The sequence below is a fragment of the Tamandua tetradactyla genome, chromosome 22, assembly GCF_023851605.1.
Source record: "Tamandua tetradactyla isolate mTamTet1 chromosome 22, mTamTet1.pri, whole genome shotgun sequence".
Lineage (NCBI taxonomy): Eukaryota > Metazoa > Chordata > Mammalia > Pilosa > Myrmecophagidae > Tamandua > Tamandua tetradactyla.
Window position 1 is genome coordinate 36,353,981 of NC_135348.1, and position 72,089 is coordinate 36,426,069.

Sequence of the window (72,089 nt, forward strand, 5' to 3'; positions counted from 1 at the left end):
GAAATCAGTGTTAAAGTATTTCTTTAGACACGGTTGGTTAAAATCTTCCAATTTTTGCTGAGTAACTAATAATTATATTTTTAAGTTCAATTGGTTCTTGACACAGCAATGGAATTTTAAGCAAACATAGCTATTTAAAAAATGGCATATTTAGAATGTTGGCATTTAGAAATTGCCAGTTTTGTGAAATTTGTAATGTGCCTCAGAATCACAAATGTTAAAGTAAATGGCTGGTAGATTATATTTAATGGAATAAAAACAGAAGGGTATTGTACATACATGAAGGCACAAGGCAGGGTTCTCTTATAAGTACTCCTCATTCAATCAAGATTATAGTTATCAAAATTCAAAACCACATCAGCTAATGAATATTTATTTTAGAAGATTTGTCACCCATGGTTCTGAACCCTACCTTCATGTAAGAATCACATGGTGAGTTTTTAAATGATACCACTTATTGGTCTCACTCTGATCCAAACAGAATGTCACGTTTTAGAAAGAGGTGTGGATAGCTTTCAGATTTTCCCTTGTCATTTGCTGGGGAAGTCACAGACCGCTCAGTGGCCATCATCCAGCCCTTGCCTAACCCCCTCCTTTTCTTCTCCTTGATCATGTACAGATGATTCAATATGTTTCCATTTAACAGCTGGGGAGAACTGTGAGGTCTAATGGAATGGCCTGAATGCATCTTAAACTGGAAACCAAAAAAAACAATCCCATCTGCTTTCTGATGGGGAACTCTGCACAAAGGTTGCCTGATAAATATTTTTTGTTCAGTGGCAGTTCTCTGCCATGGAGTAGGTAAAATACCTTGCCCTGGGGCAACACAGATTTGTCCTTTTTTTGCCTTGAAGTGGGTTTTGCAGAGCTGCCATCCACTGACCGTGATCTGAGCAATTGGCCTCCCTGAGAGACCAGCCATGATGGGATCTCTTCCCCAGCTCTTTTGGACCCTTTCTGCTGCTTAAGTAATAACCATTAGGAAAATGGTACACACCAGGGTGTGGGGATTGACAAGCGCAGGCAGGAGATTTATTAGTGAGCACCCATGGAGGGTGTCTGAAGTATAGACTCCAGCCCATGTGGGGGGGATAAGGGAAGATTCTTTATAGTGAAGAACTGAGGGTTTGGTGGGCACGGGAAATTGGTGGGTTTTCATTGCTTAGGTTGGAAAAGGGAGGCCAGGCAGTAAGTTGGGAGCCCTGCATTGGTGGGATTTGAAATTTAGGCACTGTTGTAGTTTTGGCAGGGTCGTAACTGCTGGAGTTTGGGTGGGCACTAAGCAAGGGGATTTGTCAGAGGAATGCAGTTACCTGAGGGTAGATGCTGGGTCAAGGAGTTATCGCAGAAATGCAGGCTGCATCTGCTGTGTGGAGACATGCTAAGAGCTGGCTACAGCCTGAGAGTGTGAGAGTGGGGTTTGAGGGTCCTGGGGAATTCTAACAATAACCTTTATAAAATACCTGAAATATAAAGAGAAAACATACCTGAGAATATCATAAAAGCAAGAATTTAGACCAAGCAGGATTTCTTTTTTTCCATCATAAGTGTAGAAATAAATTTAAAAATCATGAATTATAATTATACAAACTTATAAAAGAAAACATTATCAGGTTAATTTAACTAATTGCAAAAATTTACATATTTAAACTTGACTTTTCATAATAAATAAAACTTTTGATCAGTGCTTTAAAAACTATATTTATAGTGCTTAAAGGAAAGTGTTTAAGAACTGTCTTGATTTTCTAGTCACAAGATAAAATGTTATTTTTCCTTGTCTTTAAATAAATAATTTAAAGTATGATAAAACTGGTTTGACATTTCAATAAAAGGTATGACGTCTGAATGAAATATAGAAGAGTTGTAACTTTGTTCATCAATGAACAAACACCCTTTTTAAAAATGCTGCGTCTGCAAAAGGTCATTGGGTACTCTCAAACTTTTACTAATAATGCCTTACCATGTCTGAAATGGTAAGGCTTTTTAGTATCCCTATTCTATGATTTCTCCTGTTATTCAAAATATCTTCTTGCAGCTCTCATTTCCAAAATCTGAGATTTTCATCTAGAAGGAGACATGATGACATGTCTGGTTTTTAAAGAGAAGCTTTTATTGCCTTATTATTTTGGAAATAAATACAAGCAGTAAAATAGTGCATTTCTAAAAATTCTAATCATAATTATATGAAAGATAAAGCAAAGAGAGTGAGGCAGCTCTTGAAAATAATAAAGGATGCCATGAATGGACCATAAGTTTTGGTATAGATGAAGTCAGAGAAACTAAGCATTTTCTGATAGTGTCCTTAAGTGACTAGCCTACTGTTCACTAACTAGGGAGAAGAAATGTTTGTCTAAGAGTAACTCCAAAATTTCCCAATACAGAAGTGACATCATTGACAACAGGGACACTCTGGGTTAGTGGCAAAAGGATAAACTGCGTGACATCAGTCCATAAATCTCTACATTTTTTGGTACAACAAGCAACAATCATCTTTCTTGAAATTCACATTTCACATGGTAGAAATTTCTTGAAAAACATTGAGTACTCTGGTTCTACAGACTCCAAGGGGTACAGCAAGAAAAAGGGGGAAGTAGTAAATGCAGGGAAAATGACATTTTACAGAAGAGAAATCCCTTCACAAATGCAACTGTTATTGTAAACCTTACGAAGCATATGCATTACAAGACGAATGAGACATGAAAACTTTTGGAAGTTAAAAATATGATGGCAAAACCCAAGAAGAAACACAACTGGAAGGGGAAAATATAGTATTTAAACAATACTAAAAAAAAGAAATTAATGGTTTACAGGTACGATTTTAGCTTGTTTTCCCAGAGTTCCAAAAAAAGAGGAAAAATAGTAGATTTTAGACCTGGAGAAGGAAGGGTGATGCAATTTTGGGGAATTGCTAGCCAATTTAACAAACTCAGAATGTTGACATTCTTAATAAACTATCCCCTTACACTTTGGGGACATACATTTGGCTTTTTTCTGAACAGTTGACTATACTCAGGAAACATCAGTTACTAGAGGATCAGGAATGGATGTGCTGGAGAACCCCAATTCGCCACTCATTCTGGATAACAGTCAGTACTCTTCACCTTAAATAGATGGTCAGGAATTTATCAACATTTGAAAAAATGAAACATCATAACAGAGCACCCAAACAGAAGAACTAACTGACAATGTCATAGAGGTCATGTAAAAACATGAAAAAAAAATAGGATAGTAATTTCTTAAATATTCAAAAAAATATTTATCTACAAAAAATTGTATCTTTATGCTTCATTTTTACAAAGTTTTAGCTTCACAACTTTGGAAATTAAAAGTGTGACACCTGAAAGTATTTTAAATAATCAGTAGAAGAAGTAGAATATAATTGCAGCATGACTGAATATTAAATTAATTATCTGGAAATAGCTGAGTAAACATCCCAGGAGAAATACAAAAAAGTTGGGTAACAGGTAACTCTTTATATGATAGAAACAAAATTGACACCTAAATATGAATGTTGAATGATCAGTGTCGGGAGAATGGGCTATACACTTACATATATTTTGATAAATCGACTTTATATTTAAGTTTCTTTGCTATAATTTACATCAAAATGAATTATAGACGAGCTCATTTTAGAAGAAATATATAGTATCTTAAGGACAAAGAAATACATTTTTATATTCTTGATGTGGGAGCATTTCAAAGCTTTATACAAAGGAAAAAGCCGCTATAGAAAATAATGATACATTTTAATGCCTAAAACATGAAATAGCTACAGAGAAAAATAAAGAAAATTTAGAAATAAGGATAATATTTTTATAGGTTTTTTAAATATATCATATATACTTTTTTAATCTAGGAAGTTTTTGCACATGATTTGATCAGAACACTTGCCTTTCTGATATGAAAGCATGGGGACATTTGCTAAGACAGTTAGGTTTCCAGCTGGTCAGAAGAAAGAAGTAAATGCATGAAATGAAGCAGAAAAAAAGACTGTTAATTGTGTGTACATGTCCCGACCCACAGGACAGTCAACGGGGGTCCGCCACCTGCTGAGGGAAGAATGGCGACGGGACAGAGAGACGCAAGAAGGACAGCAAGACAGGATTCTGATCAAGCTGCAAATTTTATTAAGCAAGCCGGGTGTATATATACCGACTTGGGGAGGGAAGTAGGGTATGTGGAGCATTATGATAGGAGGGAGTTCGCGCCGGCGGGAAGGGCTGGTTAGATGATTGGTGGGGAATTCGCACCGGCGGGAAGGTCCCGGTGGGAACCTATTTCCGTGAAGAACCTTGTTGTAATAGGTAGGTGCTGTTGCATCAGCCAGGGTGGCCATGTTAGCCCAGTCGCCATCTTAGGTTAGCCTCTTGTCCCCAACATCTCCTCCCTTTGTTTTACAAAAGGACGGAGGAAGGATGCTGATTAAGCATTCTTTTGGCATTAACCTTTGCTGGGGGAAGTAGAGGCCTCATTCCCCAAGTTGTTTGTGGCTCTGTTTTTCTGGGGAGGGGAATTTTTGCAGAGCAAACCCCTATGCAAATGAGGCATACTTCTCAAGGAGCTCGAAAGCGGCCTTCGATTGTTTTGGCCCTCCTTTTCAGTGCTTCGCCTTGCACCCAGCGGTACCAATCATAGCATAAGCTAGAAGCATACTTTCGAGTGGTATGCTGCTCCCGTAGGAGGGGGAACTTACAGAGGGTGGGCGGTTTCGTAGCCTTCCAGGGTAACGCCCTGGTCCTGGAGAGCAAGCTTTTGGTAATGCACCTGAATGGGTCTCCCTAGGGTTGAGTTAACTTGATCCCTTACAAGTTGAAGTATTTTCCTAATAACAGCGGGTGCAACAGATATTACAAGGAGCAGAGTGAGCAGAGGGCCTAATATAGGGAGGAGGTAAGGCAATAGTCTATTAAAAGCGCTCCATAGAGGAGATTCAGCCAGGTCTCGTCTTCTTTTCTCCAATTCTTCTTGCAGCTTCTTAATTTTGTCTCTGACGATGCCGGATTTATTCGCATAGAAGCAGCAGTGTTCCTGTAAAGCCAAGCATATCCCCCCTTTTTCTGCGGTTAATAAATCTAGTCCTCTACGATTTTGTAGGACTACTTCGGCAAGAGAATCTAACTGGTCTTGAACGTCCTGAATAGTACTTGATAAAGCTTGTACATCCCCAATTAATTGTTTGGATAATTTAGTATATTGTGTGAGTGAAACTCCTATACCGGCAGTTCCCATACCTAAAGCTCCTACAATACCCATCGTAGCCAGGAGGGGGAGCATTTGTACGGCCCTTTTTTGGCGGCCAGCAATAAGGTCTAATCTAGGAATAGGTACTGGCTCATTCCCATCGATGATATCGATATTAGGAAGGAGTATACTTAGGACACATAATCCAGTCCAATGTTGTGGGAGTGCAGTATAAGCAAGGCTACCACCACATATGAATACAGTGCCGTTAGTGGGACAGAGGGGGTAAGAGACATTGATTGTTTCCAGACAACTAACGGTGATCACACCGAGATCTATTTCATAACTATCATTAGTGGATGGCGAGGAGAAGCAAAGAGTGCTGTTTTCGAACTCTATCAGCACTCGGAAAGGTATGGAGACAGTGCAAGAACTAGAAGAGTTGCTATAGGTATTATTGGATGGTGCCAAGGCAAGGGGCAGGGGGCCTCCCATCCGCAGGCAAAGCCAGCAATCAGATGCCAGACCTGGCTTGGATATATTGAGAAACTTCCAGGTGGCAGTCAAAATATCAAATGTTTGGGGGTCCAGATCCAAATCTTGGACTTTTATTTTCGCTAGGGGGTGATAATGGAGTTGAGGATACAAATGATCAATGATTGCTTGTATTTGTTTCTTAGCTACGAGCTCTCTAGCTTGATCTTGGGGTCCCCCTCCATCTGACATGTGTATTGGGGGTGTAGGTGACCAGCACACCTCCTTCCCTATCTTGGCGTCACTTCCGCCACAGTTACTGAGTTGGAGCTTAGAGTTACTTATTCCTTCAGGCGGCTTAAACGCTAAATCTGTACGAGATAATTTTGTAAAATAGTAAGTTTTGTTCTCAAACATGCACTGCGAATACGCCGTATAACACTGGGCATGAAGAGAGGAATATATCGTGGTGCAATTACACTTTGGCAATACCCCATTAATGGGGCGTGCTAGATCAGGGATTGTAAGACAGACCCATCTTTGGGTTCCTACTCCAGTGGACTGGCCATTTAATAGGTAGGCTGTCCTTTTCCCACAACTCTGCTGCAATGAGTATGTCCCTTTCATGGGGGGGCTGGTAATTGACTCTCCACAACCACATGCACCAGCACGGAGGTGTTCCCTTAGTTTTTGGATGGCTTGTGGGTCACCCCAGCCACCAGAAGTATATTTTAGGAGCAAGCATAAGATGACAAGTCTAGAGGGAGATATTAATAAAGCCATTCTAATAAAGACTATTTTGTCCTACACGTGGTGTTCCATGTACTGGAATGCCACCAAATAAAGGAATAGTTTGTGTTACAAAAATAGTGGAGGCGAACCTCTTCTGCCAAGGCCAAAATGGCAAGGTGCAGGACAAAGGTAAACAGGAGGAGAAAAACGGCAAGGAAAATCCAACGACGGAGCGGTGTTTTCCTCACACGGTCCATACGTCCCCTGCAAAACATAAAATGAAATTTTCTCAGGGCGCAAAACCCTGGAGGCTGATTTTAACATTTCCCAGCTTCTTGGGGACTTTCTTTAGGCTCAAGAGAAGGCGCCTCAGAGGTGAATTTTGGTAGGGGTGAATCAACATGTTTTATCAGTCTTTCTGGGAGCCAGCGAGGGCCCTCTTTTTCCTGATCATATATGCAAGCAGAGCCTCGGCCCCAAATTATCACGGGGTCAGGTCCGTTCCATTTTGATGTTAAGGGGTCATGCCACATAACAGTGGCTTGATTTGTGGAGGTCTCTGGGTGCCAATGTCGATCGGCTGCGGAACGCCCATTGGTGTCAACTGATAGAAAATTAAGAACAAAAAGCGCATGGTGAAGAAGGTCACGAGGGCGCTGCCTCATGAGCGAGAGGGTGCTATCTTTCAGGCATCTCAGGGTATTTTTCAGGGTACGATGTGTTCGCTCAATTATTCCCTGTCCCTGAGGATTATAAGGGATTCCTGTAACATGTTTAATATTAAGTTGTAGGCAAAAGTTTTGGAAGTTTTTTCCCATATAGCCAGGCCCATTATCTGTTTTGATAGTTTTTGGCTGACCTAAAACGGAAAAACAGTGTAGTAGATGGGATTGAACATCCTTTGAGGCTTCTCCAGTATGGAGACTAGCTACAATGAATCCACTGAAGGTATCTACACTAACATGCACATATTTTAACCTGCCAAACTCTGGTAAGTGCGTGACATCCATTTGCCACAGTTCATTAGGGATTAGTCCTCTGGGGTTAACTCCCAAGTGTGGGACTGGCAATTCAGTGACACAGTTTTTGCAGGCTTTGACTATGGATCTTGCCTGTTCCCTGGAGAGGTGATATTTGTGACGAAGGGTGGTTGCATTTAAATGGTGTTGAGCATGGGCTTTTGTGGCTGCTTCGAGAGGGTTGAGGACGGCCACATGAACTGAGTGAGTGGCAGCATCTGCTAGAGCATTGCCCTCGGTAAGTGGGCTAGGTAGGTTCGAGTGTGCTCTGAGGTGTCCAATGTAGCAAGGAAGGTGGCGCTGGTGGATAAGCCTTTGTAATGTCGAGAATAACTGAGTAGTGCTGGTGGAGGGTTTGATAAAAGGTGTTGTTTCCAAGAGGGGGATGGACTGTGCAATGTAGGCACTATCAGTGTATAGATTAAATGGCTGGGTCTGGAGTGTTTGAAAGACGTGTAAGACTGCAAAAAGCTCAACAAGTTGAGCCGATGTAAAAGGGGATGGAAGGGGAGTGGCTTTGCCCTGAATTACATAGGCGGCGGTGCCATTGCAGAGCCATGGGTGAAAACTGTGAGCGCTGGGGCAATAGGTGTTTGAGATGTGACCCGAGGGAAAACAAACTGATGAGTTTTTGCAAACTGGATTATGGGATCACTTGGATAATGATTTTCTAAATTGCCTGAGAAGGAAACGAGAGTGATTCCCCATTCATCACTTGTTTGAGATAACCATTGTATTTGCTCTAACGTATATGGGAGAATGATGGTATCAGGGTCCCTTCCGAATAACTGGAGACTCGTTCGTCGGCCTTTTATTAAGAGGGAGACCGTTAAAGATGGATAGGGGAAGAGAACTTTACTCGGTGTGGAGGGAAGGTGTACCCAGTATAAAGGTGAGCCTTTATTTGTGGGAGACTTTTGATTAAATTGCCAAAAAACACCTGTGGGCGCACGAGGCGTGGGAAGAATGATAAAATATAATGGTTGGTCATAATGTATTTGATAACAGGTTTGATGTTGGATAGCCGATTCTACAATGGTTAATGCTCGAGCGGCTTCCTCTGTCATAGTTCGAGGGGAGGAAGGACTGGGGTCACCCTTTAGTAAGTCTATAAGGGGTGCTAGTTGCTCAGTTGTTAATTTTAAGTAAGGGCGGAGCCACTGGATATCACCTAAGAGTTTTTGAAAGTCATTTAGGGTTGTTAAGTGGTTGGTCTGTAAACGGATTCTTGGTGTTAGGACTTGCTCTTGGTGGAGCTCGAAACCTAAATACGAGAACGGATTTGAAACTTGTATTTTGTCTGGGGCTATTGAGAGGCCCATTGCCTTCAGATGTTTTAAGAGCATTAGAAAGCAGGCATGTAAGTTAGTAACTGTTTCGCTGGCAATTAGGATATCATCCATATAATGGAGGATATAATTGCATGGCCACTGAGTTCTAACAGGATGGATGGCATCGGAGACAAATTTTTGGCACAATGTTGGGCTGTTAGCCATGCCCTGTGGAAGAACTTTCCATTGGAAGCGGGGCATGGGGGCTTGAAAATTGGTTTGAGGGACGCTAAAGGCAAAGTACTGTCTGTCCTCCGGATGGAGGGGTATAGAAAAGAAACAGTCTTTGAGGTCAATAATTATTTTATGCCAATTCGCAGGGATAGCAACTGGCGAGGGAAGGCCAGGTTGAAGTGCCCCCATGGGGACCATTACTTTATTGATGGCATGTAAGTCTTGTATTAGTCGCCATTTGCCAGATTTTTTCTTAACTACGAAAATCGGGGTGTTCCAGGGCGAGTGGGTAGGTTCAATATGCCCGGCATGAAGTTGTTCCTGTACTAACTGTATGGCTGCCAGGGTTTTATCTAAGGTTAATGGCCATTGATCAACCCACACAGGTTCAGTGATTTTCCATGAAATTTTTGTTGCGTGGGGTACAGGAATGTCAACGACCATTAGGGTAAATTTGGGTTATAACCAAGTCCTGTCCGGTCACTTCGTGGGGATGTCATTATGGGTTGCTTCAAGCCCTGATTATTTTTTCCTAGCCCTTGCCCAGGGAGATGCTGCATGTTTAGCATTTGTGCAGTGACAGCATCGTTTGGACTATGCATGATAATGCTCATTTGGCTTAAAATGTCTCGGCCCCACAAGTTTATTGGTAGATCAGGCACAACATATGGTAAGACATTTCCTGTGTTGCCCTCTTGATCTTCCCATTTCAATAGCTGAGCGCTCACGAGGGGTTCATTTTGGCCACCTATACCTTCAATTACAGTATGGGTGGAAGTGAGGGGCCAAGCCCTAGGCCAGTGTTTTGAGGAGATGACAGTAGCGTCAGCCCCAGTATCAATAAGGCCTGTAAAGGATTTCCCATTAAGTTTTAAACATAAGGTTGTTTTCTCTTTAGTAATAGGTTGGGTCCAATAAACATTTAATGACCCAAAACAGTTTTTTGAGCGATAGGGCTTTTTAAAGTAGGTATTGATATGTTGAAGGGGGAGCAAGATGAGCTGCGCTACCCTATCACCAACATGGATGGGAGCGAGGTCATAGTTAGTGGCAGCAATAATATGAATTTCCCCTGTATAATCACTGTCAATTATTCCCGGGGTGATTTGGAGGCCTTGCAGGGCGGTGCTAGCTCTTCCTAGTACTAGCCCCAAAGTGTTAGGAGGCAATGGCCCATAGACTCCCGTAGGAATAAGTAAAGGTGATGTTTCTGGGGTTATTACCGAGTTGGAGGAGGCACAGAGGTCCATTCCCGCACTCCCTGCTGTGGCCCTCCAGAGCTCTGAGACACGGAGGCATTTTGAATGGTGGGTAGTGTCGGAATGGAAGGGAGGGGTTGCTGCTGGGGGACAAACCATACTGCCCCGGTGTTTGTCCTCTGAGGGGCCTGGGGCCGGCCCCGATAGGAGTTTCCCTGCTGCTTAGGCATTAAAGGCTGACCCGTGATGTCAGTTTTAGAGTGACAATCAGAGGACCAGTGAAACCCTTTTTTGCACCGAGGACAGATGGTGCGAGGGGGAGTTCTTGGATTGGGAAAGTTAGATGCTAGCGGACGTGTGGGAGGAGGATTTGTGCGCAGAGGACAATTTTTTGAATAATGACCAGATCCATTACAATTAAAACAGACAGGGCTGTTGTTCTGAGGACAATTTTGTAACACTGCTAATATTGCCTGAGTATTAGGATTTATCCCATTACAAAGTTTAATATAATTGGAGAGGTCGGTGGAACGAAAGGGGCGGATTGCTGCCTGGCAGGTGGGGTTAGCATTTTCATAAGCGAGGTGCTTGATAAAATCGCTTTCGCTTTCTTGATCACCCAAAATGCATTGAGCTGCGGTCTGTAGCCGACTGAGGAAATCAGTATATGGCTCATTGGGGCCCTGGACTATTTTTGATAAAGAGGAAGTGAGAGCCCCCTTTTGGGGAAGGAGCCGCCAGGCCTTAATGGCAGCAGACTGTACTTGGAGGCTAAGTCCTCGGGGGTATTGTGCCTGAGTAGAATTAAGATGATAGGGACTCGACCCCAGAAGCTTTCTTAATGACCAAGATTTCGTGCTGTTTTTTGAAATGTTACTTTCAGCATATTTTTTACACCGTTCTTCATAATCTGATTTCCACAACAGGAAATCGCCACCCGATAGGGTGGCTCTTGCGAGCTGAGACCAATCATTTGGAGTGAGTTCCCTTTCGCTAATACTATCTAGCAAAGCTAGGGTGAAGGGGGCAGTTGCTCCATAATCATGCACAGCTTTTTTTAGTTCCTTTAAATATTTAAGATTAATCTTTTTGTATTTATTGGGCTGGGGTACTTCCTCCTGCTCGCGGCCGCCCTTGCGGCTACATTCTGATTTTACTTCGTCCTCATCATCAGCATTCTCGCTCCCTTCCCCTTCTTCCTCACTACTTTCCTGCTCAGACTGGGGTTCGGGAGTCTTTGGCTTAGTTTTGTGCTGACTACGGAGGACTGGAAAGCCGTAGCGAGCACGGCGGGGTTTAGAGGACTTATTTTGGTTAGTCATTAGAGAGAGAGAGGAGAGCGCTTGGCTGGCGGCTTGCAGGGAGTCAAGGAGGGGATTACTTTGCAGTTGTTGGTTAACTTTGGTCTGTTCTTGGGTAAGGAGTTCACTAAAGGCATGGGCACTGTTTTTGAGCGTGATGGCCGCCTCCTCTAAGGCTGTAAATTGCGGCAACTGGGGAGGTTGTGGTGCACAAGGCACATGGGGGGGGGGGGGTCGAAAGGCCGGGAGATCATCAAAACCTGAGAGGGGTTTTTCGGCCCGAGAAGTTTTGTCTTTTTGGAGGTCAGTGTCATCTGGTATATCTATAGCGACAGAACTGCATTCTGAGTGAGATCGGGAGAGGGGGCGTACATTTCTTAAAGTACCGTCTCCCTCTGTATAAGATTTTAGTAATTCAGGGTCTGTATTTTTTAAAGCATTTTCTCCATTTTTGCAAAGCTCTAGCATTTCAGGGTCTGAAGGGGAAGTTTTTATGGCTTCATTGATTAAGTTCCAATAACTGAACGCTGTAACTGGTACCTTTTCTGGCCCAAAAGTTTTATAATAGTCTTGTAAACAATCTCCTACTCTTGACCAGCATTTTTGGTTTATGGTCCCGTCGGCAGGGAACCACGGGCAGGTTTGATAAACAAACTGAAAGAAATTTCTAAGGTCCTTTTTCTTAACTCTCGCTCCTCGCGTCTTGAGGGTTTCTTTTAATTGTCTCACGTAAAGCTCATGTGTACTAGATTCCTGTCCCATGGTGAATTTCTAAATGAAAATGAAAGCGACTTACTGCGTGATCCTTCGCTCTTTTCTTTGTTCGTCCGTCGGCGCGAGGCAGTGTCGCCAGGGCTGCGTTCACAGGCGAGTTACTTCTGTGGCAGTCCGGGGTTGTGGGAGGGCCCTCCTCATTTTTCGGCGCGCGACGCTTCTATCTCTCAGCTAGTGGTCGAGCCCCACGTTGGGCGCCAGTTGTCCCGACCCGCAGGACAGTCAACGGGGGTCCGCCACCTGCTGAGGGAAGAATGGCAATGGGACAGAGAGACGCAAGAAGGACAGCAAGACAGGATTCTGATCAAGCTGCAAATTTTATTAGGTTAGCTGGGTGTATATATACCGACTTGGGGAGGGAAGTAGGGTATGTGGAGCATTATGATAGGAGGGAGTTCGCGCCGGCGGGAAGGTCCCGGCGGGAACCTATTTCCGTGAAGAACCTTGTTGTAATAGGTAGGTGCTGTTGCATCAGCCAGGGTGGCCATGTTAGCCCAGTCGCCATCTTAGGTTAGCCTCTTGTCCCCAACATGTACATTCTTTGGTTCAATCTAGTAGTACTCTTAAATCAACTGACTCCTACCCCCCTAAGCTTTTGTTTGAATCTTTTTTGATTCTGAAAGTTAATTTTGTATAACTTGTTTGGAATCAAACTATATATTGAAGCTAGTCCAAACTGAGATTCTGTCGTTTCCACCAAATAACAAACTTTTATAATTTAAGTTGTTTTTCTGCAAACGATAATTAAACAAAATAATAGGACTCAATATAATAAGGAACATAAAACAGTCAAAAATACAAAATAAAACAAATCTCCATTTAGTAAGGAGAGACTTTTATATTGCAGCAGGAAGAACTACTTCACATAAGATAACCAAGTCCTAGAGGTGGGAAAATGGTCTTTCTTTTATGGAGAGGATTAACAAAGCCTACAAAGAAACAAGTGTAGGGAAGTGGGATGAAAAGGTGGCTTGAAGAGACAGTAGCTCAGAGAAGATTTTATGCTGACGTCAGCCTTTTCCCCGAGAGGGCTACACAAGGAAGGGCTGGGTGAGGGCTCATGCTGAGGGGGCAGCAAAATTCAGGAACCTGGAGGAATTCAGTTAACAAGCATCCTGTTCCAAATAGATTGGTGAGGACAAGTATACGGCAAATCATTTATTTATGAGGCAAAAAATGGCAATCTGGATGTGCCTGGCCTTCTCACTGATAAACAAGGGGGCAGCCATGAGTCCTAACGGAGCCACATGAAAATGATGGTTCTTTATAGTAAGCCTTCTTCCAGAACATGAAAGGGTGGGAGAGTGGGTGACTTTCTTTAACCATTGTTTTTTTCTCTGAGGGCTTGAGCAAATTTCAACATCCTTAAAACAATAAAAAACAAACAAACAAACAAACAAAAAAAAACATTTAACTGTAAGTCCAAAGGGAGAACCACCTTTAAGACAATGAATAGAGCAGCTCAAAGAATTCATCAAGAATAGGATCTTTTTTTTCCTTCTTTCTTTTCAGGAATATTTTTTAATTGGCTTTTTCCTAAGATTAGATCTCATCATGGGTCGAAAATGACTCCACAATACTGCAAATTGTCCCCAGGGAGAAAAGGGGAGATCCTTTTATAATAATGAAATTATTTTCTGTGGAACCTTGGCAAACCTTCCCTCGTATTTTCTTCATCAAAATAGGTATAGACTAAATATCTTACCTAAACCTAGAATTTACACTTATGCATAAAGATAACTTTCGCCGTCCTGAATTTTAGATATCTGGAAATAATTGGGGTTCTGTTACTAAAGTGGATGGTGGGTATAGGGCATGCCCAAAATATATCAAATGCCAGTGTTCTAAAAACTGTACATTTTAGTAGCATTTAAGAAATGTTAATCAAACAGCAATGAAATACCTTAGTAAATGTTTCAGTGAAATATAATATACAAATAGTACAAAGCTCAATGAATTTGAACAGAGTAAGCAATCTTGAATCCTCCGCAGCCAAATAAACTTCAAGATATCGTCTGTCCCACAGCACCCCTAGAGTCCTTTTATTTATTTTTGGACATTAATAATAGAATAATACAATATGTCCTCTATTATAGCTGGCTTCTTTCACTCAGAAATGTATTTGTAAGATTCATCATAGCCTCTCTGTGTAGTTCAGATACTCTTGCTGGTGAAAAGTGCCCCATTTTATGTGTATGCCACAATGTATTTATCCATTCTACTTTTGATGGACATTTGGGCCTATTATGAATTGTTCTTTAATGAACATTCTTGTATATTTAATGAATATGTTGCATTTCTGTTGGGTATATAATTTTTTTTACTGTATTATAAAAAATGCATATGTTTAGTTGTAGTAGATTGTACCACATGGTTTTCCAAAGTAGTTTCAGAAATCGATGCTCAACCTGAAGAGTTTCAGAGCATCACTTGTCAACTTAATTTTCCATTATTTGTTCTGCCTTCCTTGTATTGGTTTGTAAGTGTAGTGATGGATGGTAAATTAAATATTTTTATGTTATGTGTTTTTATGTATATCTGCGCAAATTCCACTGAACCTTTGGGTCTGGACTAATGAGGACACATCTTGAAAGTTAATTTCATAGATACCCCAAGATGGTGTGTCTGTGTACACATTTCAAGAGAACGTGAGACCCAAAAAGTGGAGATATTCCATGTGCTGTAAAATTGGAGACATGAGCTTAATCTTTTCCTTGAGAAGATTTAATTTCATTCTAAAGGTTTAGAGAAAGGATGTTTCCCAGGAATATGTCATCAGAAGGGGAGAGAAGGCAGCTATCACCTTCATTCTCCTCCAGATTCATTTTCCTGGCATTCCTAGCCTACACCTTCTTACATATAAGATGACACCTGGTTTTCGTTATTTTACCACAGGGATTAGAATCAGGGCAAAATAGAGCAGTGTAGTTACTTTGGTATCTACATATTAATTAATACTCTGCTCTGCTACAGAAACCTTATTCGGAATATTAAAAATATGAATGTGTAATCTTAACATATACTTTGTATATTATAGATATGAAAACTTTTTAGATGTATGTATTGAAGAAAAAAATTTCTCTCACCCTGCAATTAGTCTTTTTGCTACTCTAAGAGAAAATTTGATGAACTATATTTTTTAAATATGTGGTTCAACTTAAGAACCTTGTTAAAAACAAGGAACAAAAGCTACAAATTCAAATTTAGACAGATTTTAATATATATTTAGAATGAGGAAAAGCTCAAAACAAAAGAAAGAATTTAAAAAGCTGGCAAATATCACAAACGACAGAACTTGAAAATTTGTATAATATTTTATGAATGAAAAGTAAAGTGCCTTAGCTTCTTCCATCTATTCAATATTCATATGTTAAATGATATGGTTAGGATGTCATCTCAGGCAATTTGATCCTAGAGTTTGTACTCTTTTAGAATAGGGATATTTAAGAAGAGCTTAAAAAGTAGCCATTATATAAATGGCCTTAATTAAGGCTAACCATGATTTTTGATGTCAAAATATTTTGAAAATTCTTTTAAAAACTCTAAAGGTTTGATAATTTATAATGGGGACACTGAGACAAAATAAAGCTGTCTTTGATCTTTAAGGAAAAAATAATTAGCTCTTGCACTCAGGATTGATAGGAAAATATAATAAATGGGTATTAAATTGGATACTAGAAACCAAATCTGATTAGGAAGAGGAAATTGGTGAAAAGGTATATCACTTCTCCTCACTCAACCGCAACCCTTTGCTAAAGGAAGCATATTTTACATTCATTTTTTATCATATTATTTCCTGTTGCTCTTGACTCCCTTTCCTCTCTTCTGTATTCCCCACCCTTCAGCCCCAAGCACTCAGGTAAACCATTTTAAAAGGTTAATGTGCACATTTTGATATTTTTTCTCCATATTCATGATCAATTATTAAAATTCATATATAAAAATATTTTATACTTTTTTGTCAACTTAGTACATAAATATTGTCATTATATTGCTTATCATTTGTCAATAACTCACGGAAATCCTTTAAGACAACTGGAATAGCTACAATTTTATTTAATGACTGTCTAATATTCCACGCTCCCAAATTATCATAATTTGCTCCACAGAAGCATTTTACTGATAATGTAGCATTACAACTTTTTAATATTTTTGCAAAATCTACACTAAAAGGAGGAGAGGAAGAGGGACAAACTCATTCCATGTTTGTCCTGGGAGAGTGGTAGAAGAAGAAATGAGGAAATGAAAATTGTTTAAATTGCTCAGCTTTTTTGAAGACAGCTTGGTAGAAAATTATACAGGTGGAGAAATCGATTTTATCTCGATTTCAAACAGTATCTGAAAGTCATTCACCTAATTATGAGACCAAGTAAAGGGAAGATAACTCTTAGCAAATGTACGATTATATTAGGTCTTCAAAATAACAAGGATGTAGGAATGAATAGCAACTTTTTCAAATGGAAACAAGGTAAAAAAATTAGAAAAATAACATAAAACAATAAAATCAGATGGAAGGATGTATTTGAGAAAATAATTTGCTAATTAAATAGCAGAGATATTATTTATCACATGTATAGAATAACGTGTAAAGGACAAAAGCATGAAGGGAATCGGCAAAGGAGTGATGATATCTCTTACTTAGGCTAGGCCAAGCTGTGGTAAAGAAAAAGACACTCAAAATTCAGAGGCTTAAAAAAATTGTTTTTCTTTCTTCCTTTCTAATATCTCTCTCATTCTTTCTTTCTCAAATAACTTCTCAAGTGTGTTCAGATAATAGAAATGGCTATCTTCCATCCAGTTATTCAGGGACTTAGTTATTTTACTAATTTCAATATTTATTACCCTAAATTCTCCCACCCCAGTTATACAAAAAAAATGTGAAAAGAAAGTGTTTACACTTTTTGATGGATGGGGTCCAGGTGCAGTGCACATCAGTTTGATTGATATTATGTTCACTAAGATTCAGGTGCCTGAACACACCAAACAAGAGCATCTGGGAGGTAGATAACTAGCACCTTCTATAGGAACACAAGTGGCAAAGAACTCATGGTAAAGAAGATGTAAATTAAAATAACAAGGGACTCTACCTAGAAAATCATCAATCAAAAATCAGAAATAATTATGTGACCTATTGTTTTAGGTGCTCTCATATAATTCTGGTGGAGCACATATGGCTACAGACGTTTTAGAAACAATCTGTCTAATTACATGGCAATTAAATATGCCTGTTCTTTCTGACCAAGTTTATTAGTTTGTTAAGCAGCCAGAATGCAATGTACCAGAAATGGAATGACTTTTGAATAGGGAATTTAATAAGTCAGAGGTTTACAGTTCTAAGGCCATAAATATGTCATAACTAAGACATCTAGAGAAAGATACCTTGGCTCAAGGAAGGGTGATCCGGGAAGGCACGTGGCTGGTGTCTGCTGGTCCCTGTTCCTGCTTCCGTTGCTTCTAGCTTCTGATGCCCGCCGTTTCCTCTGTAAGTGCCTGTAGACCTTCACTTAGGTGCTCTAGGACAAAATTTTAGGCTCCATTTCTTAGCTTAGCATCTGCCGGGCACAAAGATTACTTCTCTTCAGGTTCTGGCTGTTTCAGTGAGTTCTTGCATAGCGCCTGGGCTAGTTCTGTCTGGATCTCCAAACGCCTCCAAACATCTTCTCTGTCAACTCTGTCTAAAATATGTCTATATATTCCAAGATGTTTCCCCTTCTAAAGGACGCCAGTAAATTAATCAAGAACCACCCTCAGTGGGTGGCGTCACATCTCCATTTAATCAAAGGCTCACCCACAATTGGAGGCGCCGTGTTCCTGTAGAGATTCTAATCATAACTATCCACTCCAAGATACTGTCAGGATTACAAGAAACAGCTGCCTCCACAAATCTGGATCAGGCTTAAGACAAGGCTTTCCTGGGGTACATAATATTTTTTCAATTTTTAGTTGTTGCTATAATAAGATGTTAGTGAAAAAAGATCTTTAAAATTTCTTGTATAGTTTTGCAATCAGTGGTTATAACACAAGAAAATGCAGAGATATAAAGAATGCAAAAATAATGTTAAATAAATAGATTTAGCTATTGATGAAATATTCAGAAGCATCTCAGATTATCGTAAAATATTTAAATTAATTAAAAATTCTAACATAAGCTCAGATACTTAGAAAAAAGAAAAATAGATCATTCTAAAATCAAGAAAACAAATTCAAAATATACTAATATTTAACATTCAAGAGGCATACTTACTCTTTATAATGAAATAAGCACTACCATTCTTTATAAAAATTAATTATACGCAAAAAATAAAGGTATATCTCAATTATTTAAGTGAAGAAATAAACAAGATGTGTAATTACTTTCATTGTCAGTATAACATTCATTAGAAAACCTACTTAGTGAATAAAGGATGTCAATTGTAGACTATAAACATCAAAGTAAATTTATTAAGTAGGCACTTTGTCCGGCGCTGTCTTGTCAGGCTTCTGATTTTTCCCCGCCGTCGAGGGAAGGAGAGGGAAAGGAAACAGACACGGACACGATACTCACAGCTGGATCGAGTACCAATCTTTACTGGGGTTAAGCTTTCATCACACGAATACAGTTTCCACACAGGGGGAAACCCCGTGGGGGACAACCTCCTTGCGGCCGTCAGGCACGGCTCTCTGCGGGTTGTCTCCCCGCCTCTACCCGGGCAACCCCCTATATGCATAGATCACATCCAATGAGCAGCGACTACGTGTACCGGGGTAATTGGGGGAATGGGTAAAGCGGATACATGCGTCATAGGCGGAAGCAGGATGCGGGCGCCATCTTGGCTCACTCGATGGGCGGGGGGAACTCTAGAGCAGGCTGCAGCATGTCCACTGGGCCAAAACCCGGGAAGCGGCTCTCTACAGCACTTAATATAGGCACTGTTATATAAGGTTATACATCAGAGTTTGTAAAGCTAAAATAGTTTTTCTGCCCCTGTAATTAATTCACCATAAGAGTAGCTTCAGGGTCCTATCCAGAACCATTTTTATAACATTTCAGTAAAAAAATGAGCTCTATGCATCTGTTTATTCATAGAACATCACTGTTGAATATATAACAGGCAAACTAGTAAAAGGAAAGCCTTTGGAGGGATGTAGTAAATTCTAACATGGTCATACGCACACATACACACACACACTGAAATGGAAATGGAATAAGGAATTTATAAGTAAAGAATCTCACGGAATAGGTATGCAGTTCAACATTCATTTAAATAAAATGATACACATTTCTAACAATGAATAAGAAATTACTGAATGCAAGTCAGTCTTGTCTTTTTGTGCTTAACTGCTTCTCTTTGTGAAAAATGCCCTTGGATTGAATTTTTATACCGATTCCCTAAGGCTTGTCTGAAATGGCAAAAAAAAAAAAGGCATGATTAAAAAATGGCACTAGTGATGACCATATATAAACCTGACATTTGAGAGATCATTTAACATACAATATACTGAACAAAACTCTTTTAAAAAGTTTAAAGAAATAAATCAATATTCTGTTTAGTAAATAGAAATGCTAATACATCTACTTGAGAACTTTCATCTACTTGAGAACTTTTAAACTAATCAGTGATTCTATTAAATGCATTTTTTCTTTGTGTTATATTGCAAGACTTCTTTATGTGATTAAATAAATTGGGTGTTTTGGTTTATTTTCTTTTAATTAGAGAAGTTATAGTACATGGGGTACATGTATCCCACTTCACACATGCAGTTTTGCTTATTGTTAACACATTGCATTGCTATGGTATTTTGTTACAGTTGATAATATTATTATAATTATAGTATTTACTGCAGTCTATAGTTTACGTTAGAGTTCACTTATTGTTGGGGTCAATGCTACTTTTTAAATTTTTATTCTAGTAACCTATAGAACCAAGAATTTCCCTTTTTAACCACCTTCCAATAACAATTCAGTAGTGACAATTACATTCACAACTTTGTGCTACCATTGCTAACATTGATTACAAAAACATTACTATCACCCTAAAAATATTTGCTGTACCAATTAAGCATGAAATCCCTATTCCTTGCTCCGGCTGCTAGTAGCCTATATTCTAGTTTCTTGTGAAATGGATTTGCATATTTAGTTATTTCATAGAGTATTTGTCCCACTCTGTCAGAATTATCTCATTCAGTGTGATATCTGCAGGTTTCATCCTTATTGTACCATGGATCCAAAATTCATTCCTTTTTATTATGACTGAAAATATTCCACTATATGTATAAAATACAGTTTGTTTCTCCATCCATCTGTTGATAAATATGATATATGGGTTGCTTTCCAGTTTTTGACAATAGTGAATAATGCTGCAATGAATATCAGTGTGTAAATATCTGCTTGAGTCCCTGCTAAGTAGGATTGCCAGGTGTTCTAGTTTGCTAGCTGCTGGAATGCAATATACTAGAAACGGAATGGCTTTTAAAATGGGGACTTTAATAAGTTGCTAGTTTACAGTTCTAAGACTGAGAAAATGCCTCAATTACAACAAGTCTATAGAAATGTCCAATCAAAGGCATCCAGGGAAAGATACCTTTGTTCAAAGAGGCAGATGAAGTCAGGGTTTCTCTCTCAAGAGTGAGAATGCACATGATGCACACAGTTACAGTTTCTCCCTCAGCTGGAAGGGCACATGGTGAGCAAGGTGTCATCTGCTAGCTTTCTTTCCTGGCTTCCTGTTTCATGAAGCTCCCTGGGAGACATTTTCCCTCATCTCCTAGGTCGCTGGCTGGTGGACTCTCTGCTTTGTGGTGCTGCAGCATTCTCTGCTCTCTCCAAAGCTCCTGCTTTCTCCAAAATATTTCCTCTTTCATACGACTCCAGAAACTAATCAAGACCCACCCAAATGGGTGGAGACACTCCTCTAACTAATCCAGTTTAACAATCACTCTTTATTAAATTGCATCTCCAGGGAGATGATCTGATTACAATTTCATACATACAATACTGAATAGGGATTAGAAGAAATGGCTGCCTTTACAAAATGGATTAGGATTAAAACATGGCTTTTCTAGGGGCCATACATCCTTTCAAACCAGCACACCAGGTCATATGGTAATTCTGAAGATAACTTTCTGGGGAACTACCAAATAGTTTTCCAGAGTGGCTGCACATTTTATATGCTCATCAACAAAAGCCAAGTGTTCCGATTTCTTCATATTCTCTCCAAAACTGTTATTTTGCATTTGTTACATATTAGTCATTGCAGTGGGTGTGAAATGGTATCAGATAACTTTGATTTCCATTTCCCTAATGGCTAATAATGGGAAACATCTTTTCATGTGCTTTATTGACCATTTGCATATCTTCTTTGGAAAAACAACTATTCAAGCATTTTGCCCATTTCTAAACTGGCTGCCTTTTTGTTATCAACTTGGAGGACTTCTTTATATATTCTGGATATCAAACTCTTATTAGATATGTGGTTACAAATATTTTATCCCATTCTGTATTTTGTCTTTTTATATTCATGATAAAGTCCTCTGATGCACAAAAGATTTAATCTTGATAAAATTCCATTTATCTATTTTTCTTTTGTTACTGTGCTTTGAGTATAAAATCTGAGATACTATTGCCTAATACAAGATCCTGAATTAATTTCCCTATTTTTTTCTTCTAGATATTTTATAGTTTTGATTCTCATATTTATGTTTTTATCCATTTTGAATTAATTTTGCATATGGCTTGAGGTAAGGGTACATCATCATGTTTTACACAATTATCCCATTTCCCAGCACCATTTGTTGAAGAGAATACTCTTCCCCCATTGAGTAGACTTTACACCCTCGTATAAATCAATTGACCATAGATGTCAGGGTTTATTTATGATATTTCAGTTCATTTTCTTTGGTCTCTATGGTTGTTCCATGCCCAATCACAGTGTTCTGATTATTATATCTTTGTAATAAGTTTTAAAATGAGAAAATATGAGTCATTCACCTTTGTTATTCTTTTTCAGGATGGTTTCCCATACTTCCTTTATGTGTTTGATGATTGCCTTTTCCACTTCTGCAAAGAAGGTTGTTGGAATTGTGGCTGAGAATTTGTTCAATCTGTAAAATTCATTTGGTCAAATTGATGTCTTAACAATATTAAGTCTTCCAGTCATGGTACAGAATGCTTTTCTATTTATTTAGATTTTTGTTGATTTCTTTCAGCAATCTTTTGTACTTTTCTATGTACAAGCCTTTTAAATCTCTCGTTATCTATTCCTAGATATTTTATTCTTCAGTTGCTATGTTATATGGGTACTTTCTATATTTCCTCTTCAGATTGTTGATTACTAGCTTTCTGGAAACACAATTGACTTTGCATGCTGATCCTGTACCTTGCCACTTTGCCAGATTCATTCATTAGCTCTAATAGTTTTTTGCATACATTTTCCTATATTTTCTCTATATAACATCATGCCATTGGCAAAAAGGGGAAAATTTACTTCATCCTTCCAAATTTAGATTCCTTTCCTTTCTTTCCTTTGCCTAATTGCTCTGGCTACGTTTTCCAATACAATGTTGAATTACAGTGATGACAGTGGGCATTCTTGTCTTATTCCTGATTCCTGAAGGAATGCTTTCTTTCTCTCAGTATTGAGCATGATACTGGCTTTGTGTTCTTCCTATTTGTAATTTATAATGTTGAATAAGTTTATTTTTCCCAAATTTTCTAAGTGCTTTAATCAAGAAGGGGAGCTGGATTTTTCAAATGCCACTTCTAAATCAACTGAAATAATCATGTATTTTTTTCATTTGTTCTCTTCGTGTGTCATATTAGATTAATTTATGTTCATATGTTGAAACCACACTAACCACCTTGTCAATTTATTAGCTTTGTCAATATATTTCACATTGTTATTTATGATTTTCATTAATTCCTTTTTCTTTCCTTGTTTGCTATTCTTGTCTATTTCTCATTAGGTATAAATTTGTAGGATACACTCCTTCCATAATATTACCTCTTTTATATGCTGATATTTTAAATGACATATATGTTTGATCATACTAAGGCAAGTGTCTATGTTTAATTATACATGATAGAAAGTTATGAAATATAAAAATCTATCTTATTTTAAAACATATTAATGTGCTAATGAAAAGACAAAATAATTATTAAAAACCATAGAGTTAAACATAGTAATAGAGTTAGCATACATAAGATTAAAATCAAGCCTTAGAAATAAAAAAAAATTGCTAGTAAACTTGAAATCCATTGTGCACCATTTTCAAATATTGCTCTCTCCCTCTCCATCTGCAAAAATGAAAATGCAAACTTGAATATTAGGTTTTGCTTACTTAATTTTCTGAATTGTCTCACTGAATTGTTTGTAGTATCAAAATATTTTAATAAGTGTGTTTATTATTACCTATATGAATATATCTTAATGTGCCTTTTAAACATTTAGGTATCTGTATGAAATTATATGTTATGTATTCTTCTCTATTAATTTTAGTCTTCAATATTATACTAATTTATAATGCTTTTATATTGCAGTGTGAGGATATCATTCATTCATTTTGTCACTCAATATTTTCTATATAACAATTGTATAGGGGGTCTATTTTAAATTGATATTTTTATTGTTTTTCCAAATCAGTGTTTAATATTAGAAGTGCCATAGGTCTTATAGGGTAACAAAAATTTTGAGCAGTTCTAGACATTGAGAAAGTGTTGTCCAGAGTGCTTCTGCCAATTAACATTCATCAAGAGCTTTCCAAAGTTTCACACCAGCGCTTGGAATTTCAGAACTTTGTTTTAGTACCTCAAGTGTTGTAGCGATGCTTCATTTGTTTTTCCATATTAGCTGCCCATATTAGTAATAAACAATTATCTTTTCACCTTGTAACGTTTTATCATTGTTTCCTTTTCTGTGAAATGTCTGTGAACATATTTTACATATTCTGTATTGGTATGAGTACGCATTCCCTCACACATATGTTTCTGTACATATTTTACAAATCAAGAAAAAATAAAACAATCCCATCAAATATATATAATTATTTGACATTTTCTATCAGTTGTATATCATAATGCAGGATTTAATGTGTATATTCACCTTCATTAGATTGTCTTTTGATTAGCAGAATCTCTAGCTTTTAATATGTTTTATGTATATTAGTACTGTCTTAATGGCTTGTGCTTTTGTGTTTCACTTGAGAACTCACTCACCATTTTAAAAATAAGACAGACTACTATTTTTTCCTGCAAGTATAATTCTTCATAATTAGGTTTATATCTTAAACGAGTAGTGTCGTAAAGTGGGAATCTATTTTAATTGTTTTCCTTGCATATGAACAATTGTCCCAAAATACTTTTTAAATAGTTTATCACTTTTCATCTCACAAATATACGATGACCATCTGAGTGTTGTCAGGACTCCATTTAGGCATGAAGCTGTTTCTGAGCTATTTCTGTGATCATATTGGAAAGTTCGCCTAAAACTGATGTGTTACATTGACTAAATTATTATAACTTCATGATATATATATATATATATATATATATATATATATATATTAGTTATTGTTTTGCTATCGTGAACGTATAGTAATATATATATATATATATATATATATATATATATATGTATTAATGATGTACTTTATATATTTTTCCATACTGGTTTTACCAAACTATGCCCTCATAAAAAGTTATCAATATTGTATACCAATACTTGGAATATTCTAACATTAATTATACTTATTTTGATAGGGCAAACCTGAAACATTTGACTCTTCTAAGAGTCTTGACTTTTTTTTTTTTGAGTTTTTTTCTCTTACAAAATTTTAACACTAGCTTGTAAAATTCCAGCAAAAACCCTTGATAATTTTGCATGGAAATACTTTGACCTACAAATGAACTTGGGGAAAATGAACAGAAACAAGGTCATTATGCTATTTAATGATTATTTAAAATGGTATTTTATGGAGTAATTGATGTAATGTGTAACTATATACATGTATGCATATAATTTAATAATAACAATAATAAAAGAAAAAATATGAAACATGGGGAACATGATCAGACAGGTTGTTTTGATGGACCCTGTTATTAAATTATGAGGAAATTTTGAGTGCCATGATTTCATATTGGTAGCCTGAAATTTGGCTTCATAGGAATAATTATACTGTAAAATTTGGAAAATGCTGAAATCAGTTCTTTTATATTTTCTCCTGATGAACAAGCTGCTAAAACCAGCACATTAGTTAGATGGATTAGGTGATTTCTGTTGGCGTTTTTTGCTTGCTATAATATCTGGTTAAAATAATCTTTGTTATAGTAGTTGTTTAAATGGCATCATTTCTTAATTATATTAATTAATTGTCATTAAATAAATCTACTTATTAATTTTGACAATTTCTGCTTTTAAGTGTTCTCTGGGTAGAGTTTTCACTTGAAAACTCACTCACCATTTTAAGCTAAAGAAGAGTCTACTATTTTTTTTTCTATGAGTGTTATTCTTCATTATTATATATATTATACATAATTATGCTCTCAGAATTGGAAAATGCTAAAATCAGTTCTTTAAAATTTTCCCAGAATGAGCAATCTGTTAAATAGTAACCAGTGCACTAGTGGACACCAACAAGAAAATATGCACAATGAATGCACCATTTCCTCTTCTTCAAACCTCGTGAATTGGATTCATTTATCTGGCCATACTTTACTGGCCACTAGTTCAATTTTAATAGAATTGCTAAAAGTGAGCTATGTTGTTTCTGATTTTAAGAGGAATATTTAAATGTTTCACATATGATATGTTTGTCAGGCTGAGAAAGCTTCTCTTTGAATTTGCTAAGGGGTTTATTAAGCAGACATTGAAATGCAGCAAGAATTTTATTTGCACCTATTTGGATGATAAGTTTTTTCCCCCTCATATGTTAATTTAGAGAATAATTTTTAATAATATTTAACTAAATCTTTCATTTTTAAAAGAAAGCCTACCCTACCTGGTTATGATATAGTAAACATTTTATACATTTTGGCATTGATTTCTTAGTCATTAGGTTAAGAATTTTACATCTATTCATGGTGAGATTGGACTATAATATCCTCCCTTAGGTTGCTACTATATCAGATTTTAAGATTATCTTACTCTACTACTCTTTTTCTGATTGCACTTCAAATAAATTGGACTATTGATTCCTTGAGTGTTTGCTAGAATTCACCTGTGATTCTGTTTACAGAAATTTTTAACTACTTCTCCAATTCCTTAATGACTTAAGATTATTCACCCTGTGGAGTGAATTGCTGTGTGGGGCATCAGGAGAACACAGTCTCAGGCAGAACTGAAATTTTCAGCAGGCGACCGTTTTATTCATTCCACAAAACAGAAGGTTCAAAAGAGTAGATGAAGAGATCTCCTGTGGCTGGTCTCTGGGGAAGGCCAACTGCTTGGGTCCAGGCCAGTGGATGGCACTGCACACCCTATTTGCAATGGGTGCAGAGAGACAAATCTGCGCTGCCGGAGAGTATGGTGTTTATACAACCCAGGGGAAGAGGCCCTGCCAATGAGAATTCCACCCCTGATAAGCTGCTGGGGATGCTTGTTCCCAGTTCATGGTATTAATGGATAGTCAGCCTGCTTCATTAGACCTAAATCTCCCCTGGGCTGTGGAATGAAAACACTGATACATCTGCACATAATAAAAGAAGAAGGCAGGGGCAGGGCTAGGAGATGAGTGCAAGCTTAAATTACCCAGCACACCACCATCCCCAAATGGGTTCGTTTTGGAAAACTGTCTTGTGGGATGTGTATATTTCATCATACTTTTAAACATAATTGGAAGAGAAATCTTGATAATATATTCATTCTGTTTTTGATCACTCCTTTATTTGCAGTTTATGTTCTTTTTGTTATTCTACAATTTACTATTTGTGGCTACACTTTCATGTTTCTTGAGCAATTTTGGTGCAGATTTTTCTTTAATTTTAATAATGATCTCAAAGAACTAATATTTGGTTTCTGAATCTTCTGCATTGTATATGTTTGATTCATCTGAGTGCTTAGCTTTATTTTTCATTGTTTTTACTTAGCTTATGCTTAATTCCATAATTTTCTTTTAATATTTATGCTTTAGTTCATTATCTTCTGCTTGAATGTTTAAATATATATATAAGTGAAAGGTTATAAAATTCAATCTAGGTACTATGTTGAATTAGTCTCATATTTTAGGATGTCATAACTTTTATTAATATCTGATTCTGAGAATTTATAAATCCAATTCTGATTTCTTCTTTTGTAAATAAATTATTTAGAATTTTTTGTTTAATGTTAAAATATGTTATATTTTTCTTTATTATTAAATTAATCACATTAAGGTATAAATATGTGACACATTTTCAATAAATGGTATTTTCTCCATGTATGTTTGATCTATAACTGACAATTTCTTGCATGTTTTCTATATTTAAAAATTTGAATTTCCTATACTTTTTTCACTGAATTCTATATATGTTTATTAGTAAACCTACTGAAATGTAATATACAAATTTTCTGTTCACTGATAATTATTATTTGTGTTTTATCTCAAATAATGAGAAATGTGCAAAATTATCTAATATGATTCTAGTGTGTTTTGAGCTATGTTTTTAGGTTCATACAAGTTAAAAATTCATACACTTTTCTGGTGAATTACAGTATTCACAAATATTTAATGAACTGCTACTATTTCAGGTTAAATTATTTTACCTTAGAGTCTATTTGATGTGCCATCAATATAATCCCAGTAGCTTTTTTGCTTAAAATTATTATCCATATAGTTTTCTTGCCTTTAATTTTACCTAAAATCATTCTATATTACTATAATTAGCTATGATTTCCAATCCAATATGTATATCATTCTTATGTAACTAGAAAATTTGGCTAAATTTTTTTAATTTTGATTTCTGAATGTATTTTGATTGATTATTATTATCGTATTCTGTGCTTTTCTTCAGGCTTTTTTTTTGATTTTGCATTTTTCTTACCTATTTTTTTGTATTTTCTTCCTTATTTTTTCTTAAGATTAATTTAATTACTTTTTTCCCTAGTTCCACTTTTCTCTTTACTACTTGGAAGATAATTTTTCTTTTATGTTTTATTTTCATGTCCAATCTACAATTTTTAAATGTATTTTAACAATTAATAATTTATTAATAATCAACTTCTAGTTATGAGATTTATGGCATATAAAAATTCTGTATTTTCCCTTTTTATTATAATATAACTTTGTAGGAGACAGAATTTTAAATTGATAATTATTTTCCCTCAGCATTTGGAAGAAACTGTTTCATTTGTTCTCGTTCCCAATGAACTATTAAGGAGTTGTCTGCCAGAATACTTACAGTTCTTCCATAGCCAGTCTTATTTTTAATATCCCTTTTCTTACTTTAATATCCTCTTTCTTTCTGTTATTCTAGCATAGTGCCTGGCATATGTGAGGTGATCAAAATAATTGCCTTTTACTTACTGGCTTATTTAGAGCAAACAATTTATATATTTTTACTGATTCAGTAGGCTCTACAAATGCCAACGTTCAGATTATCTACTTAAGCACAGAGGCTGGATTTTGCAACAGTTTTCAGTTGCTCTATTTTCAATTCTCAGGTGAGTGTTGTCTTTGGTATTTTGTATACACAATAGTAAGAAAGAGAGTTACACCACTTTCTGTATGTGGGAAAACTTTTCATTTGCAGAAAGATTATCCACTCTTCTAGTGTCATGACATTATCTGTTTAAAAAACTCTCAGAAACATATTATAATCTTGTAAATTTATGTACAAATACATTGTGCATTATGATGGCACTTATCTCATTGCATTAAAAGGGGACTTCTGGGCGGTGCAACGGTGGGTCAGTGGCAGAATTCTTGCCTGCCAGGCCACAAACCCGTGTTCAATTCCTGAAGCCTGCCCATGACAAAAAAAAAAAAAGGATTCTTTCAATCCATTCTTCTAGAGGTGAATAATTTTTCATAGTTATGAGCATGAGAATAATGCCTGGCACAATATCTAAGGTTTACATTAGTTTTTAAATAAATAAATGGGGACATGCATTAATAGGTGTTAACTTATAAAGATGGCATCTCTGCTTTAATTTAATGTTGGCCTTTTTGGGGTAATCAAATATATAAATGCCCCATAATTGTTTTGATTCTCGGATACTGACTTACACTAATATCACGATAGATAGAAATACATAAACCAGACACCAAATATTAATTTACAATGAAGAAGTCAGCTTTTATTATGGCACATTCACAGCTAAGAAGCAAAGATAATCAGAAAGATTTATTTATTAAACTAATAAACTAAATGAACTAATTTCTTAAAGTAAGTAAATCAGACTGGGCATTGCAACTTCAAGAGATGCTTTTATGACCATAATATGCAAAGGTTCCTTGTTTCCCCATTATGCTCTTCCTGGACTGAATACCACTACTGTGGCTGTACTTTCCAATATATCACACTCCATTCAGGGTTCAGAGTGTTGTGATGATAAGTCAATCAAGTGAATCTCATGTTGTGGCAGTTGGTACAATTCTAGCAGTATAACCTCAAGGGACAGTAATGCTAACTTCCCAAAATATCCAGTATATGACAACTTTACTTAAGCTGGCACACTGCCATGGGGCTGTTCTTGGAACATCATGGCAACTTGTCCGGGCAACTCTACAGCATTGTGCATGGATTCTGGGATTAAAGCCTCATAGTAGTGGTGCCTTGAAACTGGGAGAGCTATAGAAGGACCCAGTACATAGAAGGACCTGGTACATGGGTATTAACATTGGCTGGTGTACCAAGAACCTTCAACACTAGAAGATATTTATTGCAACCATTAGGAGATTTCTCCAGAGCATGGGATGTTCTTCCTGACCATATACAATCAGCAGCACTCAGCAAAAGCAATGAAGTATCTCTGGCTGCACTGCAAAGCTTCCAGGAAATTTTACAAATTGTGTCCCCTGTCAGAGATGCAGAGAAGCCTGAGATTCCACCTGCAGTTAATGTACCTGTGCCTATTCTTATAGGGTGAGCAGGCCATTCATAAGAACAGATTCCATTGGAGAAAGAATTGGAAGATATCGTAGTTGTGAGCCACCCATAGTACAGTTCTGACAATAGTAATCCTGACATATTTACCAGTGATTTCCAACATACTTTCAAGACTGCTTGAAAGTTCTCAGTATCTCGATAGTGTAACATTGCATCATTTAATAAATGTGCTTTGCTCCTTATCCCTGGAAGCAATGGATATGGCCTATGGAAATAATAAAAACCATTTCGTTTTGCTATTGCCAAGTTGTTAGAAACTGGTTTAGTTAACATGCACCAAACTAAATGAAATTTTGTGGAGACCCTTTACTGACAATCTACTTGGGAACTGCCAGCATCCAAACTCTCAAATGAGAGAATGGGGAGCACAAACTTTAACGTCACTTATTAAAACATGATTAGCATTTAACCATGGTCTTCCACTTGCACTAAACAGAGGCTGGAGTTGCTTTGGTTGAGCCCATTAAAGGAGATGTCAATATTAACCATCATGATATCTGACTCAAGTAATTCAAATATGCATTGCAGATCTTGCAGAGACAGGGAAACCCTCCTGGGCCTGGATGGTCATTAGTACTTAAGTCAGAAATGATCAGGGGGAACCCTTGATACAAACTGCATTCCAGTGTCTTCAGTTGGTTGTGACAGACTTTCTCCCAACAATGACTTGTACTTGCTTGCAGAAAATTGTAGACGTTGCAGGTAGCTTTGGACTTCATAACCAAAAACTTAATATTAGTTTATCTTCAATCAGTTTGTTATGGAATATTTCTGATTATTTTTTCCAAAGAGGGGAAGCTATTAAAAAAGGAATAAGTAAGAAATAGGCAGCTCAGCAAAAGCAAGCAGAAGAGAAAGGCATGGTGTTAAATGGGACTTTTCACTCTGCACCACCATTTGCTTGCTTGTAATTAGGTTTTTATGCAATGTTGGGTGAAATATGTGTGGACACCCATCCAGCTGTGAGGAAAAGTTCAAGGCAAACCTTGTTTTTTACAACTAATGCACGTGGGGCTTTATTACAACATTCAACATGGCACATCGTTGTTTGGAAGTTTCTCTTTCATCTATTGGATCGAGTTTGAGAGTCTTCTACTAACCCAGACAAAAAAAAAAAGATTGAGTCAGGAGGTGACAATATTCTATTTATCCTTCAAGGGATCCAGTAGAGAAGCAGTGGGCTGGTACATGGGTATTAACATTGGCTGGTGTACCAAGAACCTTCAACACTAGAAGATATTTATTGCAACCATTAGGAGATTTCTCCAGAGCATGGGATGTTCTTCCTGACCATATACAATCAGCAGCACTCAGCAAAAGCAATGAAGTATCTCTGGCTGCACTGCAAAGCTTCCAGGAAATTTTACAAATTGTGTCCCCTGTCAGAGATGCAGAGAAGCCTGAGATTCCACCTGCAGTTAATGTACCTGTGCCTATTCTTATAGGGTGAGCAGGCCATTCATAAGAACAGATTCCATTGGAGAAAGAATTGGAAGATATCGTAGTTGTGAGCCACCCATAGTTAATGATGAGTCCGAAGATTTGAATCTCTGGTGGGCTGCAGGGAATGCATGGTATAGAAGTGGATTGGAAAGTACCAAGCCTCCTATTACTTTTTTTTAAAGCCTACTATTTCTTTTGACAAACTAACTATCATTATCAGCTAGCCTTTACTTACAGTTTTAATTCAGGTAATTCTTGCTCTTTATCAATAGATGCAAACCGGTTTCAACACAGATGACTTGTAGAAGTTGGGAGTCATACTGCATAGTGTTGTTTCAGTTCCAATAAGTTCCAGCATCTCCTCACATTTTTCCATCTTATACTGAAGTAGTTTTGACAAATTCACAAGAAGCTGAACTTACAGCTTTAAACGTTTTGCAGAACACCAGAAAACATACAAATAATGTATCCAGCTATATTTGATCAGTTACTGGCATTTGTAGAATTTTTCTGCAATATGTATGCATCCACAGTATGGATAACTGGAAGCAAGGCACATTGTCAACACAAAATATAATCAGATCCAACTATTTGCACTGGAGAAATGGGTAGCCTTGAATTATGTACCATTTGCTGAAAAGTCCTTAGAAGTGGTATGGATTTATACCAAAAAGCAGTTGTTGTCAGTCACAAATCAGTGGTAAATGAGAAAGTGCTTCAGAATGTTATTAGGACTCTGAGGGTTCCTTTCAGTATGAAGTATTCCTGCCCTTCTGGAAAAACATGGAAAGTAGCAGTGTCTTCTCTCCCCAAAGTTCTTAATATTGGGCTCTAGTTCTCTGGCAGCATGCTTCTTCTGGAAAATTTGACAGCACGTGGCCAGAACTAGGCAATACTTTTGAAGACTTTCACTTTACTAAAAGCATACCCCCTAGAAGATCTCTCTGTTCAAGAGTTTCAAAGAAATGAAAGTATTGATGTTGAGGTAGTTAGGCGTATCAGTACTGAGACACTAACTTACGCCAATTTTATTCCCAAGGAATTTGTTGGTCAGATAATGACTATGCTTAATAAGAGCTCAATGCATTCTCAGTCATTTCCATTTACAGAAGTAGAGATTGATATTTGTTTAACAGAGGAATCTTCTAAAATGTGTTTTGAATCATTGCTCCAGTTTGTCTTCAATAAAGTCACAACACCTCAAGAAGCCTACATCTCAAGAACAGCGTTCTCAGTGCTTTTAAAGAGATCCCAAGATGTACTACATTACTATACAGAGGTTGAGAGATTAAGTGGTAAATATCTTCTTCCAAGGCAACGAGTAACAGAGATAACATTTGTTTTAAAGCAGTTAGTACTCTTATTGATTCACTTAAGAGAACTCAGCCTGAGAATGTTGATGGAAACAACTGGGCACAAGAAATTGCCTTATACTCAACTTTAGTAAATATATCACCTGCTGATTTTCAGAGGTCTGCTCTGCACTTAAAGAGGCACTAGCTCCCTTTAAAGATTCCATATAACCATCAGCATCCAAAGCTGAAAATGGAGAGTCATGACCAGCTACAATATATAAGAAGAAAGATATTCTAAAAATCATTTTGCTTCTGCATGAATCCTTATGAAAAGGACATTTCTTACCACAGATAATTCTTAGTAGCTGTGGTTAGCCTCCTTTAAATGGTACTTACCTGAGTTCTATAATTCATATTACAGGCATACGTGTCAACAAAAATTCCTGAGTGGTTAGCAGTGCAAGACTTTAATAAGTTAAACTGATGGGAGAGATAGTTAAATTAATATTGCAACATACCTGCTATCACATCTTCAGTTGGTGATTAAAAAGTGAGTTTACATAGTTTGCCGTGTATGTGCTAATGATGTATTTTTTAAGAACAAAAAGATATTTCATTTCATTCAGGTTTATTGGGCTGGCATTTTTGCACCCTTTTCAAGTGCAAAATTGTACTAAAATTTTATGCAAGATGGTACGGTAACATTCCAAATTATCTGTAACCAGCCTTTGTAAACAAAGGGAACTGATACACTTGTGTTTATAATAAAGGTTACAGTTCGGTTAAAAAAAAAAAAAAGGGAGAGAGAGAGAATGGGATCATTTTGGAAAGAGCCCACAGAGCCAAGAGAGCTCACACAGCCAGAGATCTTTGGAGATGCAGAAGGAAAATGTTCCTAGGGGAAGTCCTTTGAAACCAGAAGCCTTACGAAATAAGAGAAAGTTAGCAGACATCGATGTGCCTTCTCACCTGAGAGCTGTTATGGATGGCATCAGCCTTTCTGGAATGAAGGTAACTCTTGCTGGTGCCTTAATTTGGACATTTTCAGGGCCTTGGAACTGTAAGCATGCAACTTAATGAATTCCCTTTTAAAAGCCATTACATTTCTGTTATATTGCTTTCTGGCAACTTTAACAAACTAAAACGGTTTTTGGTATCAGAGCTGGGGTGCTGCGGTCTGCAAATACCAAACATATAAAGCATATGAATATAAAATATATCTACAAACAAGTTGCAGTTAGGGCACATCATCACTTTCCAAAGATGCATAATCTCACTCTAATCACGAGAAAATATTAGGCATACCCAAATTGATGACCAGTTAATAAAATAGCTAACCAGTACTCTTTAAAGTCGCAGGTCATTAAAGGCAAGGAAAGACTAAGGAAAGACTACTTGTCACAGTTTGGAGGAGCCTAAGCAGATACGTCAACTAAATTCAGTGGGACCCTGTACTGGATCCTGAAGCTGATTAAGGACATCAGTGGAAATCTGACCAAATGAGAAGGAAGTTTGAATTAAGTGAATATTACTGTAGTTACATTAATTTCTTAGTTATTAATCATAGAACTATTGTTTTCTAAGGTGTTAATATTAGGATAAGCTGGGTGAAAGTAGACAGAGCTTTCTGTACTTTTTTTCACATCTTCTATATACATGTAGATTTATATTATTTCAAAATAATAAGTTATAAGAAAAATTATTTAGAATATGAGTTTGTAGGTTTCATCTTCTTTTGGTTTTTCTGTTCAATATATTTTCCTGTCTGTCTATATGTTACAATGTGCATTTTTATGCTTTTCTATTGTAATACATTTTTGTGATTTGGGATTCTATTTCTGTTTTCCCTGTGTTTAAATGAGGTTAGTTTTCCTGGAGCACTTGAAAAAGTGATACCGGGGTGTGTGTATATGTGAAAATGGTCCAACGTAATATTCTCAGCTTGATAGCTTGAGAGCTACCTACTCAAAATGTGTCCTTTCTCTCCAAGAGCTAAACTGGTTAATTTATATTTCCCACCCTGGAGCTTCCTTTCTCTGGCTATAACTTCACGCCATATATTTTCTCCCTGATAATTCTATAGACATTATACCTTTTTCTATGGATAATTGTTCATGGTAACATTTCAAGTTTTCTTGTTATTTTTGTTTTTCAAGTTTATTACATTGTTTTTCATGACAGGTTGCTTAAAATGATTTCCCTAAGCAGTGAAATATAATGATTTAACAGATATTGTTTTAGATTGTAAGCTGCTGGAATGCAATGTATCAGAAATGGAATTGTTTTTAAAAGAGAATTTATTAAGTTGCAAGTTTACAGTTCTAAGACCATGAAAATATCCAAAGTAAGGCACCAGCAAGAGATTACCTTCACTCAAGAAAGCCTGATGTCAGCTGGGGAACTCACGTGGCTGGCATCTGCTGAAGTCTTGCCCTGGACACCTCCGTCAGCTAGGAAGATGCACAGCAATGTCTGCTAGCTTTGTCTCCTCATCCCATAAGACTTTCTGGGGATGCCTTTCTTCCATATCTTCAAAGGTCTCTGGCTGTGTGGGCTTTGTGGGCTCTGTTGGCTTTTTCAAAATAAATCCCTCTTAAAGGGCTCTAGTAAGCAACCACCACCTTGAGTGGGTGGAGACATATCTCCATGGAAACCATCCAATCAAAAGTTACCACCCACAATTGGATGGGCCACATCTCCAAGGACTACTTAATCAAAAATACCCCATGTAATAATATTGAGTGAGGATTAAACATTATGGCTTTTCTGGGGTATACAACAGCTTCAAACCGGCACAGATATGCATCTCATTTTCTATTTTTCTGATTTAATTTCCCTGAAACATGAACATTCTTGGATTTCAAAATATTTATATATACCTTTGTTCAGATGAATTTTCTTCTAGTACATTATTAAATATATATTTTTCATTTTCATTTGCTAAAACTCTACTTCTGAAATGTTAGTTATCATCATGTCTGGTGCAGTGAGAGTAGTCTTTGGATTTAGTTGCCATAATAGTAAGCCTTTGGGTCCCAACTGAGTAAAAAAAATACTCTAAATATATTCATAAACACAAAAATCTTTTAAAATTACCAATAGTACAAGAATGAGTATATTGAACTATTTTAGTGGATTTTTTTTCATTTCCAATAATATATGCACACTACAATCTTATAAACCTATTATAAATCTATATTTGGATGGGAAACCCTTGAATTATCAATTCTTATTTACTAGAATGGCCAGATCATCTAAGTAGCGAATAATACCAGTGACACATTTTTGACTTACTGAAGCTTTTTAATTTTTCCTGTAAATATTTTATACAATGTTAGTTATCTTTAATACGGTGTTCAATAATGATGTTCAAATTTCTCAAGACTATACCATTATTAATTTGTGAAATCATGATGACAACAGAATTGCATGGCTCAAATGCACTTGTTCTATCTGGGTTTCCCAAAAGGTGCTTCAAGGCCCATAGCAGGATAAAGACACTGACCATTAGAATTTATGGCCGCCCACCCCTCATCTTCCATTTTACTCCATTGCATCAGGCTCCTGTGAAAAGTATCACTTATAAAGCTTTGTACTGCAACTCACTACTGCCTCTCACATTGTATACTTGGCAGTTGGTTAGAATGCTCAGTTTTACAAAATGCTTTCAAACAGATCAATTAATTTGGCTGTGACCACCAGATTTTTGAGGCAATAGCTGTCATATCTGGCATTAACATACAGGCAATCTGGCTAAATAACTACACTGGGGTTAGAGTAGCTGGGCATTAGAGCAGGGCTGGGATATCCTTGGAATAAAGATGGGATCTTCCAGATAGATGCCCTCTCCCCAGTATTTCCAGCAGAGAGAGCTGGGCATATGCATGATGAATACAAGTGAAAGCACTTGAAGTAAGGATTCTTGGAATTTTTGTAATAATACAATTGCAATGTTATGATTTTCCTTCATGAAAAATTTGAATATATTATTTTTAAGCATAGAAAAAATGTAACTTACATATAAATGTTTGGGTCCTGAAGTACATTTTCACTTAATCCTAAAGTATGCATATTTACAGTTATGGCTACTGTCTCCTATATTTTTCTGTCACCATGATGTTTAAATTTTTAAAAGAATAAATATATGTGAAAAGTCTTTAAAATGATTTTTATGATGAAACAAGACTTTGAGGTGACATAGTATCTTAAAATTTAGTTAGATGACAAATTTTCTGTGGTACATATATTCTAGCATGTAATATTTTTGCAAATCTAAAAGACTATATGAAATAAGACATACTGAGTCATCAAATTAAACATTCAAATTATTCTACATCTCCAGAAATAGCCCATAAACAAAAAGTTTCATATTGAAATAGCTGGAACCCACTTGCTTATTCATTAAATGTGTTCAAGTGAGTTCTGAATTACAGCAATTAGGGAATGAGAAGGCATACTTAAAAGAAACTGAATTAACAGTGCAAGTGAAGTACACATTGTACCAATTTAAAAAAATTCAAGTGTTATTTTTGATACAGTCAGCCCAATTGAAATATATCTGCAGCATATGTAATAAAAATAATACTTGCAAATATTTATTTTGTAGCATCTTTGGTGATTATAAAATTAATGAAGCTTCATCATTAAAAATCTGAAAAAATGCACTACGCATTAATAAAATCACTAGTAACCTTACTGTCTATTTACAGTTACTATTGTGATCCTGATATGTATTTATCCTTTTATTTACATCAGGGATGAAAATAAAAATATAATCCAGCATTCTTTTTTATAATTAGTAATTTATATAAAATATTGCCATGCTATTGAATATCCATTTCAAAGTTAACATGTTATAAGTCAAAGCATTGCTCATATGCATATGTTTTGGTTTCCTAGCAAAACAAATACCATATAATGGGTTGGCTTAACAACAAGGATTCATTGACTCATGGTTTCAGAGGCTAGAAGAACTGCTTCCTCCTGGGACCAGTATCTTCTATATGGCCAGCAATCTTTGGGATGCTTTGGTTTTTCTGCCACATGGCAATGCACATGTCGTGCCTTCTCCTTTCTATTCCAGGTTAACTTCCAGCTTCTGGCTGCATCTCATGGCTTTCCCTTTTGTATCTCATTTGCTTTGCTTATAAGGACTTCAGCCATATGGATTAAGACCCTCTTTCATTCACTCTGGGCACACCTTAACAAAGGTTTACAAAGGTCCTATTTTCATAAAAATGCATTCATACCCACAGGACCAGAGGATGGCACATGAAATGCATTTTGTGGAGCTATGATTCATATCCCAATACTATATAGCAATTCCAGCTCTCATTCTCCAATTTTCAGGCCAAAACATTGGTACCATTGTTATTTTTATCTCTAATATCTTGGGTTGTGATATATATCTGGGTTGCAAAGTTTGACTCTAATTTATGCTTGTTGCACCAGCATTATGTACAGCTTCTACGTTACAATTAACTTGTTCCAATTTGAGCAATACATTTTTTTCTGCCACCTTATTCATAACTCACATTTCATCCTTTTGAAAGCCTTTCATGAATGCCTCCAAGATAAAAGGCTGAATCTAACTCCTTCTCCCTCTCCCCAACTTAACCACCTGGTCCAATCCAAAATCTCATACACATAATTTACACGGTAGTTTACTCAATTTATAGCTCATTTTCAACACAACAGTCAGAGGTGATACTGTTAAGTCATTAAAGAAGCCATTATTTTTCTGTTCACAAACCTTCACTGACTTTCAATTAGTGGAAAAGCCAAACTCATTACCATTTCCTATTAAGCTCTATGTGACCTCACCACTTACTCCCTCTCTAACTTCATCTTCTCAGCTCCATCCCATTGTTACCTCAGGTACACTCATGCTCCAAGACCTCATTTGCTGTTTTTTTCCTCCCTGAAAAACTCTTCCCTCAATTATTCTACTGTCTTACTCCCTCATAACCATTTCATTATTTTCAAATGACATCTCTCATTGAGACCTTGTTTAGGTAAGCAACTTCTTTAAACACTCCCTTTCACAAAATTCCGTGTTATCCTCCCCTCTTCGATTTCTTTGATATAGAACTTAACACCATCTGGCATGCAACTGATACTTTGTTATACTGTGTATTCGCTTCCTCACAATATGAAACATTTTCCCGGTGTGGGCAAAACTTTCTGAATATTTGTTTAATATTTCTTATCTGAGTGTCTATGTGTACCTAGCAAATAGTAGGAGCTCAGTAGTAACATTTTATAACTGATTGAAATGTACCTTATGAACAAACTTTTATTTATTCAGATATTGTTGTAAATTTAATTATGTATCCCAGATAAATAAAACTTGCAGTGCTATAGGGATCATCTTAAACAGTAGGTGGCAGAAGTGGGATATTAGTTTTCTGTATTCTATTGTATAAAATAGCAAAATTCTGTGCAGGATTTTACTAACTTTTTATTTCACTAAAAAAAAATCAGCGTTTATTATAAATAAATTAGGTGTTTTAAAAATTATTATTTAAAATAAGTGATTTTTGTTTTAATCAAAGAGGTCAATCCCATTATGGGGTGACATTGGAATTTCCTTCGGCAAGAAGATATGTTCATCTGCATGAATGCATTTTGGGAGTTTGAGGCACACCTAGGAGTCTCTGTCTTTCCCTTCCCCATAATTAATCATCTCCACTGTAGAGCATCCCTGTCACTTATAAAGGCATGTATTTTCTTTATAGGAGGACAATAAAGTAAATTTTGAAACATCAAGAAGCACCATTCTGAAACTCATTACATTTACAAGAATCACTTCATAGTGGAAAATTAAATTTGAAAGGCTTACTATTTCCCTAAATATATAGTATATACTTATAAGTAAATAAATTAATATTAAAGTTAAATTTTATACTTTTGATTTGAACTTTATCACAAAGACTTTCTTGTGTGTCTTGAATTTGTGTGATGTTAGTAAAATTGTTAAACCCATTTCCATATGCATAAATGAGAGAGCAGGATTAGACAATCTCTAAGGTCCTTTATTTTTCTCTAAGATTATATGATTCTAATTAACTGCACAGCATATCATAGGCATGGGAATTAAATTGAAACTACAGCTGAGGTTAAAACTCCATTGAATTAACACTTAAAAGCTTAGGAAAGAGGAACCAAGGAAGTCAAAATAGTCTTCTTATGATAGGACCTAAAATAATTGCTAGTTTGTCATTGGAAAGAGTTTGTTCTACAATTTTTTCTGGGTCCTTTTCACTATCGGATGTTGAAGTTATGGATGAATTTATTCATTCCCTTATTCTAAACATGATTTAAATTAAACTGAGACTTCGTTTTCTGTAAATAGGATTTCAAAGCTTATAAACATGTCAGTTTGGAGGAAATATAATCCCTATTATTCAGTCTTGATTGAGAAGGGATTTCAAATTTGGTTTTTATTTCCACCAAAACAATTAAGGATTCCTTTCTCTTGGCTATGTCATAATTGTTTTTATCCTTAAAATAACTCAGTGATGTAGAAATTGAATAAATCCTTGTATAAATTAATATGATTTATCTCTAGTCCCTTTGCTTGCTAACTAGGGCACTATAAAGTAATGATTAGGTTTTAAACACAATGCTTTTTGTGTCTCTGCTTGAGGAATCTAAATTATTATTTTTACTTATATTCTTCTTGTTATTTAATTCCTATATAGATCTTTCTAAGTTGAAAGTGCAGTAACAAAAACGGCTATTGTAACTTTTTTGTCAAAGGATAATATTCTTTTATTTCCTTCCCTTCCTGCAATATTTGAAATTTAACTCATGCACTACAATCATCAGAATCCTTTAGTTGCTCAAATGAAAAAGAATATCAGTTTATCAACCTGTATATTCTCATGAAGTAAGGAATGTCACGCAACCTATCTAAATAGAATTACTCAAAATTATTCTAGAATATTCCACCTCTCGATTCTCACTACTAATTTGTAATAAATGGACAAGTTGCATTTAATTCATTATAATGTTTTTAAAACTTGGCTGCTGTGAAAGGTATACTGTTGATTGGGGGCATTTACAACATCTACAAAAGGTATAAAATTGCTTTGAAAAAAAGAAGCAGACAATTGAACTTACTCATCTTACCAGATTTTCTATTCTGTATAGAAAGTGGCTAAATAGCTTTAATGAAATTTGCATATCCCTAATTTATCTAAAAATTATAGTAATCTGTGAGGAAGCATAAAGTGATCTACTTTTTTTAGATAGATGTTAACTGGAATATTATTAATTCCTAAAAGCACAAATAATGTTCCCAAGGGTTATGCATTCATAGACCGTTTTAAAGGAATATTGTCAAAAATAGTAAAGGGTCAGTGTTTATTCCCTACTTGTAAAGTGAACAAGTATGGTGTGAACTGACAGTTTCTTGGGTGCTGTCAGAAGACACTGTGTTCCTGGGCCAGAAAGGCCTTTGCTATTTGCCACATAGCGCACAGGTGCATGAGTGTCAGGTTCACATCAGTTCCTCTTTTTCATTCAAAGTCCCACAAGATGCCATGGAAAGCCTGGGAGAGTGCTATACACACTGTTGAGACATGACTGATGTACCCAAAATGTAGGGAACCCAAAAGGAAAACATTGAACAGAAAATCTGCCTGACTTTATGAAGGGAGACATTATTTCTATTATACTCTAAAAGAAGCAGAATTGTCCTCTGCTTCATGAGTAAACAGTATTTCTAGCTTCCAAGGCTGTTCACTATACAGTTATCTTGAAAATACAGTCTGTTGTGTGAGCCACGCAATAGTCCCTCTTCCTTCCCCTGCAACAACTTTTCATCTTGTAGAGTAGCTGCTCTATTTTCTAATAATGACAATTATCCTGGAGCAGAACCTAGGCAGCCTTTGATGAGCATGCAAAATGAGTGACATATAATAAACCTGTGCTGATGGAAGCCACTGATATTTAGAGGCAAATTTGTTATCACAGAAACCTACCCTACTTTGTCTGATATAAAAGAACTGCTCTAAGGAAATGCTATCTGTTCTGACAGGTGCAAGATTATTTAACTGACTAGTTGCAGGCAGGACCTAAACTTCTAAGCATGGCAGGATACTGAGAGTTGAGAGGCAATATACTTTGTTGTCAGAGCGCATGCTCATGATCTGCTTGAAACTGTTGATATTGCTCTAGGAACACCGCAGGCCATCGCCATGGCAAGTCAACGTTGATTCTCCTATGACCATGATCTTCATGTGTGCATCTACAGGCCTGGGTGTGTCCAGCATCAAATCAAGGGATGCAGGCAGCATGGAGGCAACCAGCACATTGCTTCAAAGTGGGTGCCTTTCATAGGTCTGGTGAATATCATCCTGAGAAAAAATATTTATTTCTTAATAATGTCAACAAATTAAAACAAAGGGAATTTTCCCATTTTCCCATAAAGAGATCTGAACCAAATTCTTCTATGATAAGAAACCACCAGCCAAAAAAGTGCCTAAATAATTACACATAGCCAAGAAATTTGCATCAATAAGAACTCTCGTCTGTTTATTACTCTAAACCTGAGCACTTTCATGACAGCTACCTTCTATTTTGGCCATTAGAAAAAAAGGCTGCTTTCTCTTCTGTAGGTTTTTGTCTCCCCTAAAGATTTGGGCGTATGGTTATCTCCTACTGTGTCTTTTTGGAAACAATTGCATGTAAGTAAAATGACTAAAATCTGCCTTAAAGTTCATGCATCGTTTGTGCTGAACATAAATAACCCTGTAACTCCTCATCATCTGCCCAGATGTCTTTTGCTGAGTCACTTAAAGCTAACCATATGCAAAATTTTGCAAACATCAAGTCATTAAACGTGCTTAAAATTTTCTGAACCAAGTGGATTAAGTTACAATAATCAGATAAACTTTAATATACAATTCAGGTATAATAAAATCATGTTAGAGGCCCTAAATTTCAGGTACTTTACCATCCGAGGCTCTTCCCAAGCATTCACTATTCTATTCCAATGATAGTAGTTTTTGTCAATAAAGTTCTTGCTAATAAAGTAATTCTTGCTAATAAATATCAGTTTTAAGTCAAAATTTTGAACAATTAATTAATGCTTAAAACTGCATCAGAGCAATGAAACTATTTTTTCATACATTTCATTGAGAAGTATAAATCAATTATGACAGATATCTGTGAAACATGTTTTTATTTGCTAGAATGACAACATAATTTGCTAAAGTAATATATGGATTTGTCTTCTCTATCACCCTCTAAGGCATTTTTCCATGAATTCCATCTTAATCACCATGAATTGTCTTGTATACAACTATTTTATCTGAAATAAACTACTATCAAATGTAAATAATGTAGTTGTATACAACTATTTTATCTGAAATAAACTACTATCAAATGTGCTGCATCAGAGTTCTGTCACACAAGCTAGATTATATGAGCTGTAGTTAATAATAAACAGCCCTATCCCTAAATTCTAAAACATCATAAGTATTTAAATTATTATCATGTTAAAGAGCAGAAACCTATCTTACCATTAATTTTATCCCATAAAAGCAATATACCTGCACGTATTAAGTACACTTGAAGTAACAACTATGGCTTAATTAAATGCACCATTCTTAATAATGAAAGCTTAAAATAATTCAAATCTTCTCTCTAGAGGCAATTGCAATTATTCTCATTAGAAAAGAAATCAAACATAATATAATACAACATGCAGTCGCATTAAACAAAATTCTGACTCACGAATGACATTAAACATGAGATTAATTAGGGCAGTAGTTCTCAAACCTTTCTGCCAAGGGTCAGAAACTAAAGGTTTTAGATTATGTAGGCCATATGGTCTCTGTCACATCTATTTAAATCTGTGTTTGTAGTGCATCAAGAACCATAGACAATATTTAAGAGGATGGTTGTTGTATTCAAATAAAACTTTACTTTCCAAAATAGATTTGCTTTCTGCTCTGTAGTTTGCTAACCTCTAACATATTGTTCTCAGAACATGTAACTGGAAATGTTAAGAGGAGCATGGGGTAAGCAATTTACTCTCAAATGTTTAGATGACAAAAGATGATAGATAGAAAGACAGATAGGAAGATAAAAAGATGATAGAAAGATAGATGAAAGAAAGGAAATAAGAAAGGAAGTAAGGAAGTAAGTAAGTAAGGAAGGAAGGAAGGAAGGAAGGAAGGTAGGAAGGAAGGAAAACAAAGAAAGAAAAAAGAAAGAAAGATGGAAAGAAAGAAAGACGGAAGACAGAATGATATAATAAATTTCACAAAATGCTAAAAGTTGGTAAAATGGGTATCTACATGAGAGGTGTATTGTAATTCTATGTGTTGTCTTTGTATTATTTTTGCAACTTTCCTGCAAGGTGGATGTTACTTCAAAGTAAAAAATAAAATACTAAATTTATCTTTACTGCCATCCTAGATTTTATAGAACTTTACTGTAGTTCCTTGCTGTATTAATTTGGGTTCTCTAGAGAAACAGAACCGACAGGAAATATTCGTAAATATAAAATTTATAAAAGTGTCTCATGTAATCTTGGGAACATAGAGTCCCAAATCCATTAAGCAGTCTGTGAAGCTGACGATTCTGATGGAGGGTCTGGACGAACTTCACGGGAGAGGATTGCAGGCCGAAGCAGGAAGAGAGCCTGTCGCTTCTGAATCCTCCTTAAAAGGCTTCCAGTGATTAGGTTGAGCATCACTCATTGCAGAAGACACACCCCTTAGCTGGTTACAAATGAAATCAGCTATGGTTGCAGCTGACATGATCATGATCTAATTCTATGAAATGTCCTCATTGCAACAGACAGTCCAGCACTTGCCCAACCAGACAAACAGGTACCACCACCTGGCCAAGTTGACATATCAACTTGACCATGACAGCTGCCCTTCTCATTCCTCAACCTTGATAATTAAATTTTAAGTATCTTTATCATATAAAAAGAATATAACACATATATATCACGACCATTAAAATATTTATATTATATCCAATACAAATATTTTGGCTATCCATACATATTCCTCATGTAAAAAAATTACATTATTCTGTATTTAGCACTTCCTTTCCTTTATGTATCATAATTTAACACCTTTGGGATATTAAGGTTTTGCTTACAAAAAAGAATTATATGTTCATAAGAGACTGTATATTATGGCCCACCAAAAATACAAGTAAGGAAGAGATTGAGCACATAAGTAAGAATATAAGAATTCTAAAGTATTGATTGAGGATAGAAATTTTGAAAGTAGGTACACAAATTTTTAAATTTATAATCTTACATACGGGCACCTTTTTACCTGAGTTTCATGTTCTTCTCTCATTCAATATCTACTGATTATTGTACTTAATTTATATCACTAAGAATTCCTTGTCCTCAGTCTCCTTCCTGATTTTCCCTAATCCAAGTTAACAGTTTTTCTTCAACATTAATGTCCTTTGTCAACAAAGCAATTAAAACCAGTCCAGAAAGTATTGTTAGAGACAAGGAGGTATAAAATGTTTTCACAAAAGACAATCCTGCAATTTTCATTCGATCTTAACATCTGGAACATGTGATGTTATCTTATATGGCAAAAGAGATTTGCAGATGTAATTTAGCTAAGGAATATTGGACAGGGAGATTATCCTGGATTATCTGGTTGGGGCCAAAGCTGGTTTGAAACTGTTATATACCACAGAAAAGCCATGTTCTTCTAAGCCAATCTTGTTGGGACAGACCTAGTGCTGGGTGGGACCTTTGGATTAAGTTGTTTCCACGGAAATGTGACCATGATCATTCAATGTGAGTCTTAATCAGTTTACTTGAGTCCCTTAAGAAAGAAATATTTGGGGGAGAATTCACACAGAGGCATTCGGAGATGCAGAAGGAAAATATCCCAGGTGATGCAAGGAGCTGAGAGAGACATTTGAAACCAGAAGCCTAGAGAGGACAGCAGACATTGCCATGTGCCTTTTCATGTGACAGAGGAACCCCGATGTCAGCTGCCTTTCCTCCAAGAAAGCATTCTTTTATTAATGCTTTAATTTTGACATTTTTAAGGACTTTTAAGGAATTTGCAACTTAAAAAATTCATTTTATAAAAGGCAAAACATTGGGTGGGCCACAGTGGCTCAGTAGGCAGAGTTCGAGCTTTCCATGCTGGAGACCCAGGTTCAATTCCTGGTGCCTGCCCATGCAAACAAAACAAAAACAAAAGCAAAAACAAAGAATTTCTGGTATATTGCATTCTGGCAGCAGTAGCAAACTGAAACGGGGCCTAAATGGAGTAATTAGTGTCCTTATAAGAGAGTAGTAAAGGGAAATTTGACAAAGAAAGCAGAAGGTGATGTCATAATGGAAGCAGAGAGATCTGAAGATGGGGGAAATGGTAATGAGACAAGGAATAGCCACTCTAGAAACCAAGAAAGATAATATAAGAGACTTTTCCGTCCAGCATCCGGAGGGTGCACAAACATATCAGCACTTTGGCTTTAGAGCAGTGAAGGTGATTTTGGATTTCTGGACTGTGTATCTATTAACTCGTGTTGTTCTAAGCTACCCAGTATATGTTGGCAGAAATATGGATGTGAAAGTCTCCACAGTGAGGACTCAAGAGTAAGGGAGTAGCATAGTAGAGAAATCCCATATCATATTAGAGAATATCTCAATTATCATAAGCAGGATATTGGTAGAAATTTGGAATTTAAGGGTGTTACTGCTGAGAGCGCCAAAGAAAATGGGGGACAGGTTGTTGGAAATTGGATTAAAGGAGATTCTTTTTATATTGTTGCAGAAAACTTGACTGATTTGGGCCCTATAGTTGTGAGGAAAACAGAATTTATAAGCAATAAACTTGGATATATAAATGAAGAAATTTCTAAGTAATGTGTTGAAGGAATTTCATGTTTTTATCTCGCTGCTTTTATGAAAATGTAATAGGAAAGATAAAAGTTGAAGAAGAAACTATGAAGCATAAAGGATCTAATACTAGATGATTTGGGAAATAATCAGCCTATCTGGGATTGCAAAAAATACTAAAATTAGGAGATTTGTTGTAAGAAAAGTATGATATGGAGAACAAGCCAACGTTGCGGTGCAGCAATCTTTAATCAGAGTTTAGGAAGGATCAAAATATTGTTGGATTCATTCACACAGAAGGCTCTTTGAAGAGATAAGGCATAAGAGTCACTGATCCCCTCAACCATCTAAATCAGTAAAATCCAGGAATAGAGATGGGATTATGCAGGACACGTTTGTGAAGGACCCTTTAATTTGATGGTGTCAATCACCATGCCACAAACAGAAGTCCTGTAAGGCTTTTGAGTATGTTGTATCAGCTGAAGCCAGTTTGGATGGAAAATGAGGGAGAAAGGATAAAATTAAGATGCCAAACTGTCAACATTCTATCAGTAGTTTGTAGGCTGATTCAACTACTCACCTACAAACGTGTTACTCTTCAATGCGAGGAAGGCTGACTTTAAGGGCAGTCTCTGGCCAGAGGGCAGACTTCCAGGTCACACAGGAATATCTCTAGGCCTTAAAACTTCACACAGGGTGGTGCAATGGTGGTTCAGTGGCAGAATTCTCACCTGCCATGCTGGAGACCCAGGTTCAATTCCTGGTGCCTGCCAATGCAAGCATGTGACCATGGAAGCAGAATGATTTGAAGATGTTAATACTTCTAACTTTGAAAACGGAAGAAGGGGTCATAAGCCAAGGAATAATTCTCTAATACCTGGAAAAGTCAGGTGGATGGATTATCCCTTTGAGTCTTTGGAAGGAGCGTGGCCCATCTGCTACTTTGGTCTTGGTTAATGAAACCCATTTTAGATGACTGACCTTCAGAACTGAATGAAAAATAAAAATTACCATTGGTTTAAGCTACCTAATTTATGGTAATTTGTCAGTAGCCATAGGAAATTTGCACAGCATCTTTCCTTGTTCATGGAAATTAAAGGAAATTCTTCTAACATTTCTACATGATGTCATAAAAGATATTACATGATTTCAACAGATACACTTTTATCAGGTTAATAAAATACCTACTTTAATGGTGGTTTAATAGGGGTATATATCATGAATTAATGATGGGTTTTATTATATACTTCTTCATCTCTATTAATAGATAGATATGTATCTGCATGTGTTAAGATACTTTTTTTTTTTTGCGTGGGCAGGCACCGGAAATCAAACCCGGGTCTCCAGCATGGCATGGCACTCAAGATACTTTTAAGATGCTGTGTTTTTCTTTTTTAACCTGTTAATGTGGTAAATAACATCTTTCAACTGTATCTCAATTATACAGAATCAGAATAATCATTATTATTGGTTTATGACATACTTTCATCAGATGTCTATTCAAGGTCAGCTTTTATGCATTAGTTAATTTAAAAATTTAACAGTGCTGGAAGCACCGCAAAATTACCACCCACATGAAAGCTAAAATTTGCACGTCAGCTACTTCTAACTACATAGTTTCCCACTTTCATATCACTCCTCTCCCAAACGTAAACCTTATTCTGAAGCTCATGCTCCAAATCATTCATTTCCATTTTTTAGCAGCTTTCTAACATACAATTAACACATTTTCTAATGTTAAATTATTCTTGTTTTCGTAGGATTACCTAAATTATCTTTCAGCTTTTTGGTGAATGTTTTTACAAGTCAGATTGCCATATAATGGTTTTATTTTAGTCTTCTAGGCTGGTGAAAACAATATACCCCCCAGCTATATTCTCTTTTAACAATAGGAATTTATTGGCTTACAAGCTTACATTTTGAGGCCATGAAAATCATGGCACCACTAAGACAGTGCTTTTTTCCTGAAGACTGGCAGATTTTGATTCTGGCCTCCTTTTTCATATGGAAAGGCACGTAACAGCATCTGCTGGTCTCTCTTATCTTTCAGCATCTTCAAAGCTTTCTCTCTGTCTGAATTTCATTCTTTTATAAAGAAGATTAAGATCCACCAAGAGCCATATCTCAACTGAAGTAACCTTATCAAAACATTCTACTTAAAATACGTCCACACCCACAGGAATCGATTAGATATTTAAGAACATGATTTTCTGTGAAACATACAATTTCAAACCATCAAGAGGTCTCTATAATGTCTATTTAAAAGTTTGTTTTTTTCTTCTTTTCCCATTCTTTTGAAGTTTAAAATATGGAAACAGTATTTTTTTTTTTTGCAGTTCGTATATTTAAAAAAAAATTACCAAATTACTTGGACAGGATTAGGTATTATTTTTTAGTTTTTAAACAAGTAGACTTTTAACAATGACCTCACTTAAATCAATGATTTTAAGTCTATTCTGTTTCTTCCTAAAATCTCTATATTATCTCAATTTTTAATTAAATGGGAAATATTTAAAATATATAACTAAATGTATGTTCCTTTTACATGTAATATTATTATCATTTACTTTATATTTTCTCCTTGGGTAATCAAGACAATGTAAGCTATAAAGTTAGTTTGCTACAGTTTTATTCATGCTGGTAGAAGTTAAGACTCCTAGATCAAAGAAAAATGACTTTATTACACTATAAACCAGGCAGAATGGGCTTCACATTCTCATCTGAGAATTTTTCCGTAAATATCCATAAAAGTGTACCATTTTGTTGTCCATTTTTTTTAATCTCACCAGCAGGGTCTGAGATCAAATTCATTTAATTTCCTTCCTGCAATGTTTAATTAAGGCTTTTATTAACTGGACATTATGCATAAGAATGAGGACAGCCTGATCACAGCTTTGTCCCCCAGAGTCTCAGATTAGCAAATCCCCAAACATTAGTGTCTATCTTAGAAAGTGTGTGCGTGTGTGTGTGTGTGATGGAGGGGAGGTACATTAAAATTCCTGTAGTGACCTTTCCACTTGACACTTGACCCAAGGCAATAATCCAGGAACTGAAGATACATGAGTGACGATACAGAAGTAGCCTTGGTCCACAAAGAGGAAGTTCAGTGTCCCACGCCATTCACTATAACCTTGGACAGTTAATGAGGCTGACCTCTTCCAGTGCTGAGGTGCTGCTTCTTAAACAGGAAGCCACCCCTTACATGCAAATCACTCACTTCATCTATCAAATCGAGGGACTTATGTTCTGTTTTCCACATAAGAAATACAATGTTGTACACCTATTACCCCTGGAAAGAAAGTGTTGTTCAGAGTTTTGGACCCTCCTCCAACTAAAAGCAATTTTGATCAGGAGGCAAAGTTGATAGCTGTCTCCTGGTGGCTGTTCAATTTTGGTATCTTCAATTTAGTTTGGATAACTAAATCTAATCATTTTGGGGGAGTGATTGCTTGAGGGTATTCTATCCATCTTGTCCTATTTCTTCTTCCCACCAGAAATCTTGCACTTGACTTCCCCATGGAATGGATAAAAGTGGGTGTGAAAGACATCCAAAAGGACTTACACTGAGGTTGCAGAACTTAGAGTCATCCCCTGTGTGAGGTTAAAGAGAAAAGTAATTAAATTGTGTTCAGAGCCATCTAGCAGAAGATGGTAGAGCCAGCAGTCAGGTACATGTGAACTGTTGCAGTTGTTTGGGAGACCCACAACAAATTATTTTCCTAGGAGAGGAAACCTCCAGAGTTAGTTCTTAAAGAAAAGATTATTATATTTTTCCCTATCTCATGTCGCTCAAAGTATGACAGTGTGCAAACCTGGATGTTGTATTGTCACTCTCTTCCCACTACTACAAAATCAGTTTATCTCATTCTAGTAGCTATAATTTAATCTTTTTGCCAATCATCCCTTAATCTCATCCATGTATTTTGGAAGGTTTGATGACTTGCAGCTGATATACCTCAGGAAAACATGATCTTAGGTTCAATCCATTTTTGTGTGTGTGAACTCATTGTAAATAGAACCTTTTGATGAGTTAACTTCAGTTAAGACATGCTCCAGAGTAGGTACTAATCCTATTACTGGAGTCCTTTATAAGAAAAAAAAAAAATTCAGATACAGAGAGAAAGCTATGGAATTAAAAAGTTGAAATCAACAATTTCCAGAAGAGAATAGAGAGAATAGGACATACCACCACCTGCCTTGCCTTGTGACAGAGGAGCCAGGACCACTGGCAGCCAGCTCTGGAACACCAGGCTTTGGGAAGAAAGCATCATCTTGATAATGTCTTATTATGAACATTTTCCTAGCCTGAAAACTGTGCGTGAATAAATTCCCATTGTTTAAGTGGAATCATTTCATGATACTTGCTTTATCCACCTAGGACACTGACACAGAAAGGATAAGGACATGTGTTAAAGGGAAACGGGTATTTTTTACAGAAAACAGAACCAAAATTAAATTTGAGTCCCTGACAATGCCTTTGGCGGACTGTCACCCAGTGGATATTCAGACTGGGCAGGTTAGCATTCCCTATTAAAAAAATTGAAAGACACATCCAGCCTACAAATTGTAAAAAGGAAATTTCACATTTCCAAAATGTCTAGATAGCCCCTCACCACTTTCATCCTAATGAGAACCCAGGAAGGGTCCAAGAATAAATGATGGTCCCCTTTGTGAGGGAGACTGCATTCAGTGACCAAACTGATTTATTCTAAGGAGCGTGGACAGGGAGGAAGCAAGGTAGAAGGCTTTGGAGTCTATTATTTGAGGAGGCTGTTCTAACATGCAATAATGCCTGATGCCCATGGATGGTAGGTGTGATTAGTTAGATTCAGTTGTCAACTTGGCCAGGTGAGCATAAGTAGTTCTGTTGCTGTGAGCATGAGCGAATGGTATGTGAACCTCATCAGTTGCTAATTACATCTGCAGTCGGCTAGGAGGCGTGTCTGCTGCAATGATTGACGTTTGACTTGATTGGCTGGTGCTTAAATGAGAGAAGGCAACGTAGTACAGCCAAGCAGCTCAGCATTCCTCATCTCAGCACTTGCAGCTCAGCCCAGGCCTTTGAAGATGCGGAAAGAAGTCACCCTGGGGAAAGTTGTTGGAACCCAGGGGCCTGGAGAGAAGACCAGCAGAGACCATCCTGTGCCTTTCACGTAAGAAAGAACCTCAGTGGAAAGTTAGCTGCCTTTCCTCTGAAGAACCAACAAAATCAATCCCCTTTTATTAAAAGCCAATCTGTCTCTGGTGTGTTGCATTCCGGCAGCTAGCAAACCAAAACAGTAGGAAAAGTGGAAAATTCATTCAATACCTTAACCTTCAGCCATTGCGGAGTGGCTTTTGAAATAAATGGTGCACCATTTTCAGGCTGTAAATAGTCTAAAAAGCTGAAAGCATTATAATAGTCTGGTCAGAATTTGCTAATTTAGCAAGCTCAGAGATTGTTAACAGTGGTGAGGCACCACTGATTTCCCTGTACAGAGGTCCAGTCTGCTATTAAACTTCTCAAAGATTTCTTAATTTCAGATATTATACTTTTAATTCAAAAATTTTAGTTTGATTCTTTTTACATATTCCACATTTCTGATTTTCTCATTTTTGTCTATTTTGTACATTTCCTTTATTTTCTTGAGCATGTTATTTATGATTATTTTATAAATCTTGATGAAGGTACTTGTTGATATAGATACAACCTATGAATCTATTTCAAGTGCATAATTTTCACTCATGTTTTTTTGCTTTTATTGTTTTTATTTTGTTTAATTGCATGCCTCCCAATTTGAGTGCATACAGTTTGCTTATGCTGAAAAACTGCTTTAGATGATGCAATTTTCCACCTAGGATTGTTTTCTTTCTTTTTCTGTTTTCCTGGCAGTAACAGAATACTGGTGCACCATCTAGATTCTCCTCAGGTTTGGTTTTACACTCTATTAGGATTAAGATCAGTCATTTCACTTTTTCCATTATTACTAGGGTGTGCTGGTTTTAAAGGATTATGTACCCTAGAAAAACATATTTAATCCTGATCCATCATTTGGAGGCAACCTTTTCTTTTAATTTTTATTCAGTATTGTAGAATGGAAACTTGAATTGGTTATCTCCACAAGATGTGACTCACCCAGTTCCTAACATTTCATTAGCAGGAGATGAGACTCCACCCATTCCAGGTGGGTTTTGATTAGTTTACTGGAATCCTTTAAAAGAGGAAGCATTTTGAGGAATGACAAAGAGTTTTGAGAGAGCCAAGAGAACCATGAGAGCCCATGCAGCCAGAGACCTTTACAGATTAAGAAGGAAAATGCCCCTCGGGGAGCTTCATGAAACAAGAAGCCTAGAGAGAAAGCTGGCAGATGTTGCCATGTTTACCATGTGTCTTTCCAGTTGAGAGAGAAACCATGAATGCCATTGGCCTTCTTGAACCAAGGTTTCTTTCCCTGGATTCCTTAGATTGGGCCTTCTATGAACTTGCTTTAATTGGTATATTTTTCCAGCCTTAAAACTATAAACTTGCAACTTACTAAATTTCCCTTTTTAAAAGCCATTCTGTTTTCAGTATATTGCATTCCAGCAGCTAGCAAACTAGAACAAAGGATGTGGCTCTAATTCCTGGGGAAAACTCTTTACTTCTTCTGTGTGGCCTACCTGTGGCCTCAGCTGACAGCCCAGGAATTTACATAGGCTCCTCTAAGCTGTGTGTGTTTGCACTACAGTCTCTCTCCTCAGTACCAGCTGAAATCTAGGCTCAGCTCTTCAGCCTTCTGTCATTTTTTCCTGCTGGGTTTCTTGAAGTCTTACATGGCTTGCATATATTTATAAAGTTTATAACTCTTGAAGAAGCTTCACTTGCAGATATATGGCCTTCTTGGTGCCTCTTATGTTCTCAGGAATTTGCCCTACGAGCCCCAGTCCCATTGGATGACCAGATGCTGATCTCTGCCTCTTTAATACAGTAAAACTTCATTTTTTATGTAGGTCCTCTTTCTTCACATCAAGATTTGGGCAATGCTGTCAGGGAAAAAAAAAGTCTGGATGAATGTTAGTTTATCTTGTGGGCTTTTTACATCTTGAGGAAAAATTTCCTCAAGCCCTGCATGGGTTAATTGTTCTTTAAAGCCTTCAAATGGTTGTCATATAGCCTGCCCAGCTTTTATGCCTGTCTTCAGTGTGTGAGCTGGATCACTGAAGGCTATTCTTTCATATCCTGACCGTGAAATCCTCTAATACATATTTAAGTGAATGCCCAATGCAAGCCAGTTTGCATGTCTCATGTATCTAATGAGAATTTTGAATTTTCCTATTTTAACATATTTTTGGAATTAAGGACTGATTTAATTCACACCAATCTAGTTTTCTATCCACGATTCTAATGAAAATGTTCTCTTAATGAGCACCAATACCTTTGATATGGACAATATTAATATTTCTCAAAGTCTTAGCAGCATATGAAATGGTTGAAAACTTCCTCTTCTTCAAAACATTGCCCATTTTGAGTTTTCTTAAAAATATGCTGACCTGGATTTCTTTTTACCATTCTCAGTTTGTTATTACCAGTCAACTTTTATGCATTTCTTTTCTTGGTTCATTTTGTATTAATTTCTACTACTGATGTAAATCCTTGCTTGGATGAATTAATAAAAAATCATTATTATAAATACTTCATATATGTTGATACTTAGACTGTTCTCTAAGCTTCTGTGCTGGTTTGAAAGGATGCATGTCCCCTAGAAAAGCTATGTTTTAATCTAAATCCCATTTCATAAAGGCAGAATAATGCCTATTCAATACTCTATGTTTGAAACTGTAATCAGATCATTTCCCTGGAGATGTGATTTAATCAAGAGTGGTTGTTAAACTGAATTAGATGATGGCATGTCTCCACCCATTTGGGTGGGTCTTGAGAAATTTCTGGAGTCCTATAAAAGAGGAAACATTTTGGAGAACGAAAGCGATTTCTGAAAGAACAGAGAATGACATAGCCACAAGAAGCAGAGTATACCAGCCAGTGACCTTTGGAGATGAAGAAGGAAAATGCCTTTTGGGGAGCTTCATGAAACCGAAACCCAGGAGAAGAAGCTAGCAGATGACACCGTGTTCACTATGTGCCCTTCCAGGTGAGAGAGGAACCCTGACTGTGTTCTCCATGTGCCTTCTTACTTGAGAGAGAAATTCTGACTGTGTTCGCCACATGCCCTTCCACTTCAGAGAGAAACCCAGAACTTCATTGGCCTTCTTGAACCAAGGTATCTTTCCCTGGATGCCTTTGATTGGACATCTCTAGAGATTTGTTTTAACTGGGACATTTTCTCAGCCTTAGAACTGTAAACTAGCAACTCATTAAATTCCCATTTTTAAAAGCCATTCTGTTCTGGTATATTGCATTCTGGCAGCTAGCAAACTAGGACAGTTCACAATTAGACACTATGAGTTTAACCATTATGCTACATTTTTTTTCATGCCAAATATTCATATATTGAGAGGCATATTACTTTTTTTCTCCAAAACGTATATCAAATTCATTCACTTACTCCATCATCATTTCCACTATCACCATCATTAGCTCCATCCTAGAGTGGGAAAATAGATTCTTACGTGGACTCTCTGCATCCATTTTCCTTCTCCTAAAATCGATTCTTCTAAGAGTGGTTTATAATGATTTTTTATTCTTGTAAATACGTCTTATTTACATTCTTCAATGACTCTTGCTTCAGAAAAGCTCTGTTAAAAGCTCCTATTTTTAGTGAATGTCTGCCTAGTTTTGTTTGCATCTCCTTCCATTCCTGCTGTATGAAAGTTGTAATTGGTGAATTTTGTTAATATTCGTTATATCTTTAATGGAAAATGAAGACTTTACATGAACAATTTCCTTTCCTTATCTTGTTATATATATTTGTATATATTTAGATATTTAATATACTGAATTCTATTTATCTCATAGCAAAACTGTGACTCCTGCTTTACAACCTTGCTTTTAGACAAGAGCTATCATTGCTTTTCTTTTCATTTTAAGCATTTTGAATCACTTTGCTTGGGTGTGTATTTTGCGTACAACATTAACTGGATTCTGCTTCATTAGTTAATCCAAAAGTACTTATAATTTTATATATTTCATAGGCTGGGTTTCAGTTCTGTGATGCCATTAATGATATATAAACTATTTCTATCAAATCATGTTATTTTTGTAATTTTGAAGGGGTATTTATTTAGTATTTATATATTTTCTATGTTTTTTTCTTGTCCTCACATTATAATATAATTATAAACTACAATGAACTTTATTTTAATACTTCCTTTTGATTTCTTCAATGAGCAATGATAATGTTCCCTAGTAACTTCTTTTTCTCCTTTCCCTTCTTTTTGCCTATCCATTAATTTTATTAATCACTCATTTAGTGTCAGTTAGATTCTTCAGGGGTATTCATTGACAATTTTATTTTCTACTTGTTGTGAGTTTTGTTACTTCTACATTGGTAGTGCATTTGATAGTAACACAATGTTTCATTACTTTTCCTCCCATTACCTAGTCTTAATAATAAAATTGAATACATTTAATGTTCATCTACAAGCTTTATTCTATGTTTGTCTGAATATAATCAGATTACTCAGAAAATGACTCTCATTCCTGAGTGCTCATGATGCTGTGCATTCCTCAGACTAAACACACAGTTTCAATGACTCTAATATCATTTGGTTAACATATCTTTTCTTTCACAATTCTTTCACAATTGTCTTCTTGTATAAAATGTTGCTGTGAAGTCAGCTGTTAATGTAAATGTCTCACCCTTTTTCTGCATGATCAAATAATTAATCTGATTTCTTTATTTCAATTTTCTTCTTTAGAAATAAACATTATACATATATTTTCTCATATACCTAAGTTCCATAATTACATAGCTTTTTATCAAATGCTATTAATTTCTCCAATCTGATTTTTACCTGTACTCTTATTTGTATCTTCTATTTCCTTACTAAGTTTTGCATCATTTGTATTTGATCTTAAGTTCCTTCAGACTTAGACTTTTTTCCCAATAATTATTTTCAGAAAATGATCTTTCTTCTGTCTCCCCTCCTCTCTCCTAGATCGATCTCCTCTCTTTTCCTCCCCTTCTATCTTTCTCTCCTTATCTGCATAATTGGAGTTTTGTTCCCAGTGTGTTATTCAGAGTAGATGTATTTCATCTTGAAAATATTTGTTCATGTCTGTACGGCCTCAGTTTACTCTTGAGTCTGTTCTTTCATGTGGTTCTTATGGTGGTATTTTCAGGATAACTAGCATACATTTTGAAACCTACTGCACACTGAATATTGAAGTTTTAATGGTTTGTCTCAGATTTACTTACCTAGATTTACAATCAATGTGGTTCTCTTGTTTTCTTCACTGGCTGAGTAATTGTTGGTGATTTACAGTTACTTTTTTTTTTTATTGTAGAACCTTTAATATTTCCCATTTTGTTGACTTTTTCTTTGTCATTTACATTGCCCAGTGCTGGACACATGATGTCAAAAATTCTGCCAATTATTTGTGTTTTCCTGAATTTCTGTCAATTCCTTGTGAACTAGTTTTGTAGATGGTGTCAAAATGGTTTATTCTTGGTGTTTTAAGATCTAGGCAAATGTTAGAAAGATAGTGATCCCATGTTCTGTTGCTTAAAGTCTTTCTAGTTATATTACCTATTTTCTCATTAAGAAGCAGCTAAGCTCTGCAACAATAAAATAATTCCACTTTCTGGCAGTACTAAGCAAAATACAGTTTAAATAATATCAATATATTTAATACTGCATTTACATGAATATAAATGTGTATTTATTTATATATATAAATATATATAATACGTATTATTCATTTTGTGTGCCTTTTCGTATAAAGTTAGCAGATAATTAGATAATGCGATTAAATTAAAGTAAGATCTTACTTGGATCACTTATTTAGGAACTAAATACACATCTACAGATTAAATACATTTATCTTCCTGTAAATTTAAAATACAAATATTATTACATAATAGGCTTATTTATATCTAAAGTCACCTTATTCATATGATTCTATACATTTATTGGCTCGTATATGATAGTTCACTTTGTTAGCCTAGAATAAAAAATATTCTTGGAGTTCTTAGTATTTGTTGTACTTTCTTATTTTAACATTTTTTGACAAATGATGCCAGCTCTATGACTCATTATTCATAACAAAACAAACAATAATAAAACCTCTGGGCATTGGCTTCATGATTTTTAAAATGGCAATAATAAGAGCTTTGAGTTCAAAAATTCAGTGGCTGTCATATGGAAGAAACTTATGAATTTTATACAGTCTTCTTGGAAGGTTTGGTATATTGACTATACTTCTATTGTCCTTTGATAGTTGAAAACAGTTTTTACAAGGAATCAGTTTACGTGTTTTACTTTTTACTATTATTCCCTGGGGTTTTTTAATCAACACATTTATTCTTCATATTTTAGTGTATATTTTAGGATCCTGATGTAATCTTTATTTTAAGAAAAGGTAAACAAGGGAAATTGAAATTTTCTTCCTGCTACATGTCTTAGTATAGATTTAATCACCCAAGAATGCTAGAAAAAAAAGAGTATAACAAGCTATTTCATGGGAACTCATCTCATCAAAATATTCAAGGTTCCTTTAATGCCCACCATTAGTTAATGTTAAATTGTTCCAATAGCACTGTATAGATAACCACTCCAAGTTATCATTGGTAACAAATGCACATTCCTTTTCCACAATAAAATATAAATGCAGAGGTAGATTTTATTTGAAAATAGAAGTTATACGATGTTAAAATGAATATCTTAATTATTCACTAGCAGAAAAGTATTCATATTTTCACAAGGTATTTATGTATTCAGGAAAATAACATCTGTCCCACTTAATATTGTGATAAAAATAAAACACAATAATATTGAAACCATACAATGTATCTTCTTCAACTACAGTGGATGATGCTGGAAATCAATAATAAAGGGAGAAATGGACAACTAAAAAATATGTGGACATAAAACAGCATAGTTTTAAATGACTAAAGGGTCAAAGAATAAGTCCCAAGAAAATTAGAAAACATCTTGAGGAAAAGGAAAATGAAATAAAAATACAACATGCAGAAACTTATGAGATGTAGCGATGGTAGTGCAGAAGAGAAATTTATATTTCTAAATGTCTACGTTAGAAAAGAAGAAAGATCTGAAATTAAAGATATTATTGAAAAATCTGAAGTATCTAGAGAAAGAAGAGAAAACTAAACCCAAAATAAGCAGAAGGAGATAATAATAAAGATTAGAGTGGAGATAAATGGAATGAATTATAAGAAAAAATAGAGGACTTTAAAAAGTTGAACATTTAAAAAGATCAGTAAAATTGACAAACTTTTATCTAGACAGGCAAAGGAAAAAAAGCAGACACAAATAAGTATAATCATAAATGTAAAGGGGAGCATTACTACCAATCCCATACATTTATGGATCATGAGAGGATACTATGAACAACAGTATGGCAACATATTAGATTACCTAGAAAAAATGAATGAATTCCTAGAAACACAGAAACTATCTATTCTAACTCAAGAAGAAAGAGTATATCTCAACAAACCAATAACTAGTAAAGATACTAATTCAGTAATAAAAAAAAAAAACTTCCCCAAAAAGAAAAGCCCAAGGCCAGACAACTTAACAAGTGAATTTTACCAAACATTCTAAGGAGCAGTAGCACCAAACCTGCTCAATGTCTTCCAAAAAATTGAAGAGGAGTTAACACTACATGACTCATTGTATGAAACCAACATCACTTTCATATCAAAAGCCAGACAAAGATACCACAAAAACATTACACACCAATAACTCTCATGAATTTTGTTGAGGATGCAAAAACCCTCAACAAAATGTTAACAAACCAAATCCAAGAGCCCATTAACAGAATTATACACTATGATCAAGTGGAATCCATCCCAGGATGCAAGGGTGGTTCAACATAAGAAAATAAATTAATGCAATACACCATATTAATAAAGGAAGGGAAAAGAAACCCATGTGCTCATATCAATTGATGCATGCTTTAGTTTTCTTGGCAGCTGAAGCAACTAATATTCAATGGGTTGGCTTACACAATGACAGTTTATTAGATCATGGTTTTGAGGACAGGAAATACTTCAAATCAGTGCATCAGTAAGGCAATGCTTTCTTCCTGAAGGCTGGCATTCTGGAACTAGCTGCTGGTGATTCTTAGCTCTAGCCTTCTCTCAAATGTCAATACACATGATGGCCTCCCCTGACTTTTCCCTTCTCTTTTTTGTTCTGTCAACCTTCAGCTCTTGCTTCCCATGACTTTCTATCTATCTGAGTTTTATTCTGCTTATAAAGGTCTCCAATATAAGGATTAAGATCCATCCTGGGCCACATCTTAACTGGATTTATGGCCAACTGATTTTTGTCAAGAGTGCCAAGTTCAATCAATGGGAAAAATATATTCTCTTCAACAAATGGTACTGGGAAAACAGGATATCCGTTTGTGAAAAAAATGAAGTTATCTTACACCATATACACAAATCAGCTCAAAATCAATCAAAGACCTACTATAAGAATGGAAATTGTAAAGCTCCTCGAAGAAATATAGTGAAAGACATTCAGGACCTCATGTAAGGCAATGGTTCTTAGGCTTTACATGCAAAGCACCAAAACCAAAATAAAATCAAAATTTAAAGAGTGTTCATGCATCAAAATACTTTACCATGGAAGTAAAACAACATTCTACAAATGGAAGAAAATATTTGGAAAAGACATACCTGATAAGGCCTTAATATCAGAATATAAAAAGAAATCCTATGACTCAACAACAAAAAGACAAACAGCCCAATGGGAAAAGAAATGGACAAAGGATTTGAATACACATTTCTCCAAGGATTATATATAAATGGCCAACAGGCACAGGAAAAAATGTTCCACATTATAAGCCATTAGGGATATAAAAATCAAAACCACAATGAGTTACCACTAGAATTGCAACTATTAAAAAAAATAGAAAATTGCAAGTATTGCAGGAGATATGGAGAAGTAGGAACACTTATTCATGGTTGGTGGGAATGTAAAATGGTGCAACTGCTGGGAATGACAGCTTGGCAATTTCTCAGAGAGTTAAATATGAAATTAGTGTATGACTCAGCAATACAACTTTCAGGTATGTTTCCAAAATTTCAAAGGAGAGACATGAGCAGATATTTTCACAATGATGTTCATAGCAGCATTATTTACAATTGCAAAAAGATTAAAACCACCCTGGTGGATAAACAAAATATGGTGTATATGTATTATAGAATAGTATTCAGCTGTAAAGAATGAGTTCTGCTATATATGCAATAGCATGGGAAAACTTTGACAACATCACATTGAGTGAAATAAGCCATGCACAAAGGGATACATTATGCATGATTTCACAGATGGTGTATTAGTTACAAGGCTTTGCTTCAAAATCCTAAGGGTCTGCGTTGTGATTCTCCTATAGGGGCCTGCCAAAGGCTCCAGACAGCATCTCTATTTGCCACTGACACTTCCAGCACCACTGAATCTGCTGGATCATATGGCCCAAGTGGCAGAGCAGCTTGTACAGCAGCCTGGACCTGTCGCAAAGCCTCCTCTTGTTCATGTCCCCACTCAAAATTAGCAGCTTTTCTGGTCACTAGATAAATGGGCCAGAGTAGGACACCCAAATGAGGAATATGTTATCACCACAATCCAAAGAGACCAAGTAGGCATTGTGCCTCTTTTGTGGTCGTAGGAGGGGACAGATGCAGCAACTTATCCTTCACCATAGAAAGGATGTCTCAACATGCCCCACACCACTGGATGCCTAGAAATTTCACTGAGGCGAAAGGCCCTTGTATTTTTGGTGGATTTATCTCCCATCCTCTGACATGCAAATGTCTTACCAGTAAGTCTAGAGCAGTTGCTACTTCTTGCTCACTAGGTACAATCAACATGATATCATCAATATAATGGACCAGTGTGATGTTTTGTGGGAGGGAGAAATGATCAAGATTATGACATAGGGTTGGAGAGTTGATATACCCCTGAGGAAGGACAGTGAAAGTATACTGCTGACCTTGCAAACTGTTTCAGATGGTCCTTACTAATAGCTATTGAGAAAAAGCATTTGCCAGAACAATAGCTGCCTACCAGGTACCAGGGGATGTATTGATTTGCTCAAGCAATGATACCACATCTGGAACAGCAGCTGCAATTGGATTTACCACCTGGTTGAGCTTACGATAGTCCACTGTCATCCTCCAAGACCCATCTGTTTTCCGCACAGGCCCAATAGGAGAGTTGAATGAGAATATGGTGAGATTCAGCACCCCTGAATCCTTCAAGTCCTTAAGAGTGGCAGTAATCTCTGCAATCCCTCCAAGAATCTGGTATTGCTTCCGATTTATTATTTTTTTGGTAGGAGCAGTTCTAGTGGCTTCCACTTGGCCATTCCCACCATAATAGCCCTTACTGCACGAGTTAGAGAGCCAGTGTGGGGATTCTGCCAGTTGCTGAGTATGTCTATACCAATTATATATTCTGAAACTGGGGAAATAACTACAAAATGGGTCCGGGAGCCCACTGGACCCACTGTGAGATGGACCTGAGCTAAAACTCCATTGATCACCTGGCCTCCATAAGCCCCTACTCTGACTCATGGACCAGAGTGATGTTTTGGGTCCCCTAGAATTAATGTCACTTCTGAACCAGTGTCTAATAATCCCTGAAATATATGAGCATTTCCTTTTCCCCAATGCACAGTTAACTTTGGTAAAAGGTCATTGGTCTCCTTGGGGAAGGCTTGGAGATTAGCAGTATAAATTTGTGGCATTGTAACAGGGTTCTGCCCCAAAGGGACCTGGCCTCCCCTTCATTCAAAGGGCTCCAGGTCTGTAAACATTTCAAGTCTGGAAACTGATTAAGGGACCATGAATCTCTGTTTTTATAATTCAGGTTAGATTTGTATTCAATTGACCTAGAACTCTTTTGTTTATACAGCTCAAATAAGAATTTAGTAGACTGCCCTTCTATTGTATTTCTAGGTGCTCCATGGTTTACTAGCCAATGCCCCAAATCTCTGCAAGTCATATAATTTGACGCCTGCTTTGAGTTTGCTGTCTATTATAATAGCCATGTCTACTCTGTCTTTGGTGATTAAGTGCTGCCACCTGGCTTCTGCCAACTCGGGATCCTGTCATCTCCATTGTGTTTAAGGATTCCAGCTCAGTGACAGCAGTTCCTACAGTAATATCTGACCTACAGAGAAGTGCAACCACAGAGCCCTTCAGGGATGATGGTGCTAGTCTCACAAATTTACTTCTCACTGTTCTTGCTAAAGGTGCATCCTCTGAACATTCCTGGGGTGTAAGAGCAGGCTTTGTATGATAAATTGACTCTAACATTCCAATCTCCAAGCCTCTGGATCCCCTCATCTACATTATACTAGGGCAATTCTGGCATTTCAACCATAGGGAATGTGGGCCATCTTTTGATCCATGTTTCAACCAACCATACAAACAAACTGTTAATACCTTTTCTAACCACTCGAGCTATAACATTGAATGCAGAATCTCTGCTTAGTGGGTCCATATCAATAAATTCAACCTGATCCAGCCTTATATTCCTCCCACCATTATCCCACACCCTTAAAATCCATTGTCACACATATTTCCCTGATTTCTGTCTATATAAATTGGAAAACTCACACAGTTCTTTTGGAGTATAATGTACCTTCTCATGTGTGATACCTTTTACCTCACCTTTAGGGGCCTATTGGGACTTTAGTCTAGTTATAGGTCTGGAAGAAATGAGGGGTGGTGGGGATGGGTCATGAAAAGAATTAGAAATATTTTCCAAGCCGTTTGCTTCAGAGCATTCATTTGTAGTTTCATCTGGTGAAACAGGATTAATCACTCTAGGGCTAATCCCTTCAAGAGGAGGTTGGGTGGCTAATTCCTCAAGGCAGGTTGGAGGTGGCTATGTCCTCAGGGCAGACTATTACAGGGTTATCTAGAGTAGACTCAGCATGGCCTAGGGTTTCAAACTCGCCCCCAACATCATTATTAATCCATATGTCACCATCCCATTTTTCAGGGCCCCACTCCTTTCCAATCAATGCCCTCACTTTAATGGCAAACACCATGCAAGATTGAGATTTCAGTTTATGATGTAAAGTTGCTACTCTAACAATAAGATTCTGAGTCTGATTTTCAGAGATCTCAAGTCTAAGGCTACAGGAAATAAGATTTTCCTTCAGGATACTCATAGAAACATCTACATCTGTCAGATAACGCTTTAGCTTCTCGTTTGAAATCTTAACTCCATCCCTTTCACTCCTTAATGTAGCCAGTGTATCTAACAACAACCAGCCAACATCTCTATACCACTTATTTCCACAAAACTCTGTAACGATGTCAAAAACATTACCCCCCAGAGCCTGGCTTCATACAAGCAAAGTGTTAGGAGAATCGAGTGGTGATATTTTGACTATCTTTTTTTCCAACTTACTCCATGGATTGTGAGTGTCTTTCTGATTATGGGAATCAATCCTTAGTGCCTTTGAGTCCAGTCGGCGTAGAAAACCGTTCATAAAAACCCATTTTTAAGATTCTGTTTCTTAAGAACCACTCCTGGTACCAAGATGTATTAGTTACGGTTCTCTAGAGAAACAGAATCAACAGGGAACACTCGCAAGTATAAAATTTATAAAAGTGTTTCACGTGACTGCGGGAACACAGAGTCCAAAATCCACAGGGCGGGCTGTAAAGCTGACGATTCCGATAGAGGGTCTGGACGAACGCCCCAGGAGAGGCTTGCCGTCCGAAGCAGGAAGAGAGCCTGTCTCTTCTGAATCCTCCTTAAAACGCTTCCAGTGATTAGATTGAGCATCACTCATTTCACAAGACACCCCCCTTGGCTGATTACACATGGAATTAGCTATGGATGCAGCTGATGTGATCATGATCTAATTCTACGAAATATCCTCATTGCAACAGACAGGCCAGCACCCGCCCAACCAGACAAACAGGTACCACCACTTGGCCATGACAGATGGGAAATAGACCCAGCAAATACATAGAGTTAGAAAATAACATTTGGCTTACAAGACACCATGGCAGGAGAGGAAATGGGGAGTTAATGCTGAAATTGAAGAGTTTCTATTTTGGGTGATGGAAATGATGATGATGTTATGATAACCTTGTGAATGTAATATACAGTAATGAATTATGTATTTTAATGTGGTTAAAAGGGGAAATCTTAGGTTGTATATAGGTTACTAGGACATAATTTAAAAAGAGCAAAAGCATAAAACTAGACAACAGAAAGAGTGAAGCCTAACGTAAACCACGGGCTATAGTTAAAGGAACAAATAGTAAAAAGTTCTTCATCAATTTTAACAATTGTACTACGCTAATGCAAGGTGTTAACGGTAAGGTAATATATAGGAATTCTTTATTTTATGCATGATTTTTTTGTAAACTTATAACTTCTATAGTGTTAAAGAAAAGATACTCCAGGCAGCAGGATTTAGGAAAATCAAGAAGGGTGTCTCCTTTTCCCGTAGGAGACTCTCAGTCCACCATAGGAGAGCAACAACAACCAAAAAAACAATAAGTCTTCTTTTAAAATTTTTTTTAAAGCATTATAAAATAAAACATGAAAGTTTTGTTACTGTTACTCTACATTAATATAAATTATTTGATTGATTTATGTAATAATATTTTTTAATTTGATGAATATTAGTACAATAATTCTAAAGTTAAGCGTTGTCTATTCTCTTGATGAAGAAGAAACTTTGAGCACACGCAAAAAAATATTTTCAGTGTCCTTTAAATAGGTGAGAAGTGGTTTAGAAAAACAGAATGCATCAAAAAGCGAAGAGAAAGAAGCACCTTTTTTGTAGCTGGAAAACTTAATGAAATCATATGGTATTTGACTGGTGAGTCTCATTCCTTTGAGATTCTCAGTAAAGCCTGTTAGAAATCATCAAAATTCAACTCAAGAGTATAAAAGCTAATAGCCTTTTTGTTATACCCAAACTAAAAGGATTGGTAAGACACAAAATGAAATGCTATTACTGAAAATTGTCTTTTATCTAATGCTTTGTGGAGTGGGTGAAAATTGAACACATTCTTAACCCTTTTCATGGTGGTAAAATGAATTCTGACACTATTAAACAAATATTCTTTTGTCCTAAGCATTCCTCAATACTTTTTTCATAAGTAGCATTATCAGAATCCCTTATACGATTCTATCCCATAATATTCTGATCACCATAATATAATTATTTCACCTGAAAATACGCTAATTAAATATATTAACTAAATATAATATTATATTATCCATTAACTAAATATAATATTATTATGAAGAATTAATGACTCGAATTGTTATCATCTTAGTGGCGTTTATATTGCAATCATTCTTAGATAATATCTAACATGCCAATTATTTTCTTTTTCTAGGAGAATCCATCTTAGTAACAACAAAGAAATGAATATAAAATGCATAGTAGACAAGGCTATTAAATCTATTTGTTTTTCAAGAGCTAAAAGTAGTTAAACAGCTCTAGTATGATCCTTTTATACATGTTTTCTGGGTGAAATTGGGGTTTATTTCCTTGTTTGCAGAGAAATTTTATTTATTTTCTAAAACATGATTACCAACATAATGAGGTAACTGGATTTAGGCAAAGTAGTGTATCAGAAAAATCAAGAGACTCATCACATAAAGGCATGTTCTCATCATCAAGACTTTTTTTTGTCTTTATAACTACTTCATCTTTACTCTGAGTGTGGCAGAGAGTCTCTGCAGAAAAGTGACATGATCTAACTTTTGTTTTAAAGGATCACTCACGTGTATTAAAAAGAGACTGGAGTAGAGAGTGGTGGTCAAGGCTAGAAGAAGGCAGACAGGTTAGCAGGCTACACTGAGGCAAGAATTAAGAGTTCTTTAGGACAAGAGGTTGCTACATCGCACATGAGAAGTATTCAGATTTTGAATGCATTTCAAAGTTACAGCAAAGGAAATTTCTGGCAAACAATGTAGTGCGGCGATGTGAGAAAGGAGAACCTATTCCAAGATTTTTTTGCCTGTGCAATTGTTACAATAGAATTTTCTTCAATTGAATTTGTGGAGGTATAATGTGAAGTAGGTCTGGGGGAAAAGTCAGGAGTTGCATTTTGGCCAAGTTGTATTCAAGATATCAATTAATCATCCAAGTAGACATATTGAGGGGCCAATTAAATATATGAATCTAAAGGAGGAGAGAGAGGCTCAGATTAAAAATGCAAATTTTGGAAATCCATAATGCCATGAGGTAAGACAGATCACAAATGATTACATGAAATTAGATGAAGAAAAAAATGGTGAAAATGAAGGAGAAGGAGGAGAAAAGAAAAGGGGAGGAAGAGTACTTGGATACATCAATACCAAAATCTCAAGAAGAAGAGGAAGAATAAGGCAAGTTGAACAAGAACAATTGACCAGTAGGATAGAAACTAAATCAAGAATTGTGATGCTCTTCAAGTCAAGAAAGTAAAGCAAGCAAAAGAGAATAATCAGTTTTGGCAAATGCTACTGAAAGATAAAATAAAATAAAGATTCATAATCAATCAGATTTAGGAATGCTTTATCAGTTTTAGGAAGGTTTTAAGGATGTTGAGTCTTTGGTGACTGAAATGAAAGTAACTAGCATGACGGGATGAGGCAAAACCTAACAAAGGTCTATTTTAAGAGAAAGAAAGAAAATAAATACATTAATAATTATCAAGGGAATTGGGGAAATAGTAATAAATAATTATTTCTTCTTTTTTTTTAAGATGGGAGAATTATTAGCCTGTTTTTTTGGAAAGAAGTTGACCTTGTAGAGAAGAAAATGTTGATAATATAATAAAAGCAGGAGAACTAATGAAGCCATGCCCTTTACTACTTGAGAGGGAAAGGGATTTGATGCAGAACTGGAAATATGTTTTGATAGAGGCATGGATACTTTATATATGGTAACATTTTGGTGTATAAAATGTTTGGATATGGACTTTCGTAAGTGGGATAATGAAGTAAGTGATGGGAATATGAGTGGCTATTAGCATTGAAAGTCCACAGGATACATGGACATGAATTGAAAGGAAGACACTTACCATTGATAATGCTGGGGGATGCTAAGAGATGCAGTGGAAGGACTTCAGCAGGTAGAAGTAGAAAAAAAGGGGCATATTTGGTATTTATAAGATTCATGGAGATTAGCATGTACACATTGATCCAAAATTATATTACTTCCAGTGGATTCATAGCAAATAATTTTGGTGAAATTATGAGTGCGGGTGAGTAAATTTGGGTCGGTTTCTGAGGAATCTCTTTTATCCCAGATAATGGGATAGATGATCTACCGATGACTCAGTCTTGGCGCAGACTTCTGTTCCTTTTGGGGAAGGGTCAGTCTTATTCCAAGCATGTACATGTTCTCCTTTAACAGATATTCATGAATTGGAGGATATAATAAGATAAGCACTACAATAAATTCATCCCTGCATGCTGGAACTGAAAGACCTCAAGGGGACAGGATCTTAACTGTCATAAAAGACAATATGCCAGTCTATTACCTGATAAGTTGTGAGAAACTTAAAAAGTTCTTCTATTTTAGTCTGTTACTGATCCATGAAATTTAATCTCTCAGTTTTCAAGTATAGGTTTCAATGTTTTCTACACAGAAGTATAATACTCTCTAATAAATAAATAAATTCAATAAAATATAAGCATAACATCAGGCCTATGAATGTGAAACAAATAAGGGCCTGAATAGTCCAAAGGGTCATACCTTTACTCAAAAATTTTATGGGAGATCTAGAGAACAAGGAAAGCATATTAAATAAATAACAGTTCTCTTTATCAAAAGAAGTAAATAATAATAATAATTTGGGGAGAACTATTTTACCCAACAACTTTTCCACCATTTCCTTAAAAATAAATGTATCAGATAATATATTTTTGTTTGCTAAAACTGACAAAATACAGTATACCAGAAATGAACTAGATTTTAACAACAAGGATTATTAGTTTACAAGTTTTGAGTTCTAAGGCCATGAAAATGTCCAAATTAAGGCATCAACAACATGAAATCTTTTTCCTGAAGAAAGCCTGCTGGTGATCTGGGACTCATCTCTCAGATGGCAAAGCATATGGCCAGTGTCTGCTGGATCTTCTCTCCTTTCTTTACCTTCAAATTCTGGCTGCTTCTCTCTCATCTTCATTGGATGTTTCTCTGTTTTTTGTATGTAAATGATCCTCTTATAAAGGACTCCAGTAAGAGTATTAAAAGCCACTTGAAAAGTATTAAAAGCCGGGTCACATCTCAACTCAATAACCTAATCAAGGAGTCCCACGCACAATGGGTCTACATCCACAGGAATGGATTAAGAGAATATGATTTTTTCTGGGGTATATAAAAGCTCTAAGCCATTACATAATACACTGTATACATACTGTGATGATACATCCAAGTTTTGATGTAACATTTCTAAAGAAATAGATGGCCAGCTTTGGAAATACCAAATGTAACTCACAGAAAAACATCCTACAAGAGATTTTTCAAAGCTCAGATTGTTCCAGCAGCAAAACCTAAGATCCACAGTAAATTAAGGACTCTGCTTATTAATTTATTCAGTCATTTAAAAGGTAACTGAAAAACAGCCAAAAAAATACAAAAATAAAAATAAATAAAAGATAACTGAAGACAACGGCTGCCAACCAGATCCAGATCTCTATCTTTAGTATTTCCTTCATAAATAATACACAACAATAAATATATGTAGCTATATAAATACCCTCCCTCAGCATATCTTTAAGACAGAGACTGTCTAACTGTAAAATAACTGCAAGTTTAAAAAGAGTGTATAATGATAATGACTAAATGTACAAATTTAAAAAAAAATGTTTTTGCATGAGGAAGAACAAAGGAATGTTATTACTGCAGGGGGCTGAAAATAGATGGTAAATAATATTTTAAAATTTCAACTTATGTGTGAGACTAAAGCAAAAAGTGTTTATTTGGTACAAAATTTATATTTTGACTAGTGCATTTCCTAATATAACTTATGTAGACAGCTTAATTAAGCACCGTAAGTACATGGAACCTTGAGTAGGATGTGCGATTTTGTGAGTTTGTCCAGAGTGAGGCCCTGATAAATCCCAGAGTGATTTGAACAGTGAATAAAAAAGTATTTGCAAAGTCCCCTTCAGGGAATGCTGAGAAAGGGGGAAAATTCAACTTCCCTAAATTGAATTCCTGATAATCTCACAAGCAGTGTGAACAACCAAAGCTATAGGCTGAGCCCCCAGTCTTGGGGTTTGTAAAAGAAAGAAAAGAAACTCTTCATACTTCTATCCCACTTCAAGCCATTGTGGACACCAAAAAAAAAAAAGGCTGAGACCATATGTGGGGGGAGTAGAAGAAGAGAGCTATCAATGATCCGGAAGACTGTATAAACCCTTGATAGAAAGATTAACTCCACCATAAATATGGAAATCCTTTAAAAATTGCCCTGGCAGATCACAGCACTGACTACAGTTGAAAGGAATTAATAGTAAACATAATCTCATATAGCAGTCTTCAACAGACATAGGCGCAGAAGAAGAAATTGCTGGAAAGAATTAGGCAATTGAGAGAGAAGTGAAAAAGAAGTAAGAAAATAATGAAAAGCTTTGATGCTTACAAGTAAAAAAGAATCCAAATATTGGAGGAGATGAAAACCTTCCCAGGAACAGAGTACAACAAAGAATATGCTAAAAATTATGACTCGTCTCCTAATAGAAGGACACTGTACTGAACTACAAATCATGTAATCCCTCTTCCCTCAATCTACAGACATAATCAGAAGGAGAAAAATCTAAACGGATGTAAGAAAAAAACAAAAGAAAAGAATTCACATAGCTCTAATTAACCTTTGCCCCTCAAAGAAAATGATTAAGCAGGAGAAATTTGTAAAGAACTTTATGTCTTGGATTACATATATAAAATTCATATTTGGGGACATGAAAATATGTCACCCAAAACTAAGATCATGAATGTCTGAAGAAACACATATAAAAGATGAAATAATAAACCAAAATACTTGGTGGGAATTAAGAGGGAATTGGAGAAAACTTACGTCAGAGATAAACATTAGGTTGCAAGTTGCCTGAAGAATACTAGATTCAAATAAATAATAAATATCAGGCATTGAAGAAAACTTAGGAAACAGGTAAGTCTATTCAAATGAGATAAAAGAAAAAAGAAAAAGCAAGAAATACCAGAAAGTGGTAGAAATGAAAGACTGGAATAATATTCATATAATTAGAGTCTCTGAAGAAGAGAAGCAAAAACAAAGTGACAAAACTAATATTAAAACTTGAATCCAAAAATGCTGTCAAAAATGCTAGTTTCAAAATCAAGAAGAAACAAAACCTTAGTTTTCCAGAGCTGCCATAACAAATATCACTTAATAGTTTGACTTAAGCAACAAGAATTTATTAGCTCACAGTTTGGAAGCTGTTGGCTCAAAATCAAGTTGTTGATATTATGCTCTCTCCTTCAGTCTGTACGTGCTGGTGCTGACACTCTTCGATCACATAGTGGTTTCTCTTTGCTTCTGGCTTCTGGAATCTTCTGCTTCTTTTGTGTCTGAATTTCTTCTCTGTCTATGGCTTCCAGTCATATTGATTAAGACACACCGTGATTCAATTTGGTCACATCTTATATAAAAATTACATCTTTAAAAGGTTCTAATAACTGAAGTATTCACCCCCACAGAATTAAGACTTAAACGTGTCCCTTGTAGGAATGTGATTCAATCCCCAATATGTAAAAAGACCCACCACCTACCTGGAATAATTAAATATGAATGATTAACTCTGAGATCTATCCTAGTAAAACTATAAGATTTCAAAAAAATCCCTCAACGTTTCCAGCAAAAATATGAAACAATGTAAAAGTGAGCTATCACCTTTTCAAATTAAACATCTCATCAAGGGAGCAAAGAAACAACATTTTCAAAAAGCTCAATAAAAGAAAGCATGAACCAAGGATTTTCTGTCCAACCAATACGTTGTTAAAATTTCATATGACAGGGTGGCCCATGGTGGTTCAGTAAGAAGAATTCTCATCTGCCGTAATAGAGACTGAGTTTGTTGCCCAGTGCCTGCCCATGCAAAAAAAGAAAACCAGCACACACACACACACACACACACACACACACACACACACA

General features: G+C 36.2%; 1 pseudogene; it reads left to right on the forward strand.

Moving 5' to 3' along the window:
• Positions 1-12,192: 12,192 nt before the first annotated feature.
• Positions 12,193-33,245, forward strand: LOC143666137 (protein MON2 homolog; annotated as a pseudogene).
• The last annotated feature ends 38,844 nt before the right edge of the window (positions 33,246-72,089 follow it).